Raw genomic sequence first — 62,890 nt, 5'->3', positions numbered from 1 at the left:
CTCAGGGAAGTCGCGCTGTTTGAATGACTTCCATTTTCAGCTGCTCTTTTGTGTGTTTGATGTGTCAGAGCGCTGTGTAATCTTCTTTCCGCTGTGTCTTTATCACGTCACTCTTTTATTCGTCTCTGAGGAGCAGAGTATCAGGCAACCGCTGGCCCACCTGACATCACTGCAAAACTACTCTACACTTTTACTTTTTCTGAAGAAATTGTGGGTGGTTGCTAAGCTGTTGCTAGAGTATTGCTCATTAGTTTCCAGGGCGTTGCTAAGGCATTCTCAGGTGGTTACTAGGGAATTTGCTGGGACAATCTTAGGTGGTTGTTAGGGTGTTGCTAGAGCATTCTTAGGTGTTGTTAGGGTGTTGCTATGGCATTTTTAGGTGGTTGTTAGGGTGTTGCTAGGGCAGCCTTAAGTGATTGCTAAGGTGTTCAGGGCGGCTGGGCATTGCTGGGACACTCTTAGGTGGTTGTTAGGGTGTTGCTAGGTCATTCTTAAGTGTTGTTAGTGTGTTGCTAGGGCATTCTTAGGTGGTTGTTAGGGTGTTGCTAGGGCAATCTTAAGTGATTGCTAGCGGCTACTAGGGCATTGCTGGGACATACTTAGGTGGTTGTTAGACTGTTGCTAGGGCATTCTTAGGGGATTTTAGGATGTTCAGGGTGGTTGCCAGGATGCTGCAAGGGAATTCCTACTGTAAGTGGTTGCTAGAGTATTTAGGGTGGTTGCAAGGACATTATTCTTAAGTGGTTGCTAAGGCGGTTTGGGGTGGTTGCTAGGTGTATTCTTCCTGTCTGGTCTTCAGTAGTCCTGCATCCTCGCATCTCTGTGATCTTCTGGTCTGTAAATGTGTCTTAGGTCTTTCAATGTGTGTCTGTTGGATTTTCTCACCTGTGTTCTGCTCCAGCAGGTGAAAATGGTGCGTCTGATCACTTATGGCTCATTTCCACTGAGCGGCACGGGTCAGTACAGTACAGTACGGTACGGTTCGGGACCGAACACCCTGATCCTGTATTACTGTAATTTCATGACAGAATTACAGTAATATTTTGAAAATTACGTGTTTTGGGCAATGACGTTTCACAGGTCCACAAGAACAGACAAGAACGCATATTGCCTAACGGCTATTGTCTGTGTGAAAATGTAAAATGATAAAATACACTGTTATTTATTTATTTATTTTGCGTTTGTGCAGAGCAGAACGAGTGAAGGAGAAGCTTTATGCCATTGTATCAAGCAAAAGTGACGATTCTAGTCAACCAATCAACGTCCTGCAGTGAGTTTAGTTCCTCCCTTTTGGTACCCTTTGCTATGCTAGGTACCCCAACGGAAGGGTACCAAAAAAGTGGTACGATACTATTTTGGTACCATTCACAACTTCTGACAATGGAAATGGACATAAATGCGTACCGTACTGTACTGTACTGAACCGTACTGCTCGGTGGAAACAAGACATTAGTGAAGCACCAGCACACTCTCCTCAACATCACATGATGCACACACTGGACTTTCATACTTAGTGTTAGAGGTCTAATTACATCACGAATATAAATATTAGCAACAGCAATAGTTATGCTTGACTTAACAAACACCACTAATTAAAAAAAACATATGCTGCATTGGTGTGTCTAGCAGGAAACTTTGGATTCTCTCTCTGGGGTTGTTTGTGTGTGTGTGTGTGTGTGTGTGTGTGTGTGTGTGTGTGTGTGTAAAAGCTGAGAGTATTTTTGTTTTATAGCAGGTTGTGACTCTCATGAGAGTTTGACAGCATTTGGAAATCAAATGTCCAGAGCAGCACAGTATGTACCAGATAACATATTGATCAGCTCACTGCACATGTATGTTGTGTGTGTGTGTTTATGTTTCTAGGCTATTTAAGCAGTTTGTGTGTGTAAAACTAGGTGCTTCTGATTAAATAGATTTCATCCTGAGGCATATGTGTGCAATTTTAGACAAGACTGTGATCAAGAGAGATAAAATTGAAATGATTTTGCAAACAAATATAGCATTTGCATCCTGCAATCATCATGTCATTTTTAAAGTGCAATATCCACCCTCTTGTGTTATATGATGGAAAATCGGGCTGTTATCACACAAACTCTTATCTGGAAAGGACAACAACTCAAATGTGTGTGTTGAAATTGTGGCAATTACTTAGATTTTGCTCACACTGTTGAACAACACGTGTCTGTCTGTGTGAGTTCCATTGAAAGCCCTGAGCTGATCTCTGATGTCATTGATTTTTGGGCCAATCAGAGTTCAGACGGTCTCATGTGGCGTGAAAGGCCAATTTAGCAACTTCTAAAAGGGGAGCTGGGATTGGCCATTTTAGACCATCATTCTATTGACAAACAGTTATGGGTTGAAACTCGTGCTGAGCAGGGAGCAGAACAGATTAGACTAGTTGAATTAAACACTCATTTAAGCTATTTAGCAGCAACCATTTGCAGCTAGTCTGTGATGTTTTCTTGATGTTGTTAAAATCAATGTTATTTTAGTATCATTATGAACATAGCAATATTTTGAGGTTTTAGTAATTGTTTTAAATATTATTAGTATTATTTAAATATCTATATAGTATTTATTGATTTTTATTTCAGTTTTAGTTTGAGTATTTTTATTACTTCAACTTAAACTAAATGAAAATGAGAAATTTTACCTTAGCAATGAACTGAAATATATTTTATACTCTGTTTTACTTCAAAAATGAAATTTCTGTCATTAATTACTCACCCTCAAGTCATTCCAAACCGGTAAAACTTTAGTTTATCTTCAGAACGCAAATTAAGATATTTTTGATGAACTCCGAGAGCTTTCTGACCTTCCATAGACACATTCAAGGCCCAGAAAGTATTAAGGACATCGTTAAAATAGTCCATGTGACATCAGTGGTTTAACCGCAATGTTATGAAGCTACGAGAATACTTTTTGTTCAAAAAGAAACCAAAAATAACTTTATTCAACAATTCCTCTCAAAGACTGATTTTTTTTCTCTCAGGTCAGAGGTCATGCATCGCAGGCACACCACCCTGCGAGAGAAGGGCCGTCGGCAGGCCATCCGAGGCCCTGCCTACATGTTCAATGAACGCGGCTCCAGCCTCACGGTGGAGGAGGAGCGTTTCCTTGATGCAGCGGAGTACGGCAACATTCCCGTTGTCCGCAAGATGCTGGAAGAGTCCAAAACGCTCAACTTCAACTGTGTGGACTACATGGGGCAAAACGCGCTGCAGTTAGCTGTCGGCAACGAGCACCTGGAGGTCACAGAGCTCTTGCTAAAGAAGGACGGGTTGGCACGCGTTGGTGACGCGCTTCTTTTGGCGATCAGCAAAGGTTACGTGCGAATCGTGGAGGCCATTTTGGCTCATCCGGCATTCGCGGGCGGTTTGAGACTGACTTTGAGTCCGCTGGAGCAGGAACTGAGAGACGACGACTTCTATGCCTATGACGAGGACGGGACGCGGTTTTCGCACGACGTAACGCCGGTGATTCTGGCCGCGCACTGTCAGGAGTACGAGATCGTACACATCCTGCTGATAAAGGGCGCAAGGATCGAGCGGCCGCACGACTACTTCTGCAAGTGCTACGAGTGCACGGAGAAACAGAGACGCGACTCATTCAGTCACTCCAGATCGCGCATGAATGCGTACAAAGGGCTTGCTAGCGCCGCCTACCTGTCGCTGTCCAGCGAAGATCCCGTACTGACCGCACTAGAGCTCAGCAACGAACTCGCACGACTTGCCAACATAGAGACGGAGTTTAAGGTAAGAAGCACATTGTTTCAAAGAGCCTTTACAGAAAAATATCAAATGATGTTAATGTTTATATCTTAATATCTTTATGCCTTATAGTCACATTTAGCAGATTAGACCAGGTTAGATGCTAAAATATTTAAAATTTTTTGTAAATATAGAATCAGTCGAGCAGTTGATATTTGTTATATAGTACATATTACCCTATACATATATACTGTATTTGTGCAGAAAAAAAGTTAGATGTACTTGTAAAAAAAATCTGGGTGAAAACAGTTACATTTTACAACAAAATAATAAATATCAGGGTCATTGCAAAAAATTATTTCTTAAGTAGTATTTCTGTCTTGTTTTCCAACACAAATACAGTATATAAACATTCTTAAATCAAGATACATTTACTTGAGAATCAGAATTAAATAAGATATTACGTCTTGATTTCTGTATCAGAAAGAAAAAAAAAATCTGTTAATGGGTATAGAAAAATTAATTTAATTCAAAGGGAAAACAATATTATTCTTCTGACCCCATTGACAGATATTTTTTTCTTGTTTTAAGTTTTTTTTTTTTTTAAGGAATTTTAATGTAATGTGAAGTAAAGGTATCTTGATAATTTTTTTTTTCTTATTTGTATTCTTATTGCTGTTAGTGATTCTGTCCTACTCTTGGAAGCAATAACCTCCTGTAACGGGGCGAACAAGACGAGAGGCGAGTGGATCCATTTTTGCAAGGCTTTAATTTCAGGGACGTTGTCACAAAACAAGCAAGGTTCATGCAAAGACAAACAGGTACAACACAGGCAAGACAAAGAGTAATCCTAGGGCAAGCATGGGTCTACGATCGGCGAAAAATGTCCAACAAGGAAAGGCAGAGAGATAATCCAGGTACACAAGCAATAGTCCAAGCGAGGTGCAAACAGAGTCCGAACGGCAAGGCAAAGGGTAAATCCAGGAAACATGGGCAGGAATCAAAACACTAGAAAATGGGCAAGACAACTAAGTGGGCTCCGTAGAGTAGCTATCGCTAGGATATACGCTATACAATACTCGCCGATGACAGAGAGGAAGTCCAAGGCTTATAAAGCGTGTCTGATGGTATCAGCTGTGTAATCAGTGCAATGTGTGATTGGTGACAGCTGTGATCAGTGCAATGGATGATGGGAAATGCAGTCCAGGGGTGACGTGCAACAATTAGTGTAGTGCAGGAGTCAATGTGGTGCGCAAATGACCTCTGGTGGTGAGTGAACGGAAGTTCATAGACCGGATTCATGACACCTCCACACAGGGTTTCCTGTAATTGTTCATCAGACCTGCACATAGTTGGGAGGAATTTAACACCAAAGTGGTTTCATTTTAGGAATTTTCTTGATATATCTGGTGTGAATTGATCTCTTAAGGTGATATCACAGGACTCTGATTGCTTCACTCCAGAAGGTCTGTTTTCTTCTGTTAAAGGGCTCACATGATGCTATTTTCAGAGATCATTATTTTGTGTACCGGGTGTGATAGAATATGTTAGCATGCTTTAATGTTCAAAAAACACATTATTTTTCACATTTTGTTCATTATTGTAGCTCCTCTATGCCCAGTCTTTCTAGGACACGTCAATTTCTACAAAACCAATTTCTCCTTCCGAATAGTTACTGTGCTATGATTGGTCAGTTGACCCAGTGCGTTGTGATTGGCCATCTCAAGCGTGTGTCGGAAATGTAATGCCCCTTTCCATAACTGCAAATTTTGCTTCCAAAGCAATTATAAAGACAGTTAATAATGTTGTCAGTTTTACCATATCAGTTGGAGCCTGAATCAAATAAATCTGAATGTAGATGACCAAACCGATCAATCGGAAACCACGTGTATTACTCTACACATCACCATTTAAAGAGTCAATAGCAAATACTAAAACATACTCACAGTCTCTGATTCAGAAGCACCAAATTGTCCTATATAGCAAAGTTGGAATTGCCCCATTTTTTACAAACAGCCTTTGTGCACTGTCGCCTTGTACTCTCTCAGGTTCAGGAAACTGTCCTCTGTAAAATGAGCTGCACACACGCAAACATTTGGGCTGCACTGTTCTGGAACAGTGTTGTAAATAAATCTTAACCACTGTTTGCTTATTGTATTCACTTTTTGGAAGGTCAAATAAAGTGCTTTTGCTTTCGCATAGAAACATACAGAGTCTCCACAACATGGCGGCAACAGCACCACTGCCTTACCTGAAACCATGCCTTCATCCTTTACATATTTGGGCGGCATTATGCAAACATTCCCACATATGACGTAGGTGAGGGAGGATTCAATCAAGGTGTTGTTGGTGAGTTTTGGTCAGCCTTCTTTTTTAGATAAAAAAAAAATCCTTTTGTGGGAGACTTTGTAACTTTGCAGATCTTATACATGCACAAACAGATACATAGCACACTAAAGAAAAAAGGAAAACAGGAAAATACATCATATGAGCCCTTTAAAGTCGATCTTTTGTTGATTTAGTCTTTGTTTTGGGTTGTTGTCCTCTTTCTTTTGAGCGCCAGTGGGTGGTCAGATAATGTCGACTCTCATCACAGTAGTGTATTGATAAACCTTAAAATTCATTTTCTGTTGAAGATAGCAAGATGTGCAGGACCTGAGGCACTATGTGTGTTTTTCACGACACGTTGTGTGGTGTTTTGAGATTTTTTGTTGGAGGCATGGTTCATGTTACGCATTGCATCTGGTGAATATTCAAAATTAGTGAGTGTTTTTATAAGGTATGGCAACTCTGACCAACATCTCTAACGCACCTAAATAAGATTTGAATATTGGCTTAATGTAAACAGGTTTACACTCTTTGGGTGAATTAAGATATGTCAAGATCACAAAAGTAATATCTATAAACATAGGAGTTATAAACATAATATGAGTACCATTTATTATATTTAAAAAATATAATTTAAACTATATTTTTCATATATTATATATATATATACATTTATATTACATTCTAATAAATATTTATATTACATTATACATACATTATTATTATTATTATTAAAAAGTATTTTAAATTTATATTTTTGTACTTATTTTTTAATTTTATTTTAAATATATTACATTATAATATTTATATTATTTTTGCAAATAGAAAAAGAAATAGAAAATTTTTGTTTGTTTGTTCGTTTATTTTTTCATTTGGCTTTTTTTACAAATAGTGATATTCATCTTGTCACAATGATGTTTTAATGAATTACATTGTGCAAAAATACTACGCTTATAAATACTTTAAAAGTAAAATAATATATCTATATAAGAAAAGATAACAAAAACATTAGAGCAGCAGCAACTCTGAATCTTCAGGCAATACAATCAACTCTCACTGTATGAGAGCAATGAATAACAGCATGTGTGTCTGTGAGAAATGGAGCAGGAAACAGTCAGATATGTACTTTGAGTTTGATATTTGGGCCGATGGCTTTTACTTCATACGGACGTCCTGACCTGGAGGAAGATGAGAAACCAGCAGAAAGAAGATGAGATAGAAACAGAATAGCTCTGTGTGTTTTGTATTTGTATGCATATTAAAGTTTCAAATGATCAAATACACTAATGGAAGTCGCGTCTCTTGCAGTCCATGTTTTGCATGAACAGCTGCTTAGAAGGTAGTTCCCTATATGTAGACAGCTGAGCTGGATGTGTGTGAGGATCGTGTGTAAGTGTGTGTTTGTCAGGGCTCAGATGGTGGCGTGTGCATCCACTACACAACTGTAAATTAAAGTGTTCTTCTCACAGGAGTGTGTGTAATTAACTACAGCCCGTCTCTCTTGGGCTCTCTCTGTGTGTGTATTTGAATGTTAATTCACATGTCCAGTGTTTCAGTAAAGAGTCCACACGTTCAGCAGAGCAGCATCTGTTTCCTAGCACACACTGCTCACTAATGAGTGTGAGTCTAATCCATCTGACGGCTGAATCCTGCTGGACTCCTCAGGGATCGGATCCGTCTGAAGCCTGAATCAGTCCTCCTCTAGAGCCGTCTGACAGCGCACTTTACAACGCATGTGTTCTATTCATGTAGAAAGAAGATGTTTAATGTAGTTTTGTCCAGCATTGGATTCAGTGTTTTTGTAGTTTTATCCACAGATGTATCATCTACCCTTTCAGAAACTGATGTATATGCAATTTTTTTTTTTTTTTGCTTTTTATTTAATATACATAGGCCTATAAAGTTGTTTTAGAATTATTAATATACTATTGTAAATTGTATTAATATTTATTTTTTATTTTGATATTTCCTGTTTTCATTAATTAAATAAAATGAATTAAAACTAAACAGTTAAAATTATGCTTATACTTATACTTAATTTTATCATAATTAATTATTATAATATATAATATATGTTATGCTAACCTATTATAATATTTTAACTTACATATGAACAAAAAATATAAGGGATGTTTAATTAAAACATATATTATACAAATGTATTTTATATATTATAGACACATATCACTTTCACTTAAATATTAAGATAAATATATGAAGAATAAATTTGTGTTTTTGACATTTGCATAATTACTATTTATAGTAAAAATATGTCTTTGTTTGTTTTATTTCTTTTTTTTATAATTATTTTAGTTATTTTAGTACTTCAAGTTAACTAAATGGAAATGGCAAATGTTGCCTTGGCAAATAGCTGAAATAAAATAAGTTTATTTCACTTCATGTTCATTTTTTATTTCATATATATTTTTTAATATGCTTTTAATTAAAGTTAACAATAATAACAGACATTATAAGGCCTGTTTGAAATGATGAAAAGCTGTCTTGAATCTTCAGCGATGAATGTGGTGTGGGTCAGCGGTGGACTGGTTTGTCAAATCCAATCATTCTTAGCTTCGTTCCTCATTTTAAAGAGGGTTTTACTCCCCAACCTCATATAAACTCTGTCAGGTTTTGTGTGGTGGTAAGACACCGGTGCGTCTCTGAGCTAATTCCCACTGAAGTTCCCATATTTAAGGGCCATATGGGTGCACAGATCGTCTCATCTTCAGAAGTGCCATCTATATTAGCGTCTGATGAAAACAAACATGGGTTATATCCTCCCAAAACAGGCTGCAGACAAAACAGCAAGGAACAAAAGCATTGCATTGTTTTACGGCCGTCAGTGAAGATTCCATGGGTCATGTGACCACTGTTGCCATCGGTAACATCACATCTGTTGCCCGTGGCGCTGAGACGGATGCTGAGTCTTCAGATGATGGAATCCTCCCGTTTGTCTCGGTTTGAGACGGAGGATTACTGGAGGTTTCTGAGGAATGCTCATTAGAGACGAGGCGGGACTTGTTTCAGGAGCAACAGACTCCAGATGATCCCTGTGGCCGCGACTGACAGAGGAATGCAGTCCAGCAAAAAATGCTACAAATTACCGAACTCATTCTGCTAAAATGCGACTGCGAATGCCAACAATTTTTCATTTATAATTACTTTAAAATTGAGACTTAACAAATTTACTTTCTGTCTAAAAACTTTCAGATATTAAAAAAAATATATATATATATTTTTGGTATTAAATGGGCCATAATGGCCCGGTTTCACAAACAGGGCTTAGACTAAGCCAGGATTAGGCCATAGTTTAAATAGGACATTTAAGTAACTTTTATAAACATGCTTAGAAAAAAACATTACTGGGGTACATCTTGAGACAAAACAAAGGCACTGATATATTTTAAGATCAGTCAGTGCAAGTTTATTTCAGTTGAAACTGCTCAGACTTACATTTTAGTCTAGGACTAGGCTTAAGCCTTGTCTGCGAAACCGGGGGAATAAGTCTTACTTTAGGTATTTTCCTAAGAATACAAAATTCTTCTCAAATCAGTGCAAATAATGATATTAAATGAACTTCTTTTTTTTTTTTCCTGGATATTTTTAGTTGAAATGTTTTTGTTGTTGTTGTTTTCCCCTAAAATGCAGCTGTAAATGTTGGCCTTTTTTATATAATTACTTAGAATATTAATGGACTCTTCAATTTGTTTTTCTAAATAACTGTATAGTTTAGTGTTAAATAGCCTGTAATAAAATTAGTACAAATAAAAATGAAAACTTTAGATATTTTATATCTACAAAGGTATTATTTTTAAGGTCCCATATTGTCAAAACTGAAATTTCCTGGCTTTTTTCATGATAACAGAGATCTAGGGGCTATGTAACTATCATATAAGCTTCAAATCAGTCAATCCACAGTAAAGAGCACACAGCCTGCATAAAGTAGCTGTGATTTTTCACGAGCCCTTGTAACTTCCGTAAAAATGTGGCGTCCGAACTACTCAGTCACCACCTTCAGTCACCATCCCGAGCACCGCCCACCGTCCTTTTGCCAAACCCCCAGACAGCATCCATGCCATTGGTGCGCAACAACAACACGGAAACATGTCGAAAAGTTAACTTTACTGGATGAAACCAGATCCGCTGACCTGTAACGTTACACTCTCACTCAAAGGACGGACAATCTGACAGGACTGTTACTATGAGGTGGATCACATCTAATGAGTCTATCTAGTCATGAATATGTAAATACATTTCAATTTCAGCAGGCAACTATTACTTATGTAGCCGAATCTGTGCTGGTTTGAATGGGAAGTTCTCCCTTTGTTTTGCCTCCAGCTTAGCGTGGTGACGCCAGCCCTACATGACCCTAGTTACCTGTGGTTGGCCTAACCATGTGTCACTCAGAAAACAACAGGCCAATCAGAAGAGAGGTTCATGAATATTAATTAGACAGGCCAAATCGACCTGTTCTTATCAGAGGTCATGAGAGAAGAGCTGTAAAAATATATTGAGATGGTTTTTGGTACTTATAGCGCAAATATATATTCTTAAGGACATCAAAACCTAAAATAAAACTCCAGAGAGGTGTAAAATATGGGACCTTTAAAATATAGTTTATGTTTTAATTTATTTTTATTTTTTTAGCAGTCAAGACTTTTAAAGTTTGATTCATTTTGCTAAAATGCAGCAGTTAATTTTTATTACAATATATATTAGTTTAGACATTATACATTTATTTTCTAAATAACATTTAGGTATATTTGTGGTAACAAGTTTTAGGTAATAGTGAAATAACTATTCTATGTTAAATAGACCATATTACAAATAAATATAGTATGTTTTCACGTTTTTACTTCAGACATTTAATTTCTGAAATGGAATGTTTTTTGTTTTTAATTTTGTGCAAATAATGAGCATCTCATTGTGACAACTTACCCCATTTATATAGTTTTTGAAATGTTGCAATTGCAATTTTTTTGTAGGCAGGACTTTTTGCTAAAATGTAGCTGTGAATGCCAGCCATTTTGTATTCATAACAACTCAAAATATTAGACATAATACATCTGTTGTTGTGCCTTTTTCTATAGATGTTAATTTTTTTAATTGTATTATTATTTTTAAAGCATTCACTGGTGAAAAAAGCGTGACCAGTTCTCAATCTTGAACATGATTGATCTTGTTTAACACATATTAGTGAACCCAAGAGAGATTCTGTACTTAGTAACAGTGGTGAAACCTTCTGTAATTGAACATCATTGTGATTAATTATATTAATGTGAAGTACATGTGACATTGAGGCTGTAATGGAAAAATCCATATTGAAATCACAGTCATATACTGAAGGCTAAAAATGAAACTGTCTGTGTGTTTATGATAGAAGGAAGAGCAATTAAATTGCCATTGTGTGAGTTATATTCACATTTATTCATTTAGCAGAAGCTCCAATGTGAATTACAATACAATAAATGATAAGACAGACTTTTTAGACTAAACCAGAAAGCAAAGTGACAGAGGAAAAGAGATTTATTTAAACAGAAAGTCCCTTTATAGTTAGAAATTAGACTCATTAATACGTTTAAATAAAAAAGATTGTGTTTACAGTAATGCAGTTAAAGTTAATAGGCTAGAAATGTGAAGTTCGCATTTGGTAGAAGCATCTAAATGAACTGTTCTGTGCAAAAAAATGTGTGTTATTTGATTTTGTGGCTATTCTCTCCCCATAGACTTTCACTGTCAGTGTATCACCGTAAAGAGTCTAAATTATCTTGTGTGGTAATCAACAACATGTCACAGATACTCTCTGTAGAGCTTAACTTGCATTGAACTGGAATATTCCTATAATGTGATCTGAAGACTTCAGATGGGAGAGTATCAGATATCTAAAGAGAGTGTGTGTGTGTGTGTGTGTGTGTGTGTGTGTTGAGGCAGTGTTTGTGTGTTGGGTTGTTCGAGCTCACAGTGTCTTTCTCATCCCTCAGAAAGACTGATTTCTTCACAAGAGACTAGTGAAAAGGGCAAATCTGCTAGATCAGCTGGCTATCAGTCATATGAAACACGCACACACACACACCTCATGCAGGTCAGGCTCATGGGAGTGTGTGACAGGGGATCATTTTCATCATTTGACATTATCATATACACTCCATCATCATATGCTAAACAGAGAGAGCAGCTATTAGAAAGAGCGGCCTAGTAAACAAATCACAAAGGAAAGTTACACATTAGATTTTTTCCCCACCAAACAGAATTTTCCATTTTTCCGTGTTTTCACGGTTGTATGCCCGGGGGCGCTATTACTCATCTCCTGAATTAATCTAGAATGTGCCGATCAAAAACACAGGCAAGGAAGATGCAGAAATGAGCGATCTTGTATGTATGCATATGAAAATAATGCGATCATCAACAATAAACAGCATATAAATGAAAACTGCCTATAATGTTACAGAGTGAAATGTTGAGCCAGGAAGTGGTAAAGGACTATACAAACTTTAGGGGTGCTGATGGAAGCCATCTACTGCACCTTTGCTTTGATCATTGTACTGAATATGATCCAGATGTAGTATTTCATAAAAATGCGATTTTTGCTCAAAATGTTGCTTTTTTTCATTAAACTTACCTACATTCAAGTGTTTATTAAAAAAAGAATGCTTGAAGCAAGAATAAAATAATTTTGTGTTGTTTAAAAGTAGAGGTTGTCTTCTTTATTTTGATGTATTGCATGTTCAGCTATTCATACAACAAAATATTCTGGGAGCGATGTAATTTTAGTGAAAATCATCAAAAACTGCTGTCAGTGGCTGGCAAAATTTTTTCAAAAAAGTTTATCATTTTTAACCAGGTGGTGATGTCATCAGTTTTGCGTATTATTGCAATGACACTGTGTTGGTATTATTACGGTTATTAAGGTGGATATTTTGAATTAGATTTGATTTTCATTGTAATTTCAGTTAAAGTTTTGATTTTGTTTTGTGTTTTTGTCATTTTTATTAGTTTAATATATACATTTTAGGTTGGGCTAATTTAGTTTTAGTTAAGTATTTTAGTATGTTTTTTATATATATTTTATTTCAGTTATTGTTTATAAAATGTCTGTGATTTTTTATTTTTTTTTTAATTTTATTTTTTTTTTTTGTGGTGGCGCTTCAGAGTTTACACCCTAAATTGTAAACCAGAAATATTCAGCCCCTCTGCAAACCTGCCAAAAAAAGATCAAACATGACTGCAAAAATAACTAGTTATACTCACTCTCAGGCCATCCAAGATGAAGATGAGTTTGTTTCTTTATAGGAACAGATTTAGCACTACATCACTTGCTCACTAATGGATCTTTTGCAGTGAATGGGTGCCGTCAGAACGAGACTCCAAACAGCTGATAAAAACATCAGCATAATCCACAAGTAATCCACACCTCTTCAGTCCATCAGTTAACATATTTTGAAGTGAAAATCACCATGTTTGTAAGAAACAAATCGATCAAGACGTTTTAACATCAAACCGTTGCTTCAGATCAAAATAGAATTCCATAATCCGTAATAACTATTAATCCAGTGATAAAGTCCATCCCCTGTTGTCCTCCCACATCAAAATCCACACACATATTTGTTTAGAACTGTTTTGGACTGTTTTTATGCTTGATCGGTGCCTATTTCTCTGCTTATTAAGACTAGACAAACTAGACAACACTAGAGAAAACCATATTAATAATAGAGGACTCATATTTTAGTCGGAAACAACAGTTTATAGTTAAAACATCTTAATGATGGATTTGTTTCTTACAAACACACAGCTTTTGGCTTTCCAAGATGCTTCTTTATGGACTGGAGTGGTGTGAATTACTTGTGGATTACTGTTATGTTTTTATCAGCAGTTTGGACTCTCATTCTGACGGCACCCATTCACTGCAGAGGATCCATTGGTGAGCAAGTGATATAATGCTAAATTTCTCCAAATCTGTTCTGCAGATATTATCATAAACACATACTTAAAAAAAGATTATCATTGTTTGCCTCTTATAATGTCTCTGAACATTAAACTCACACTCAGTAGCTTTAAATACAGTCTATAGCCCGATTCGGACGGTAATTGTTTCTCAGGGGGACGTAAGTGATTTTCACCATATACAGGGGGTAGTCAGTGATTTAATTGCTTTCCGAATCCAGGACGTCTGTGTTTTTCTCTCACCACCCCCGTAAAAAACCCTGGCCGAATTACCTACTGTTTTTTGACAAACACCAAGGTCGTGTGGTAATTTAATTGCCGTCCGAATCCACATGTCTGAGTTTACGAGAAGAAATCGATTCAAAATTCAGCGTTTAAACCCTTTTTGAACACTCCCGAACACCGTGCGGTAACTGTTGTACTTCGGTGTAATTCGCATAGCTATATATTTATTTTTGAAATGCTGGAAAATATTTAAAAGAACAATACTTCATAACTACTCCACCACAGCGAGTGAGAGCAGAAAGAGTAGAAAAGCACATAAACATTTGAAGTGGGTCTTTATTATGGCAGCAGCAGGTATGCAATACAATTTTAAAATGTGTAATATAAACGGATATATATTGCGTATAATTATATACAACTATAGTGCATATTTTCCTATTTTTAAACAGGAGATTTAAATAATCAAATAATAAATAGGATTATACATTATTAAATATGCTTGGAATAATAATAATACATTTTACATAATAATAAGTATTTGTAAATACATTTTACACAATAATAAGAATACATTTGTAAATAGAATTCATCCGAATTCATGAGTTTTATCACTGAGGTGATATGTAAATTAATTTTTACAGACGTCCATATGAGAAAAAATTACAGTCGGAATCGGGCTTATGTTTAATGTATTGCTGTATTATTGCAAGGAAACAAGAAAATTGCATTCATTAATCAACGGTTGTGGCTGTTACACTGGCTGTGCATTCATTTACATAGTTGAATAGCCTTTATCTATTCCTAAAAATGCTCTCAGCCCCAATTACGAGTGTCTCCCAAGCCGCCGTTTTAAAGCGTTTACATGACTTACAGTCACATTATGAGAGTGTTTTCGGGTGGCCGGTGGCCCCGCTGTGCTTTTACTGAAGTTATTTGTCATTTTAACCAATTTACTTGACCAGAGTCCTTGTGTGTTTCTGTTTGTTTGGTTACAGTGCGCTGTTTGAATAAGGTGAGCAGCAGATTTGAAATGGAGTACGGGGACAGTACAACAGTCAAAATAGCATTAAAATCTCATTTGTAATCATTTGTAAATTTAAAAACGTTTTTTGTTTTTTGTTGTGGATTATATGAACTATTACACTAATTAAAAATTACGATTTTTGTCGCTTTTAATATAACTTTAATTACAAGCTTTAATACAACCAGGATTAACACTATGAAAAATTGTAAATAGTAACTACTGCAAAAAAAGCAAACAGAGCAAAATAGTATTATATTATAACAAAATTATGAATTAACAATAAAAAATATTTTTTGAAGTTAAACAGATTATTGGAGTATGTTTTACAAGAAAATACTTAAAAAAATACTACAAACTTTCATGGTTAAATAAATGTGTTACTTGCTGTTTATTTGTAAGTGTTTGTTAGATTTACTAGCAGTTTCTACACCGGTTTTTCTGTTTACAAAAATTAACATAAATAATTCATTATGTAATATATAAAGTATATATAGATTTTTTAGTTTATTTCATTTATTTTATTTTATTTTATTTATTTTTTCTGGAAATATTTGTTCTTTATTTTAGCTTATTATTTTGGATTTAGGCATTTTAAGTGCAAAGTATGTGTTTGTTATGTTGTTCAGGCCCTGTTATACAGTACATCCAAACAGTATTTCTTTAATTTGACATTGTAACGGAGACGAGAGACGTACGGATCCATATGCAAAGCTTTATTCTTAAACATGGTCAAAAAAACAGGCAAGGTTCTGACAATGGCAAACAGGTATGGTGCAGGCGAGACAAAAGAGAAATCCATAAACGGGTGTGGTCAATCGACGGTTAACAATATCCAGAGGGCTTGACAAGAGGGGTAATCCGATAACAAGAGTAGTCCAGGCAAGGTGCAAACATAGTCCAAACAACAAGACGAGATACATCCAAGACGGGCAGATAATCAGGTAACGGGCAATCACAAGACAAGACTAGACTAGACTAAACTAAACTGAGACTAGAACTAGGAACTAGACAAAACTTGAGATAGGAAACTGGCTCCGTAAAGTTCTACCAGTAGGAGACTGATAAACGCAGACAATACTTGGCAGTTTGAGCAGGATCTGAGTGGGTGTTATATAGTGAGTGTAATAGCTTTCAGGTGAGCTTGTGATTGGTACAGCTGTATGTAATCAGTGCAATGGATGATGGGAAATGCAGTCCAGGGTGATGTGTAACAGTCTGTGTGGTGTGAAAGTCAATATAATGGAAGGGCGACCTCTGGTGGCAATCGGACAGAAGGTCACGGACCGGATTCGTTACAGACTAATAATAACTATGCAGATGTACTGTATAGTTATTATGTGACTACTTTGAAACTCATAAAGTTGTCTCTTTTGATTTTAATGCTCTGCTCTCATCCAGGTTATGTTCTTCATGGCTAAAGTAGTATGAAGTGTTGATAGAAGCTGGTTCATTTGAGATGTTCACTCATATGCGTAGAATCATAATGCAGCTGATTTGATGATGATCTATTTTCCTGAAAGGGTTCAACACTCAGAACAGATGCTGGTCCAGAATGAGACCCGTGCGTGTGTGTGTGTGTGTGTGTGTGTGTGTGTGTGTGTGTGTGTGTGTGTGATCTGACTGCCGTATGCTTTCGCTTCAGCTAATGTGAATAATTTTGAGACAACAATTTTAATGGTTTTGTAGAAGAGTTGAGATATTACATCTGTTGTAAGGATTGCTGATCACTTAATGCCAGAGGCAGACATCATAATCATATTTCACATTACAAAACAGTTTCAGTTATGGATGCTGATTTGTAAATGCAATGTTCCAGATGCTCTAAAATCCACATTAGAGTTACAGCTCTGACGTGAAACTGCATTGAATTATGAATTATTTTTTTGTTTCGTAATGCATCAACACACTGTAAAATCAAACTTGCATGGCTAGAAGCATTAGCATTCAAATCAGATAGTCTAACGGATGTCAGGACTAGATCTTATAGCAAATGGAGGCACTCAATGAATTTGTTTAAAATAATGTTTTAATGGGTTCTTCTGTTTGGTTTACAGTTGGTAAGATTTTTTTTTTTCTTCATGTTTTTGAAGATTACTCACCAAGGCTGCATTTATTTGATTAAAACCACAGTAAAAACAGCAAAATTGAGAAATATTATTATAATTTAAAATAATGGTTTTCTCTCTGAATACATTGTAAAAATGTATTCCTGTGATCAAAGCTGAATTTTCAGCATCATTACTTCAGTCTTCAGTGTCTCATGATCAGTCTAACATGCTGATTTGCTCAAGAAATATTTCTGACTATTATCAATGATGAAAACAGTTGTGCTGCTTCATATGTTTTGTGGAAAATGTGAAGCATTTTATTTTTCAGGATTCTTTTATGAATATAATGTTTAAAAGAAAAGCATTTATTCAAAATATAAATCTTTTTGTAACATTACGAATGTCTTTACTTTCACTTTTGATCAATGTAATGCATCCTTGCTGAATGAAAATAGTAATCTTATACTGACACCAAACTTTTTGAATGGAAATGTACGTATATTCATCAGTCAGCGTGTTTGGCAAATCCATCTCAGTCAGCTTGATCCAACAACGACGGGCCGCTTTGAGCCCAAACTGTGAAACGGTTAAGAGTTTATCGCAGGCAGACCTTGATTACAGCGAAGACCGATCTGTGTCTGTGCTTGATCACACACGAGTGAAGGGATTTGTTTCCTGAGACGGACAGACTGCCCGTTATCTCAGAGATCAGCCTGACGGCAGTCCGGAGCTCAGCATCTGTTCCACTCACAGACCTCAGTATCAGAAATCAAACGCTTGGCTGTTTCGCTGGAGGACACTGATGCGGATTGAAAGGGCTGATAACTGCAGTTGTTCTCTGGACAGACAGACACCTCTGCACGATTATTGTTGTGACAGTCTTGCAGGACCAGTTTGGATCTCTGTGTCTTTGTGAATGCTGGTTTGTGAGCTGTCAGAGAAGTTCAGTGTGTTCTGTTGCTGTTCTCACCTGCTTGTCCGTCAGTGAAATAATTGGATGTTTTGCTGTCCTGTAACTTCTAAATGCTTTTTTGGAAGAATCTCATTTTAGGTCATAATGAAAATAAATTAATTTATGAAATTAAAAGAACTTTCCTATTAAGCTTTTTCCCCATAATGCTAAATAAATAAATAAATCATTTCATATAATGTAACATTATTACGCACCTTGTTTATATATTTTATATTTTACTTCCTATATTTATTCTATCATATATATTTACTAAATGTATTGTTTTGTAATTTATATATATATATATACATTTTTTTAACTGTTTGATTGATTGATTGATTGATTGATTGATTGATTGATTGATTGATTGATTGATTGATTGATTGAATTGTTTACTGGAATGAAAATTTAGCATGCGGTAATTAATTTTTTTTCACTGCAGATGATTTTTTTTTATGTTTTCACTCTTTACAGATTATTTAAGTTGAATGGAGAAGAAATAAACAGGTCTTGATTGTTTTTAAGTATTTGTTGTATTTATACAGAATAATTTAAATGTATTTAAATTACAAAAAAAAATAATTACAGTAAAACAAAAACTACCATGATGTATAAATACTTTACAAATATATTTTAAGAATTAAACATTCATATTTAATTTTTATTTTAATTATTAAAAAAATTATATTTATTTATATAAATATTAAATATTACTTTGCTTCACATATATGAGAATTTCCCATGGCTAAAATGTAAATTTCCACTGCTGTCTGCTTTTTTATCTTATTTTTACCTGTAGAGAAAACTGTTCAGGGTTATTATTATAATTGTTTTTTTTTCTTTGAAGTTCAAAAAGTTCAAAACTTTTTCAGTTTTTATTTTTCTTTAAAGAAAAAGATACACATTTATTGGATAACTTCTAATAATAAATTCTGAATATGTAAAATGAATATGGTTTGATTGACAGGTGAGTGGGGCCTGCTGACTATTCTCTCTCTCTGTGTGTTTCTCTCTGTCAGAATGAATACAGGAAGTTGTCTATGCAGTGTAAGGATTTTGTGGTGGGTGTTCTGGATCTCTGTCGTGACACAGAGGAAGTGGAAGCCATTCTGAACGGCGATGTGGACCAGAACCCACCCACAGAACACCAGAGACCCTGTCTGAGTCGCGTCAAACTCGCCATCAAATATGAAGTTAAAAAGGTGAGAACGCACTTATCCCTGTAAAGCCTACAGTATTATATTTAATATACAAATAAGACCTCTAAATGATCAACATGTTCAAAACTTTGCTGATAAACCTGTCACACACATTCTGTCATCTAAATGATAGTTTAGACTTTTTTAGCACGTAAAAAGTCTTATATTACAATTGTACAAATGTCCACGTTTTTGTTGTGAAATCTGTACTGATATTTATCAAGTAAACATAACTGTGATATTTCAAGATGAACACTTACTAGACTGAAGCAACTTAGCTTTACTTGATTATCCAGAAAACTCAGCGAGTATCAAATATGATAATCAAGCTTTTGAGGAACATTTATTTGTTCATCTCTCAATCATCATTGCATTTTATTGCATTGCATTTACATTATATATTTTAATCATCAAACTAAGCTTTTAGATATTATCACAAGGCATATTATTACAGTAGATACATAGAGTGATGGCTCATATTTATATCATTTTATGCAAGTATCTGCTATACTGTTATAAAGATCTCATTGATGTACATTACAATCAGAATTTCATCATTTTTGTTTATATATCAGCATCTGCATGAAATTGCATATATTTGCTCAGTTTGTGTCTCTGAATAAAACTGAGCTGTTTTTCCTCCATATTCTCACCATATCATACTATATGAGCTATAAAAGCCTGATGTATCAAATATGATACACAACAAAAAAAACTTTTTTCTTTGTGTAAAGGTACTAAATTAGATTTGAGGACTATTGTTGCATATGTTGAGCTTTACGAAGAAAATATAAATGTGCCCTGCAATGCAAACAAATCTGAAGCGTATTGTCTGTAGTATGTGTGACTATAGTAAGCGCTCTGTACTGTGATATATATCCGTTCAGGATGAAGTCAGTGGGTTTGGAGACGTGAGGTGAGGCGAGGTGCTCAGGTTTGGAGTCTAATCAAGTATCTGAGCGTTTCTGTTCTTCACCTTAGCTGAACTCGTGATTGGTGGACTGTGTCTCAGATGGAGAACTCGCTGTCTGCATGCTAACAGCTCCACAACTTCCTCACCTTCTGACTTCCGCGCACACTCCACTGACTCTCAGAACTATATGGAAAACCATCAGCTTCCTCATGAAATCACTGCACAGGCTATTGTTTTTAGCTCACACATGTGTGTTTCTGGATGGTAAATACCATGAGCTGTGAGACTGAGAACTGTAGTTGGCTTCATCTGATGTTATTGGACTAAATGTCAAACACGCCGGAGAGAGGAAATGAAGGCGAGACAGTGGGCCAGTGGCGACACGCCTCAGCACTGCTTTCATTTCACAAGATAAACACAGATGCAGTCGCTGACAACCAGCGAAGCGTCCAGGGAGCCATGTGATGATCTGCATCACCATGAAATGAGTGTCTCAGATGTTTCTCCTGACAAAAGGAGCCCATAATCTCACAGGAGTCTCAGTTTCACAAGAGATCTTACCAGTTTCTGAAACAAAAAGATACTGAAGTGTGCAATAAGAAGTCAGAAATGATCTCAATATGAGCTCAAACATTTCTCATCAAATAATCTGAGCTGCTTTTCACGTTCATTTTGTAGCTCTGTGGGACCTACTACTGTTGTGTAATGCTACAAATACAAAATTTAAAATATAAATGTATTTATTTCAGCAAAAATGACAACTTGCACAACAATAAGACATACTACTGTGTATAAATGTTTTACAGTTTAAATGAAAAATAAAATCTAAATGTACATTTATTTATTTATTTAAAATCAGCAAAAAATAATATTACCATAATGCATAAATACTTTACAAATTTATATATATTGTAAATGTATCTATTTACTTGATCTATTTAATCATAAATTCAAAGTAGTGCATAAATACTACCTTTATTTATAAATACTTTACAAGTTTAAATATATACTTAAATACATGTATTTATTTATGAATTTAATTGTTTAAAACCAGTGTAAATTAATCATAGTGCAACAAATGATGAATAAATTCCTTATAAATGATCATTAATTTAAAATCCGCATAAATTACTAGTACAACATTAGTACATACTAAGGAAGTAGTTTTTTCGATGTGATTATTTTAGTCTGTTTTTCTTCTGTGCAGTGACTGTTGTAGTCAGTGGATGATGTGAAGATCATGATCTGATCATGTTATCCATCACTGGTGTGGGTTTAAAGGGATCTCGACCTTGTTAAGCAGATAACGTGAGGGTAATTAGCCCCATTGCCCTCAGCTTAATACAAACCCTCCTGATATGAGCTCTCATTACAGGCCAGCTTGATTGAATCGTAATAATTTTCAGATTGCGATTGAAATCTTAATAGTTTTATTAATTGAAGAAGCGTGACAATAAGACCCTTTCATTAAACTCAGCCTTCGAAGAACATTGCAATCATCGTGTTGTTATAATTAGCCATTCTCCTTTGAGCCTTGAGTTGAGGGCGTTTCAATTACAAAATCTGAATATATTGATTGTAATACGTTATAATTGTGATTGTTGACAGTATAATTGCATTTGTGTGTATTTTGTGTATTGTTGATGAAGATGAGAATTGAAACTCATTAGTTTAGAGATGTACACTGAAAAAAAAAAAAAAAATTCTTAGTATTTTTGACTTTTTTACAGTATAAGTATATAAAAATTATATTTCTAATAATAATAATCAATACTCATTTACTTAAAATTACTTAAGGTATTAAGTCTTGTTTTCTGGGGAAAAAAGTTAATTGAGTAAAACAAGTTTTCTAACCCTATTGATAGATATTTGTTATTGGTTTAAGCATAAAGTCACTTAATTTTGATACATCTTTTCAGAAAACAAGATTTGATATCCCATCCTGTAACTTATCCTAACTAAAACATAAAATTAATTTTAACTGAAATTGTTAAATATAAATAAATATAAAACTTTTTGTTGCTGTTGTTTCTAAAGCAACATTTCTCATTTTAATTGAGTTTAACATAATGTACTAAAATAATTAAAGCTAAAACTGAAATAATAAAGAATAAAAACTGTACTGACATTGAAAGAAAGCAAAAAAAAGCCCCCAAAAAAACAATTCCTATAAAAATTAAACTACACAAAATATTATAAATATTAATGCAAACTACAATAGTATCACAATGATGCTAAAATAAAACAATGTTTAAATATTTAACTAAAAAAAAAAAATTTGATTGTGAACAAAATCACTTTTAATCACAGCTTCCAAATATATAGACATGATGATTTGATGTCAGGAAAATGTCCTGAGAATCAATTCAGCAGAAACTCTTTATCTTTTAAAAATTAATTATGCACATGAAACCAATACACATTGAACTTTTAAAAATTATGCAAATCAAGTTCAGCTTTTAAAAATTATGCAGACAAATACAAATTTGGGCTTTTTGTAGATGGACACTAAGCAACTAATTTATTCAGACAATTGTGACACAATTCTCATTAAAAGCAGTCAGAGGATATGCTGGGACTGTTACTACGGCAACCAGGTACATGATTCAGGTGACCTCAGAGTCGTGTGTGTCACGGTGTCACACTCACACACACACACACACACACAGACTGCGATAACTACCATCATTCTCTCAGTATCAGAATTTAATGGATCACTGAAGACAGACAAGCCTCACTCGTGTGTGTGAGCTGCTGGCAAATTAAGGTTGAGGATGTTATATGGCTTGTACCTTATGAAATAGATTGTCTGTTATTAAACTCTAAACACACATACTCGCTGTGGGCTTTAGGTCGGTCAGGCTGAGCTCTGGATCACACGATCAGCCGGGGGCTCAACTTAAATCAATGTCACGATCGGTTTCTCTCAGACGGGTTCACGGCTTGTGTTATTTTCTCTAAAGAAACATTTACCTGTCTAGACAAAACAGGAAAAAAACATTGGAAATCTGCAGGTAAACGCAGCAGATTTCTACAAACAACTAAAAATAAGGACATTTATAATGTAAGGACATACATTTTCAAAACTCTTAGTACTATTATTCACAACAGATCATCAAAAGTGCACTTTTTCAGCATATTTTCAATTGTCAGGTCACAAAGTATCCTTTTCACTGCACAAAATAAGGGTTTCATCTAAATAGATAGGTTTCATTCAGCTGCCTCTCATAAAGCTCTTATATCAAACTTCTCATTCAGTTAATCATTAATCTTCACTCCATAACTCATGACAAAGTGAAAACAGAATTTTAGAAAGGTCTAAATTTATTAAAAAGAAAAACCTGAAATATTGCGTTTACATAAAGTAAACAGACCCTTTACTCAGTACTTAGTTGAAGCACCTTTGGCAGCAATTACAGCAAAGTCTTTTTGGCACAACAAGCTTTGCACACCTGGATTGGGGGATTTTCTGCCATTCTTCTTTGCAAATCCGCTCAAGCTTGGTCAGGTTGGGAGGGAACCGTCGGTGGACAGCTATTTTCAGGTCTCTCCAGAGATGTTCGATAGGGTTCAAGTCAGGGCTCTGGCTGGGCCACTCTAGGACATTCACAGAGTTGTCCCTAAGCCGCTCCTGTGTTGCCTTGGCTGTGTGCTTAGGGTCATTGTCCTGTTGGAAGGTGAACCTTCTGCACAGTCTGAGGTGCTGAATGCACTGGACTAGATTTTCATTAAGGCTCTCAATATTTTTGTGCATTGAGCTTTTCTTCTAATCTGATGAAAAACATCCCCACAGCATGAGGCTGCTACCAGCACACTTTCCTTTTGGGATGGTACTCTGCAGGTGATGAGCAGAGCTGTTTCTTTCAAACATAATGCTTGGAATTGAGATTCATCAGACCAGATAACCCAAGGGTCCTTTAGGTGCTGTTTTGCAAATTCCAAGTGCGTTTTCATGCGTCTTCAGTGAGGAGAGGATTGAGTTTGGCCACAGTGATGTAAAGCCCAGATCAGAGGAGTGTTGCTGTGATGTTTGTCCTTCTGTAGGTTTCTCCCATCTGCATATATGATCATGGAGCTCAACTAGAGTGATCATCAGGTTCTTGGTCTAGACAAGACACTTCTCCATCAATTTCTCAGTTACTCAGCTCTGGGAAGAGTCCTGGTTGTGCCAAACTTCTTCCATTTGAGAATTAGGGAAGCCACTGTGCTCTTGGGAACCGTCAGTGCAGCAGAATTTTATTTTTTGTAGCCTTCCCCAGATCTGTGCCTCGATACATTCCTGTCTCTGAGCTCTGCAGGCAGTTCCTTTGACCTCATGGCTTGGTTTTCACTCTGATATGCATTGTCAGCTGTGAGGCCTTTTATAGAGAGGAGTGTGCCTTTCCAGGTCATGTCCAATCAATTTAATTTACCACAGGTGGACTCCAATCAAGGTGTAGAAACGTCTCAGCAATGATCAAGAGAAATTGGAGGCACCTGAGCTAAATGTCATGTGTTGTTGCTGAATACTTATGTAAATGTAATATTTCAGTTGTTTCTTTTTAATAAATGTACAGATATTTCTAAAATTCTGTATTCACGTTGTCATTATGAGGTACGGTATGTAGATTAATGGGGGAAAATGAATTTAAACAATTGTAGTATCAGGCTGCAGCTTAACAAAATTTAAAAAAGTGAAGGGGGTCTAAATACGTTCTGAATGCACTGGTCGTGTATATATGTGTGTGTGTGTGTGAGTGTGAGTGTGAGTGTGTGTGTGTGTATGTGTGTGAGTGTGAGTGTATATATATGTATATATATATATATATATATATATATATATATATATATATATATATATATATATATATATATATATATATATATATATATTAGTAGTAGTAGTAGTAGTAGTAGTAGTAGTAGTAGTAGTATAACATATATTTATAATATTTTTATTATATTATATTACAATTTAATATTTATTTTATTCTGATGACAGTCGTCTGCCATTGGATAGACCAATACATTTTGATGGTGACTTCTTTAAATTTCTTTAAAAATGAACAAATGTATTTTTATATTATTATTATTAGTAGTAGTAGTAGTAAAATATTTAAAATATATATAAAAAAAGTTGTATAGCTAAATATTTATAGTAAATCAATATTATAGCATCAGTTTGTGAGGGAATCTACCCCAGTGTCTGTTTAGCACATTTTCAGTATTCCCAATAGCATGTGTTGTGTGTATAAATGTGAATGTTCTGTGTTTGTCTTCTGTAATATGATTTATTGTCCCTCTCTTTTCTCTATCAGTTTGTGGCTCATCCGAACTGCCAGCAGCAGCTGCTGACGATCTGGTATGAGAATCTGTCAGGATTGCGGCAGCAGTCCATCGGGGTGAAGTGTTTGACGGTTCTGGGCGTCACTGTCGGATTGCCTTTCCTCGCCATTGCCTACTGGATCATGCCCTGCAGCAAGGTGACAAACACACACATCTCTGCTTCTCTGACTCTTCAGATGAGAAGACACCATCACACACACACATCTTCTTTTTAAACACACTCTAATCCACACGGCTGTAGTAGAAGATGACTTCTTACATTAGTGCATGTTTCTTCACTTCTTGCCATTTAGTTTTACATGATACTTTTCCTTCTCTCTGACAATCTATGTAATCATTATTTGTTGGCTACTAGCATTGGTAAATTTTTTCTTTCATTTTTTAATATTATATAAAAGATACATTTATTTAGCTTCATTCAGTATAAAATCAGAACATATTTCAGAGAAATGTCACTATATTATATTATATAAAACATTTATGTTTCATTAGTATAACATTTGATCGTATTTTTATATAATATTTATAGGTTGAGAAAGTTGAGAAAAATGTAACAACATAATTATATTATATTATACTGTATTATATTATATAAAAACATGTATTATTGCAATATGTATCTTTTTATGTATTTTTGCAGTGTAGTTACAATAAATGCAGGTAAAAAGCTTTTTTATTTAAAAAGAGCAAGAAAATCCAATTTTCCTGATAAGGCCCCTTAAAATTCATATAATAGGGTAAAAGCTTCACCTTTTCCATAATCACACATGAATAAATATTCAGACACACACACACTCACATCTCTCCAAACTCTATTACAGACTGACTCTCCTACAAGCACAAGCATAGATAAACACTCACGCTTCATTTCCGTCTCATGAAGAGATATGAGACACTACACACACACACACACACACACACACACTAACACACACAAACACAAAAGGGTGCCTTTTGTCAAGGGTTGGGGATTGAAATCTAATCAGAGCTTGTCAGACAGGAAGTACTGTGAGTTTCTAGAGACGTGACAGAGAGAAACAGAGGAGGGGGAAGAGATTTGAGGCTCTCGGGGAAAGTGTGTATTTGTGTATTTGTGTGAGACGATTTCCTTAACAATCATTTGAGGACAATTTTAAATTCTAAAAATAAACAACGTGTTCTTTTAGGATTAGATTAATCTATAATAATTATAATTGGCTTTATGTGAAGCAATAGAAGTCTGTGGTGTGACCAGCAGACAGATGAATGGTGACTGATGATGATGATGATGATGAAGGTATTGTGTGCGAGACACTTGAACTCAAGGGCAATCAAAACCTTAACGTCATCTGTGCTGAGAAAAACACTGGCTGAATACAAATGATTGATTTTGGACAAAGTCAAGTTTTTGGACAAAAAATAGTTTCATAAACCTTCAATTCATCTGAGAGAAACTTCTCTGCTGTTGTGAATGAATGTGTTTGTATGACCGAATATTAAAATAATCAATGTATCACAGTAGGATTATTCCATACAGACTTGTGTGCTTGAGTATCTAGCTAATAATCAGAACATTAGCTCTATGAAATTCACCTCACATTCACATAAACTTGAACATGAAATCTTTGTATTATTCATTTAGTAAGTTAACATATTTGTACCTTTGGAAGGGTTAGTTCTGAACTAATTCCTTAATCTACATCACAGGCTTCATTCATTTCTATTTAAAGTTGTGGTATCTTAGATTGGTTTTATACTGTTATATAATATCTCATGTTCATCTTTTTGTCTTTCAGTTGGGTCAGATATTACGGAGTCCCTTCATGAAGTTTGTCGCTCACGCCGTGTCGTTCACCATCTTTCTGGGTCTGCTGATTCTGAACGCGTCGGACCGGTTCGAGGGTGTGAAGAACCTCCCAAATGAGACCATAACGGATCATCCGCGGCAGGTGTTTCGCGTCAAGACCACGCAGTTCTCCTGGACCGAGCTCCTCATCATGAAATGGGTTCTGGGTAAGACCTGGGTCAGGGTGTGTGTGTGTGTGTGTCATTCTGGTTCCTGCAGCGCTGTCTGTCTGCACAGGAAATGGAAGGTAATGTTATGCTGATTATAGATGCATTTCAGTGAGTGTTTCACCACATCTGTATGCGCACATGTGTAAGAAAAAATAAGGCAGGTTTTATTCCATTTTGAGAGAATGTCATGGCCAAGTGATTTGTTTTTATAGTAATTTAATTAAATTAAATTACAAATTTTTAGGGTCAGGGATTTGAACAGCCTTTTTGCTGTTTATCTGCGTCTAAGAGAATTGGGTGAAAAAAAATAGACTTGTTTTCTTTTTGAAATAAATTGATTTTTCTGTGCCCATCGGCAGATATATTTTAATCATAAACTCATTTTGATCAATTCCTCATAGAACAACTCTTCTCATCTGCTTAGGTCATTTTGCTTCATTTTGTCTCTTTGTTTAAGAATCTTGGACATTTGCTTTGGAAAACAAGACTGAAATACTGACGAAAAACAGCAGTTTTTTGCAGTGTGATCAGAAGCTTTTTTCTCTCTTTCTGTGTGTGTGTGTGTGTTTCAGGCATGATCTGGTCGGAGTGCAAGGAGATCTGGGTTGATGGACCACGTGAGTATGTCATGCACCTGTGGAACGTGCTGGATTTCGGGATGCTGTCGATCTTCGTGGCCTCCTTCACCGCTCGTTTCATGGCGTTCCTCAAAGCATCTAAAGCACAGCTCTACGTTGATCTGCACGTCCCCAACCACGACATCAGCAACGCATCACTTCCTGCAGACATCGCCTACTTCACATATGGTGTGTAAACCTCACACTTCTGGCCTCGCACTCCTCTTGGCTGTACCTTGACTGGAAAAATATGGGAGAAATACAGAAGTTGGGTAAATCTGATGAATCCTGTTAAGAACATGTCAAGGTCACATTTCACCTGAAAATCAAATATAAGAAAAAAGATATTATATTCATTAAAGATCTTTATGTTTTTGCAGTGTGACATTATTTGCACGATGAGAACACATTTAGCTTTAGTTAACTAAAGCTAAACCTGAAACTCAAATAAAAATCAGTAAAAAATATCTTTGTTACTAATCTTAACTAAAAGAAAATAAAATAAAAAATAAGAAACGTTTTATTTCAGCTAGTTGCCTAAGCAGCCTTTATCATTTTAATTTAGTTTAAATTGTACTAAAATATCTAAATCCAAAACTGAAATAAAAATTAATAAAAAGACATATTAAATACATACAGACATATAAAAAACTGTTAAAAAAATTACATTTTATCTAAAATTAAAATGAAAACAGAAAATCTTGAAATAAAACTGATACACCATATTAATAACAATTGTAATGTATATTCTGTAAATATTTAAATATTATTAAAATAAATATTTTTTATAAATCAATGTATTCATTTAAACTTTACTGATTTTCATGAATACATATGATGTACAAAAAAATTATACTTTTAACTGTCTTATTATTATTGTTATTATCTTATGCACATTACAGTAATGAGAATTTGAATGTGACCTAGACATGTTTTCATGAGCTTCACCCTGTTACTGCTGTGAAATCATAATACATTAATATGGGATCTCCTTCAAACAGTACAAGAAGCATCAGAATCTTGCAGTAATTACATTTTTGTTAATGACAATTGTAGATAATACCAATTTAGCATAGTTATATCGGTGTACAACACCTGATTATGGAATTCTAGCTGAAATGTTGTTTACCATAGTTCATTTTTGTGAGGTATGTGACTGTAGAAAGCGTTCATATTGTGCGCTCAGGTATTTTGGGTAGAATCATTAATGAGAGGCTGTGATGCAGATCTGTAGGAGTGTTAGCATCATTAGTTCAGCTGAAATCTGACCGCTCTGACCTTACGCTTCCGTCTCCAACACTTTCTGACAAGAATCAACCACTGCTGAGTTTTAGCTGTGTATTAGGGCTGAGCACTAATAGATTAGCTGTAACTCTTCTGTACTGCCTAAACTTTTGCATAACTACTGCTATTCTTCAAGTATTAAACTATTAAATTAAATAAATAAATGAACAAATAAATAATCAAACAAGTCTAGTTTATGAAACAGTGTGCAGCAAGTCCAGAGAAAGAAAAATCATGATTGATATTGATTTCAGTTCTTTTGTTAGACTGGATGGAAAATCAAATGTTGTTATTGTTAACTAAATCTAAAACTAAAATTATTAAAATTATTATTAATTTTTTTTAATTGAAATTTTAAAAATGCTGATATAATGTAAAATATAAATATTGGATTGAAAACGTTTATTTTGGATTTTAATTCATATTTAGAATTTTTGTTTTAATTAAACATTTAGAAATTTTGTTCTTTTTGTCATTTTCATACATTTAATTTTTTTTAAATATACCTGTATAGTTTTTTATTATATTTTTTAGTTCAGTTTATATTTTTTATATAACTTTTTAATAATTTTAATTGTATAGATTTTAATTAAATAGAAGTATATTATAATTTTTTTTATTAAGTTTACCTGTCATATATGAAGAATTGGTGAATAACCATTATCACTTAACGTTTTTGTTAATAGAAAATAAAAAAAATACTGAAATAAAATGAAATATTAATATTAGATGACATTTTCACATTTTCATTTTCATGTCATTTATTTTGTTTTAGTATCGAGGTAGTATATTATATACATTTTTTATATTTTTTATACATTTTTACATTTTTGTCTTTAAAATTTTAAATGAAGTTTAAAAATGTAATTATTATTTTATTTCATTATTAGTTATTTTAGTAAAAACTTTATTAAACTTTAGTAAGTTAAAATAAATGAAAATAAGCAATGTTGTCTTGGCAACTAAATAAAATAAAATCAGTTAAAAGTTGACTACAAATAAATAAATAAAATGTTTAAAAAAAAAAACTAAATTTTAAACAAATTAAAAATAAAACTCATACTATACAAATAAAAGCTAAAATATGAATACATACTAAAATATCACTTGGAAATAGTAGTAGGTTGTTTGAGTATGGCATGCATACATAACACATAAATCTGAGATAGTATGACTATGATAGAGCTGATATGTGTTATCAATGCTGCTCTCTGCTGGTGTGAAAATGATATCGCAGCCTCTGAAATCACACAACATATATGAATACATACATAAAGAGTGTGTGTGTGTGTGTGTGCTGGTGAAATCTTTGAGTCAGCTGACAGTGTGTTTGATCTTCATTGTGTTCACTCAGAATCTCTGAACAAAGTCTTCATTAGCATACTGTACCTTTGACTTCCTTCCTCTGATTCTCTTTGAATTCAAACCATCAAACACGCGTGACGTTACTTTCCCATTCCTTTAAATCTGAATCAGCTCCCAGTTACAGAATGTACCGCGGTATCGGCACAGTCTTTCCAGTAAAGCTCTCTGTACGTGTCTCTGTCGCAGCGAGGAACAGGTGGAGGCCGTCGGATCCTCAGATCATCTCCGAGGGTCTGTACGCCATCGCCGTGGTCCTGAGCTTCTCGCGCATTGCCTACATCCTCCCGGCCAATGAGAGCTTCGGGCCGCTGCAGATCTCTCTGGGACGAACCGTGAAGGACATCTTCAAGTTCATGGTCATCTTCATCATGGTCTTCGTGGCCTTTATGATTGGCATGTTCAACCTGTACTCCTATTACCTGGGGGCCAAATATAACCCCGCCTTCACCACGTGAGTGACACGCAGCCATAGCAACACCTTGGCAACCACACACACACACAACACACTGACACATATTTTATGAAGAAATTGAAATATTTGATAACATTTTTGCATCTCTTTTTTTTATGCTGGTGATGCAGAAATTACACAATTAATTTTTAAAGAAATTTCAAACCCCAAATGTTTACTGAAAATAAAATATTAGATTAAATATTATAGCACTTATTATTATATTTATAATTACATGACACATATTTTACATTGCACATGCAAAATCATGCAACAAAACATTTTTACATTAAACATTTCACAGATTAAATGATTTAATACTGGCCCTCAATATCTGAAACTATATTATTGTTATAGAGTTAATTTTTAAATTATTATTGCTTATATTGCATATAATTATAATTAGAGAATATATATTTGACATCACACATGCAACACTGTAAAAAAAATTTGTTGTGACCTGCAGTTGGCCAACATTATGTAAAATTATTAACGTGACATGGACTATAGAAAAATATTTTTTGTGTGTGTGCATAAAAAGATCAAAATTTATTAACATTAAACATTTCTCACTGAAATTAATTAATACTAAAGTGACCTGCGTTTGGCCAACAACATAAAATTATTAATGTGATTTGGGCTAAAAAAAAAAAAACATTATCATGGATAATAAAAAAAATCTAATATTTATTTATATTAAACATTAAAAAAAATTTAAACATATTAAAATTATTGAATATTACCGTGACTTGCAATTGCCCAACAATGCATACAACAATTAATGTGGTATGGGCTTAATATATAAAAAAAAAAAATATATATATATATATATATATATATATACTGTATATACATATACATATACATTTCTTGCTTAGATTATTTAATATTATTGTGACGTTTGACCAACAATATGTGAAATTATTAACATGCACCTTTATTAACATGAAAAATTTTAATTAGTGGTGTGGGCTGAATAGAAAAACTGATCACACAATTTTTAAATAAACAGAATAATTTATAGTCCATAATTTGAGTGTTTGCTTTCTAAATGTCTAAATAACTTTTCAGTCATTAATATAAATAACTGTTTATTATAAATTAATATAAGTTCAAGTTCAAGTTCAAGTTGAGCTTTATTGTCATTCCGCTACATGTGAGGACATACAGTGGAACGAAATGTCGTGCCTCGCAGGACCACGGTGCTACATAAATACAGACATACAACAATGAAGTAAAAAACACTATAAACCTATACACAACTATCCTACTGACAGATTTAACTATAAGTATACTATATGTAAGTATTTACCCTATACAAACCAAAAGAATAAAAGATAAAAAATACAGACTATACGAATGCTTCACAAATACTGTACATGTGCAAAGAGAGACATTTGAGTCAGCAGCTGGTTGGGGAACAGTGCAGGATGATTTGTAGTGCATGAGCATGTAAACATACATATATTGCTGAGTCTTTTGTGGGATTGTGTACACGCAGCAATGTGTGTGTAAAGTGTCTAGTGCACATAGAGGAGAGTGTGTTACTACAGGTGGTTTGTACATGTACATGTTTGTAAATTTCTGTAATATAAAGTCATTGTCCTTCTCAAGTAAATGTATCTTGATTTAAGAATGTTTAGATATTTGTACTGAAAAAAATACTGAGTATTATCATCTTTTTTTTTTTTTTTTTTGCTGTGTAGAACATCTTTTCCCTGCTTTCTCAACAATTTTGTTTTTGTCTTGAAACCCACCAACTGAAAACCACTGATGTGAACAGACCCTAAACTAATGCACTAGACATTATTTAGTTCCTTTATGATGCTGTTTTCTTTAAGATTGTGTGTGCACATGTACACAAACATGCATTCACCATCAAATACCTGCTGCTGAACCTCTAAGTTTGAGGTAAAAGAGTAAGCTTCTGTGTGAATTGACAAAATTTCACCTAAAATCCCTTCTTTGGTTCTTATTCAAACTCTCTGTGTCTCTGGCTGTCATCTTGTATTAGCGTGAGTGCTGTTTTCAGCAGTAAGTGCTGATTTGTATTCAGTGCACAGATATGTCAGGCTTATGAGAGAATAGCTCAGCTGTAATCTTTTCCAAATCGCTCTCAAAATGTGTTTTTTTTTTAAGTTCTGGTCAGCTGGTTTTGAAGTGGATCCCTGCGGTCCGGCTTCATTTAAAAGCAAACAGAATGAGGCGCACCACCGGTGCTCACAGGGGCCATTCTGCTGCGCCGCGGCTCTCATTGTCTTTTATTTAAAGGGTCCAAATGCTCCAAACAACTCCTCATTATAGGCAAGATCCTAAACCTCAGTTAGAGAGCTTTTGTCATACAGTACAGCCAAAAAAAAAACACACTCTTTTTTTGTTGCTTGTTTTCCAGGGCAAATATCGAAACATGTTTAAGTCAAGATACATTTTGAACCAAAACGAATTTAGACAATAAGTCTTATTTTCTGGTAAAAAAAATAAAATAAATTAAAATGAAGAGATTAGGCTTGAAACAAGAAAAAAAATGCTAATGAAGTCAGAAAAAATATTTTCAGTAGCACTGGCAGATATTTATTTTAGTCATAAACTTAGAATTCACAAGACTTATTATCTTATAGTGTGTAATTTTCTATATCACATAAAGGTATCTTGTTTTTTCATGAATGTGTAAATATTTTTACTGGGAAAACAAGACAAAAATACTAAGAAAATCATGTTTTGCAATACATAGCTATAAAATGACTGGAGAGCAGCTTGGACACATGAGCCTAGTCTGAGACATTGTTGAGATTCTTTCAAGATTTTTCTCAGGAAAATCTCATTTTTTTTCTCATTACTCTCTGGGGGTGTGCAATAATTACAAACAAATCTATTATTATTTCTGGGATTTTGTCGATCGCAATAATTAGTATTTAGAAGCATTTAGATGTATTTACACAATTGCATAAATAATACTAAATTAGTAATGTTTTTAAAATGTTAGAAAAATGTATTAAATCAAAAATATATAAAAATATTATACTAATGTTTTAAAAAATTATATTCTGAACAATTAAATATTAAATTATTGAAAATTATTGAGACCATTAATTTGATTAATTCAAATGCTAATTAATTTAGAAATGAAGCTAGTGACCCTCTTTATGAATAGATCATTGAATCAATTGACCGATTTATTGACCTTTTGTGTAAAATCAATTGCACATTTCATATAAATAAATAAATATTATTAGTAGTAGTAGTATTAGTATTATTCATTGCCAAGTTTACTCGCACACACATGCATACACACACACACACACACACACACATACACATACACACACACATATATAAATAATTAAACAAGAACAATACATTTTTTATTTATTCATTTGAATATTATTGTTAGGACAAGGTCTAAAGTTATATTTTATATAAGTTTAATGCTATATGTCAGAGTGCTGCCTTTTTACTTTTGACTGAATTGCCTAGCAATGTTTATGATGGCTGTTGTTGATGTTTAGATTAGATTAGATTAGATTAGATTCAACTTTATTGTCATTGCACATGTAAGGTACAGGGCAACGAAATGCAGTTAGCATCTAACCAGAAGTGCAATAAGCAGAGGTACAGGATATACAGTGCCTACAATATGTTACATATGTACAGAATATACAGATAAGGCAGTAGTACTATGGACATAATTTACAAATTTTTAAATACTATCAGTATGATATACAGATGGGTGATATGAACATACTATACAGATGGATTGTACAGTAAATGTATGTACACTATGAGCAAAAACTATGAATATAATTACAAATGGATATGAATAAGATATACATTAAGATATATAAATACTAGTGCAGTGAACATTGAAAGTGCATAGAAATAAAAATTTCCAGTGCATAGTACTCAGTGTGTGGATGTTTTTTTTTGTTTTTGTTTTTTAACCGATTTAATGATGGGGAGGGGTGAAGAGTTTATGGTGGTGTGTGAGGGGGGTATCATTGGGCAGAGTTTAGTAGGGAAACAGCTGTAGGGAAAAAGCTGTTCCTGAGTCTGCTTGTCCTTGATCGGAGGCTCCTGAAGCGCCTCCCAGAGGGCAGTAAGTTAAACAGTCTATGGTCAGGGTGAGAGGAGTCCTTAAGAATGCCGCGAGCTCGACGTAAACAGCGTTTTCTCTGGACGTCCTCAATGGCAGGAAGTGGTGTCCCTGTGATGCATATGTGTTGTTATTATCCAGGTGTGTGAGTACCGAGTGCAGTACTGTGCATACTGCATCCTCAGTGCTCCTATTGCTACGGTAGGCAAATTGGCGTGGGTCCAGTGTGGGTGGGAGGCAGTTCTTGAGGTGTGCCAGGACCAGTCGCTCAAAGCACTTCATTACAATGGGTGTGAGTGCTACGGGGCGGTAGTCATTCAGGCACGTTGGGGAGGAGTGTTTCGGCACTGGCACAATGGATGTGGACTTAAAGCATGTTGGCACAGTTGCTTGGGTGAGGGACAGGTTGAAAATGTCTGTGAAGACTCCTGCGAGCTGCTCTGCACATATCCTGAGCACACGTCCAGGAATGCCGTCGGGGCCAGCAGCCTTGCATCCATTGATCCGGCTCAATGCTGTGCAGACATCTGTGGAGGTGAGTTTGAGGGTCTGATGGTCTCCTGAGAATGTGATCTTGGTGGCTGTCTCCTTGCTGTTATTCTCAAAGCGAGCATAAAAGTAATTTAGCTCATCAAGGAAGGAGACGTCTGTGACCGTTGGAGTGGAGTTGCATGGCTTGTAGTCACTGATGACCTGGATGCCCTGCCACATGCGCCGGGGGTCAGAGTTGGAAAAATGCTCCTCTACCTTTAGCTTGTAGCAGTGCTTGGCCTTCTTGATGCCCCTCTTCAGGTTAGCCCTGAAGAGGGGCACTATTTAATAAATAGTATTATTCAATCAATAATAATTTATATAAATAATAGAAGTATGCAATAGTGTTTAGTAGAAACGGTGTGCGTTTGTGATGGTGATTTTAGTTACATTGTTCTGCCATTAGATGGCGAAAAGAGACTGTTTTTACGAGTCAGCAGTAAAGACTTTATTGAAAGAGACTGAAATGCCTTTTTAATAACAATGAAGTTATTTTTACTTTCAACAACAGCTTGTAAGACGCAGCCAACAAATGCACCGAGCAGAGCTGTCAATGGAAATCACCCTTAACAGATGAAAGGATAGTACGAGAAAGATATCGCTTTGCTCAGCAGACATTCAAACTAATGTTTTATTGTGAATATGAGATTGATCTGAAGAATGAATGCTATATCAGATACAGGTAATCACACTCGATCAGTCTCTCTCCCTCATAATACTCTATTACACATAATACACTACTTTTAATACAGTAATACAATATGCTTTTAATGAAGCAACTCAACGTTCCTTTGTTACTAGTTCTAAAGTGACATTTTTGAATTAATAACAGAGGCTTGGGCTCAGCTGTTAAACTGTCAACTTTAGATTTGAATCCTTGGTGGAAGGAAGCAGTTCTGAACAAAATAGAGCTTTTAAAGACACTCCGTTGTTATTTTTTATGTATTTACACACTCGTGCTGTCGAACTGTTGTATAAATGCAATATCACACTCATAGCCATGCAATATGGCTGTATATTGGCACGCTTTGATTATTTTGGCCAAATCAATAATGTTGTTATTATAATTATAAAAAAAAAAAAACATCCTCTGAATATTTTACAAATTCATGTGAATGGATGGATGAATGGATGGAATAAAGAGATGTCTCTGGTATTGGCCAGTAATTTGTTTCGAACCTAATTACGATGTGTTGTGTCTGCACTGGTAGTTTTGTTCGCCGTAGGTGGTAAATTAGCATGCTGATTAAAGCGATGCACCGCCAGCTACCGGCCCGTAACGGCCCACAGAAACCCTGTTAGCGTCGCCATGGTTACACTCCTCCGTGAGTGCTCTAAATGGAGAGTCCCATCTACGTATCTGGGCCTGTCAGATGAAGCATCGATTTTAATCGTTTGGTGCTCATCACAGAGCGTCCTGTGGCGATGGAGACTGTTTTTAGGACAATAAGAGCCGTGGAGCAGATGAAATCAATGAGAGTCCACAGCCCGATTTAATCTGAATCAGAGAAAGTGAACTGTGTTTGAGCTCAGGTTCATGTTTGATGGGGACTGGAAGGTCAGCGTAACATGGTGATGTGTGAGACCTCTCATACAACAGAAAACCCTCCCAAAAAATACATTATTAGGACATTAAAAATGAAAGCTTACTGGCCTGTAGGATGGGATTTTTATGATCTTTATGTTGTTCTGAAACATTTCAAATGTGTGGAACAGTTCACATTATTTTTACATGTACCGTAAGCGATCACCTCAATATTATATATATATATATGTGTGTGTGTGTGTGTGTGTGTGTATATATATATATATATATATATATATATATATATATATATATCAGTAAATAAACAACAGAAATAAAATAAAAAATAATAAGAAAATTACTACTACTACTACTACTACTACTGTTTTTTTGTTTATTATTATTATTATTATTATTGAGGTGATCCCTTACGGTACATGTAAAAATTATGTGAACTGTTCCACACATTTGAAATGTTTCAGAACAGCATTATGTGTGTGTTTGTGTGTGTGTGTGTGTGTGTGTGTGTGTGTGTGTGTGTGCATTAAACATGAGCATATTAAAATTTGCATTTTTATTATTTATTGTTGAGTAATATAGCCATTATTAATATATAAATAAATATTTATAAATGAAACAACAAGAATAATTGGGTTAATTAATATTTAATTTTATACACATACACACATTTTCTTCATTTTTTGTCTAAGTAAATATGTTGAATTTTATTCTTGATACTTGAATAATGTAAACATATTGAAGTTCCTCTAGTGTCAGGTGAATTGGGTTCAGTTCCATGTAGTGTGTGTTGTGAACAGTGAGTGTGTGTGGTGTCAGTAGAGGGCAGTGTGGATCTGCTTTCATCTGTAGGTTCTTATAGAGCAACATGCAGCATTTCACAGCGTGCCTTGATAAAGTTCACATGGAGAAGGTGGAACTCATTAGTCATGAGACCGTCAAACACCTCTGCGCCTCCAACGAACTTAACTAACCTCAGATGAGGAGGACAGAGGCTTAATGTGGGGGTGGAGAATCTGTAAATAGAACAAGTAAAAGATTGCTTAAAAACGTGTCAAAAATCACAGCAACTGAAACAGTAGAGCAACACAAAGGTCATGGGTTCGATTCTCAAGGAATTCATGAACTGATCAAATGCAGACTTTAAGTCACTTGGAATAAAAGTGTTTGCCAAACGCATGACTGCAGATTGTGTTTGCTAAAGTCAGACTGACCATTAGATATTTCATTTACATTTACTCATTAAATGAAAGTGACTCTCAGTGCATTGCTACTATACATTTAATCAGCTCATGCATTTTCATATAATTCACCAGTACGTGGACAGACGTAACATAAGTGCTTAAATACAACATGAAATATTTGCACGACCACTATGACTGCAATAATAGTTGGCCTCATTTAGTTTATTGAAAAATGTTTATTACGTACACTTTGTACAGTATTTTACTGTAAAATGTATATACAGTATTTTACTGTAAACTGCAAAAGATTGTGGGAAAATATAATTACATATTAAAATATTAAAAAATTAAAATATTTTACAGTAAACTACTGTAAATTTACAGTAGTGAACTTGCCCATGAAAAACGGACCAATGGCAAGGGAGATTTCTTATTTACTGTTTGGTGGAAGCAGCGGTAAAAGGACAAAAGAGAAATGTTGCACTGTTAACTGGACGAAAAGGTTGGTATATTATTTCTGTTTTATGCAAAACTGAGATATTTTAAGTTGTTTTAACTTGTTAACAGCAAACTAACATTATTCATCGTGTTTTTTTTCATGTCGGGAGTTGGGGCAATTTTTTCTGACTGACGACCGGATTAACGCCAACATAACGGTGATAACATCGACTGGTGAGTAAATTAAGGTCACCTATATTAGTCAGAATAAACCGAGAAAAACGTTTGTAGGTTATGCTACCCCTTTAATGCAAGTTAGTTAATCTGGCAGGTCCTTATCTAACCTTAACAACAAACTAACGTTACTGAGGTAAAGTGCATACGGCAACACCACTGTTTCAGTGGAGAGTTTAAACAGTATTTTCAAGTACTTCTTTTGTTTGTTCTTTTTTTTGGTAAGATAATAATGTCAGTTAGCTGAAGTTAAGTGGCATAATATCTTTTGTACACTGCCTCTTTGTCGCAAGTGTAATTCTCTTAATGCTATTTAAGTTAGAAACGTGTGGACCTATATAAAGTACATCTTTTGTATTTTATTTTCAAGTTTGTGGACTTGTCGTCTGCATCGGAGGAGTACTGGAGTCGTTTCCTGTGATTGCCGTCGTAACTACAGGTGAGCTTTCATCAACTTAACTAATGTTACTAAAGTAGCCAAATTACTGCTGTTCTCCACTAACACAGAACGAGTTTACTTTTTAAAGAGAGGAACGGGCTAGAAATATAGTAATATAGTAAGTTTTGAAAATGTGGTAACACTTTACAATAAGGTTCATTAGTTAACATTAACGTTAGTTAAAAACATTACTAAACATGAACTAAGAATGAACAATACTTCTACAGCATTTATATCTTAGTTAATGTTAATTTCAGCATTTACGAATGCATTATTAAAATCACAAGTTGTGTTTGTTAACATTAAAGCAATGTGAACTAACATGAATAAACAACAACTGTATTTTCATAAACTAACATTAACAAAGATTAATGTTAAGATTAATAAATAGTGTAATAAATCCATTGTTCATTGTTTGTTCATGTTAGTTAATACATTACCTAATGTTAACAAATGTCACCTTATTGTAAAGTGTTACCAAAATTTTTTATTTCATTACAAATGTTTGTATTACTGTACGGTAATTTTTTTGTTGTTGTTTTTTTTCTTCTGATCATAAACTATAGTAACACTAAAAGGGTGTTGTGACTACAGGAGATTTCTCCAAGCAAAAACAGGATCCTGAATATGAGGGCAGAATCATCATACAGGCAGCTGAAATGCAGAATTAAGTAACCCAAAATACATTTAGTTTTACATTGCATTTACATTCATGCATTTGCCAGATGCTTTTATCCAAAGCAAGTTATATTGTATTTAAAGTAGTGGAGCACGGGGCACAACCTAACACTGTTTGACTTTCTTAGTTTGTGTAAATCCACGTGGGGTTCAGAGTATCATTTTTTTATACGCTTTAATTTCACACTTCTCTAGTACAAATATGTTGCATTTTTTCATAATTACAGTGTATATTTTTTTCATTATTTATCTCAAAAGAATGGAAGTGAAATGTGACAACATGCCCCTTAGGTGGGGTGCATTGTAACATATGAGGGGCACGTTGTAACATAACCATATGACAGCTTAAAATGTTATCAGATCTTATATATGGCAGATCATTGAATATCGGATCATTGATTTGGCAGCTAGTAAATACTGTAAATTTGGTTATGCTATTATGTGTGGAAATATTTAAACCATATGTGTTACAACTAACTCCGTGTTAGTTTGTGCCCTGTGCTCCCCTACACATTTTATTAAGTTATTCATTCCCTGGGAATCAAACAGGGGCAGTGCGAGGGGTGGGCTAAGGGGGCCGAAGCCCTGAATGTTTTTATTACCCTGTCTTGTGTGCATCAAGATTGAGTTTTCATGCGCATTAAAATTATTTCTATTACTTCTTATACATCTATTACTCTATTATTTCTTATACTTATTATTTCTATTTCTTTCCTGTAGCTCAAATAGTAGCGCATGGCGTTAGCAACGCCAAGATCATGGATTTGATTCCCAGGGAAATCAAGAGCTGATAAAAATGTTGAAACTGTAACTTGAATGCAATGTAAGTCGCTTTGGATAAAAGCGTCTACTAAATGCATAAATGTAAATGTAAATGTATTAAACCAGCACTTAAACAACAAAATGCAGCTGCTTCAGGTATCTTTAACTTACTGTAGCCTATAAATTCATAATACCGATATCCCCATCTGACAAAATTAGATCACTGTTACCGTATAGCAACAAATATAGATTTTTAATCATGGTATTATAAACACAGATTTTCTAGGGCACACACACATTTAGAATGACTAGATTATATGAACAGACTGGTTAGCATTTAGCATGGTCTGTGGCAGACTTTACTAAGTGTCAGGGCAACAAAATACAATAAACAGGAAGTTATATTAAGTGATTTAAATCGTGAAGAAAATATTGCCTTTTTGCTCTATTTCACTAAAATGGTTCTAAACAAAGCCATGTTGTGCGTCTCTGCACATAACAGTGATTCATTACTGAATGAATTTACCTTTTTTGAATGCATTGATCCATTCATAAAAACAGTTTCTTCGTTCCTGAATGAATCAGCAGTTTTTAATGAATTGATTGAATAAAAGACTCCATGGCTCAGTCATTAAGACAGTGGCTTGCTGCCACCTACTGGTACTGGTTTTAGTCTCAGTTTTTCAAAGTATCATTCTATTTTTTTTTTCTTTCTATCATTACATATTTTTGTGTTCAAATGTTTTTGTGTTTATATTTAAAACATTAATTTCATAATATTATTTATGCAATTTGTAAGTGCAAATTATAATTAACTATACTTGTCGCTTTAAAAAAAAATCAAGCCACTTAGCCAGTGTAACTTATAAGCATAGCCTGTTTTATTTGACTTGTATCCCGTTTATCCTGATACATAAATTAATGTCTCTGGGCTAAGCCCCGGATATCCACCCTAGAACCGCCCCTGGAATCAAACCCATTAATTCAGCATTCTAGCACTTTCCTCTAAAATGGAGCTTTAATAATTTGAATGTGATGGATTATCAACTAATCATGTACCTTCCCTTGTAGGTGCGTTCTGATGTAGTATATAATGCTTTTATTAACATCAAAGTGCATACAGCACCAAGTTTGACAGTTGAGGCAAATTCTGTAAACACTGCTTTGAAAAATAATGTTTTTTTTTTGTTTGTTTTGTTTTTCTTGTGCTTGCAGGTTCATTCAGACAGTCAATCTTTGTGGCACCAAATGCATTGAAAGTCACAGATCAGCTGGAATTCTGGAAAGAAAAAGGATCTGCCTGAATCTCATCCTGCTGTTTCGCATCAGAGAGCTTGTCAACTTTGACTGTCAAAATGACTGAAATTTAACACAACAACACAAACTCATTTTTACTGTATTATTTCATTTTATTAACACTACCAGTCAAAAGTTTTTGAACCATAAGATTTTTAATGTTTTTAAAGAAGCCTCTTCTGCTCACCAAGCCTGCATTTATTTGATCCAAAGTACAGCAAAAACAGTACAATTTTAAAATATTTTTAATGTTTAAAATAAATCTTTTCTATTCGAATATATTTTAAAAATGTAATTTATTCTTGTCATCAAAGCTGACTTTTTAAATTACTCCAGTCTTCAGAGTCACCTGCTCCTTTAGAAATCATTCTAATATTCAGATCAGTCAAATTTTTTCAGGTTTCCTTGATGAATAGAATATGATCACAGGAATAAATGACCTTTTAAAATATATTCAAATAGAAAGCTGTTATTTTAAATAATAAAAATATTTCACAGTATTACTGCTTTTGCTGTATTTTGGTTAAAAAAGAAGAGAATTCTTTAAAAACATCAAAAATCTAACAGTTCAAAAACTTTTGACTGTTAGTGTACTTACTTGTTTTTGCTTTTCAACATTTGCCATGATACAAAGTGCCCTGGGGACTGTGGTGAAGCCCTTTTTTCAGATAGTTCATCCTAGAGATCAAGACTTGTAATTTGTACTTTTAAAAAGAAAATGTTCAACAATTAAAAATAATATTATCAGAACTAATGCTCATGAGTTATTATGATTTTTATGGGGTTGGGGTGGTAAAAAAAAATGGATTACAGTGCTGTACCACAATTTGATATTTTTTTTACAGGTAAAATGTTTTTAAATTACATGAAAATAAACACTACAGCACTGATACTGTAAATGAAAATACAGTAAAATACTGTAAATGAAAATACGGTACTAATACTGTAAATGAAAATACGGTAATAATACTGTAATTGAAAATACAGTAAAACCATTATTATACTGTAAATGCAATTATAGTAATAATACTGTAACCGTTTTTACAGTAACTTACTGGCATCCAGCTCTCACTAAGTTACTGTAAAATTTACAGCAAACTTCAGTGCATGTTGTTCAAGAGGAAATTATATTTGCTCTCTTTATTTGGTTTCATTTGTGAACATTAGTTAACTGCATTATTTATCATTAATTTCTACAGCATTTATTAATTTGAGTTAATCTACAAAGGTTTTTAACATTAGTTAATGAACAGTGACCTAACAAACATACAGTATAGACACACACACATACATTAATAATGAATTCAACATTATTATAATTATTATTATTATCTTTCTATGAAATCCAAAAAGTGTCCCAGTGTTTTCACAGAAATAATCCTCTGAAAACAAAACTTTTCTGCTGACAAAGCTGATTTTTTAATTCAAAAGTATATAGTTAGTAGATATTTGACGTTTAGTTGTGCTTGTGACAGATTCAGCCTCGAATATTGCATACTTTTAATAATTTAGCTGACTTTTAAAACATAAAATAGCTCAACTTTATGATAGCAAAAAAAATTAAAAATAGTTACCTTAAAATCAAGTACAGCTGTCCAATATTTCCCACTGGATACTTAGTTTAACTCAGAAATGTGTCATATTATGGAAGTCGTATTGCAAATGTGATTTTGTGTAATTATCTGATGTGAACTTTTCAAGTTCTGCAGATGTTTTTCTGTCCAGCGTTACAGTGTATTCTCCGCAGGGTCAGTCTGTCCCTGAATTCAATGTGAATCAGAGGAAATGAACAGTAGACAGATTGTTTTGAGGTTTAGCAATGTGGAAACACTCACGGGTTTGCTAACAAGCCTTAAAGGTTAGAGCGCAGTTACTTCTGTGTGTGTGTGTGATGCAGGTGGATGTGATAATGATCTCTCGTGGGACGGTGTATGTGTGTGTGTGTGTGTGTGTGTGTGTGTGAGTGGACAGTATTGAAGAAGTGCTGGCTAACACTTGATAGACAGCAGCACAGCACAAACTGATCACACAAACAAACACACACACACACACACACACACATGCACTGACACCTGTCAAGGATGAGAGAAGGTTTGCTCTGAAGGCGTCATAATTGGAAAATGGGCTGAAAACACATCCAGGTCTAATTTCACGCTGAAATCACATATAACATATAAAAAATTATACATTTGCAAAAAGAAAATAAAGGCTACTGTGATTCTAATATTTGATTTTTGGGTGAAATATGATCTATAATATGTATTTAGTATTATATTTCAATTAAATAGCTCTTATGTTCATTTTAATTTTATTTTAAGTATTTTTCATTCTTTATTTATTTATATATTTAATATTACTAGTTTTTATTTATTTTCAGTTAGTGATTTTAGTGTTTAGTTAATGATAATAATCTAGATTTTTATATATTTATTTAAAGAAAAAAAATTTTATTGAACAAAATGTTTTAACAGTTTTAGTTTTTGTTACTAATAATAATTTACATAAACATTTGTTTCTAATGATTTTTTTTTATAGTTTTAGCTAATTATAATTATCTGTATATTTAGTTTCAGTTTTAATTAAATAAACGATTTTTAATGAACAAAATGTTTTTAATTAGTGTCGTTTTAGTTAATGTTAATGATCTAGATGAGGATATTGCAACATTTTTAATTTACATTTATTTATTTATTTTAGTTTTTAATCTAATATGTATATTTTATTGCAGCTTTATTTAAATGACCAAATACGTTCAATGAACAAATTATTTTTACTAGTTTTAATTTTAGTTAGTGATAATAGTGTGGAAGCATAGATATATAAAAATAAGAAAGAGGGGAGACTTGACTAAGAATGGATTGCATCATAACTTTGCATGCACCACCTGTGTTGTTTAGTACCAGTTTCACTAAAGATGTAATAAGTCAGATAATGCAAACGTGCCACAAAATGTGCTGCATGTCATTGCACTCCGCCGTCCTCATGATGCAGGTCGTTTCTGAGTGCTAGGTTGTGCTCGTTTAGAGAATAAGGCACAATCCATACTGAGGCTCATTTACACATAAAGCAGGTTTGTGATAAAAAGAATGAGAGTGACAATCTGAATACTCAAACATGTTCAAGTAGCCTAGTGTTGAATGAATTCAGCCGGGAGAGAGAGAGAGACGTGATGCTGGAGCGTCTCTGTGAAGCACCACTGCAGGCTTTGCACTTTTACACTCCAGAGATAAAGAACCAGAGGAAACAGGCAGACAGGAATGGACAGAATGAGTGAAAATGTCCTCGAACCAGGAGCGAAAAGGCAAAACTCTCCCGCTGGCAGAAGCTGAAGCACATCGATCAGAAAACACGCTCGGTGTGTGAGGAGCTTCATTTGAGCAAATTCCTCTCATAGAGTCTTTTTAAGCTTGTGACAGTGTGTGTGTGTGTGTGTGTGTGTGTGTGTGTGTTTCTCAGTGTGTGGGTTATCGCCAGGGAACATATAAAAACGTTTAAGGAAATCTTGAAAAATGTCACCCACGGGGCCTTCTGTCACTCAAGGATTTTGCTGAATTATTTCAAAATAACATCTACACACACACACACACACACACACACACACATATATATATATATATATATATATATATATATATGTGTGTGTGTGTGTGTACTGTACTGAATATGTATATATAATATGATTACAATGTTATATACAAATTAAATATATAAACGTGTATTCACAAATATATATTATAAATGTGGTATATACATATATAAATATATTATATTTATGTTATTAATAAATCATATAAATTTAAAATATAAATATAATAAATGTAAAAATATTTTATATTATAAAACAATTATATAATTATTTATAATAATTACGGTATGTAATATAGTAATATATGATTTTAAATATAAACGTGTGTACATAAATATGTATGTGTGTGTGTGTGTGTGCGCGCATTTTTTGTGACAAATTAGGACATAAATTTGTATAATGACATGGGTATGACATAGGTATTACAAGGAGAAGGTGACTTATGAGGACATGTCCCCACTTTTCAAAATGCTTATAAATCACACAAAGTGAGGTTTTTTTTTTGGGGGGGGGGGGGGGGGGGGGAGTACAAATGCGCAAAGTCTCCTGTGAGGGCTAAGTTTAGGTGTAGGGTTGGTGTAGGGCAATAGCACATACAGTTTGTACAGTATAAAAACCATTACGCCTATGGGATGTCCCAACTTTTCATAAAAAGAAAAACGCGTGTGTGTGTGTGTGTGTTTATATAAATATATGCAGCATCACACACATGCTCAGAGCATCTTTAACAATCGAATGTCAGTCAGTTTATCAGGGGAAAAACACATAAGATATTGAAAAGAGGTTAAATATTGATCTACATGGCATAATCAAGTTGTAAATTATTCCAGAATATGAATTATGCAGTGGATTTTTGAAAGCATTTTATAGGTCATCTTCAGGACAGGTTTGAAGACCCCGCCCTCCTCATTTGCATTCAAGCCAGAAGCCCTGAGGAACACTAGTGCTTTGGTTAAGATGAATCACTTGTGTTGCACCAGATCTCATTAGTCAATCGATTTGTACAAATGCATCTGCTAAATGAATTAAATATAAATGCTAAAGACCTGAAGAAGCAGAAGACGTGAGAGCTATTCCTGTAAACACAGGGGAATGAAAGTCAGACTACGGCTGGATAAAATACAGATGATATTTTAAGAAAGAGAGAAATAGAGAGAGAGAGAGGGGATGGTTTTCTTGCCCAGTCTGTGGGCGCAAAGCAACAGAAGAAAAACCAACACAAAACTGGAACCTGCTGTGAGTGTGTGTGTGTGTGTGTGTGTTCAAGGAAGGTAGATGACCTAAACATGAGTCAGAAAGCATCTCTCTTTGTCTCTGCATACATCTTTAAGCACGTTCACTGTGAAGTAATTCTGTGAAACAGAGAGAGAATGGCTCTAAGGAAATATACGGTATGCTTCTGTGTGTGTTTGTGCAGTTTTAGGACATTTACCTGTGACTACTAACACATACAGAAACACATCTGAAGCAAACGTGGTTGAGAAGCTCTACTGTGGTGAAAACAACTTTACAAAATAAGCTTTTTATTTTCACAAAATCTGTAATTATCTGTCGCTGTTTGGACATAGCATTGAACGGTTCACAATCATTCATGCGAGTGAAAATGAGCTGAGAGGAAGACAGGAATCATGTCTTTGTGGCAGTTTTTCAACTGATAAAGGGAGAATACAAGACACCTTACAGCTAAAATGCTATGAAATTCATCATATTTTGTGAGAAAGTGTGACATACTCGAGCAAAACAGACACATTTGGAATCAGTTGCCCAATTTTATTCAGCAAATATGAAGCAGGGCATTGTAATCATTTCTCTTTTATTGTCATATTATTATCCCATTGCAGTGAATTTCAGGATTGCCTTTTCAGAGAAGGATATGTGTCTTAAAGAAATAGTTCATCCAAAAATGAACGTTTTCTTCAAATATACTCACCCACAGGCATCCCAAAATGTGGATGAGTTTGTTTCTTCATGGAAACAGATTTGGAGAAATATAGCATTACATCGCTTGCTCAGCAATGGATCCTCTGCAGTGAATGGGTGCCGTCAGAATGAGATATATATTTGTTTAGAACTGTTTTGCATGATTTTTCCCTTGAGAAAGCAATATTATGGATAGAGGTCTCATATTTTAGCAACGGTTTGACGTTAAAACATCTTAGTTATGGATTTGTTTGTTACAATCATGCAGCTTTTAGCTACATAAGACTTTAATTGATGAACTGGAGTTTACTTGTGGATTATTATGATGTCTTTATCAGCTGTTTGGACTCTCATTCTGACGGCACCCATTCACGGCAGAGGATCCATTGGTGAGCAAGTGATGTAATGCTATACATTTATCCAAATCTAATGAAAAAACAAACTCATTTACATCTTGGATGGCCTGAGGGTGAGTACTTTTTCAGCAAATGTTCATTTTTGGGTGAGTTATTCTATTAGTGCTCTTCTCTAAGTAGAGCTGACTTGTTTTTTCTTGACAGGTTGTCGCTGGGCGTCACTGAGGTTTTGTCAGATTTAATTTAGAGGTCAGTTTTAGCTCACACACATTTAATAGCTTTTGATCTTGTCAGCAAACATCTAAAGAATGACAGAGGAACTGAAGTTTTTATCTCTCATCACACAAAAGAATAGTTTTTCATATTAAACAGACGAGCTGGATTCATCATTTTGACTGGCGTCGTGATGGCATCTAATCTCCTGCTAATATTTATTCGTCTGAGCCGGTGTGTTTGGGTGGAGAGCGGCCAGTCTTTCTTCAGAGAGACTAATGGATGGAAAACAGGAAAGATGAGTAGAAAAGAAGTGTGATTAAGAACAATAAAGAGAAAGAGATGTAATTTATGAGGGTAAACAGAAAGAGAGAGAGAAGGAGATCATAAAAGAAGCGATAGAATAACTTCTTAGGTGGATCATGTTTTGAATGGTCTCTTTCTAATATGATTTACATGTTAATAAAACCAGTTGCTCGTGGCTATAATATACTTACTCTCTGAAATCATCAGATAAATTACTAGAGACAGAGAGAAACTCTAAACCACATCTAGATATATTAATAATGAATGTGAAAACTGAGAAAATATCAAGTGTGAAATAGAGAGACTTAAATTAAAAAAGGAAAATGTTACAGAGAATTAAAAATGGTAGAAAAGTGAATGCAATTATATTTAATATATTAATATATAATACATTTAACTGTAGTTAAATTATACACAAGAGTGAAAGATTATCTGCATGAATCAAAACCTGCTCATATTTCAACCCAAAATCATAATACAGAAATGTATATTTATATTTTACAAGAAAAAAATAAATCCTATTTTTAGGACCTTTATGTATGCATTTATAATATTATGAATGTGAAAGACTGAAGGAGTATCTGCGTGAATATTACCAAATCTGCTCATAATTACACCCTAATCACACCCCCAAATTATTAAGAAATTATAATTATATTTTACATGAAGAAAATTAAAGCTAATTTATTTATTTATTTTGCATTGTGGCATTTTTCATTACATTTAACTGCATTTTACCCCAAATGTGCAGCATTGTAATATGAAAAGCATAATAATATATCATTTTAAAATATTTATACATCATTGTAATATTTGTTGTTGTACCATTTATTTATGCTGAAAAAATAAATAAATAAAAATAGTAATATAAAATATTTAATATTTAAATATTATTATTGTTTAAATTAAAATCAAAAAAGTATCCAAATGCATAGCATTGAGAATTTGGACAGAAAATGTGCTTAAAAATAATCTCAACGCAAACCTTAATACTTTTGTTGGTGATTTATATTCCAGCTTTGGCACAGACGCAACCCTTTTAAATATTCAGAGCGACACGGAGGGAGTGAGACCTTGACTCTGTCCACTCGATGAGTTCAGCATTAACACACAAACATTTCAGCAACATCACAAAACAAATCCATTATTTAACAGAGCCTCTGTTCTTCTGTTCTCCAGCGTCACTCCACCTGCTTCACTGAGTGATTCATCATCTTCATTCTGCAGTCATTCAGCTCATGAATGCAGCTCTCTGTTAAAAACAGGCACAGATGGAATAAAAATGTGCTACGCACAAGAAAGGACAATCACAGAAATGTTCAACTGAAGGCTTGCTGAAGTTCTTCTTCTTTTCTACTGTTTCTCCAGCGAAAAAGACCATATCATAATCGTATATGTTTCCTCTCTAAAAGAGATCGCAACAGGTCTCAAACAGTTCAGATTTACTAAGATACAAATGGTTGCAAACAAAAGTCTCTGTCTGTGTCACAAATTCAGTCAACAACTTTCTCAGTGTTTCTGCACTGATTTTGTTTTATTAATTTTTTTATATTGCTCTAATCAAAAATAATGGTTTAAACCTGTTTTGTTTAGTTTGTCTAAAAACAAACAAAAATATCTATAAAAGAGCAACATCTGAGCAACAATGTTCCTCTGCTCTGTGTTTGTTGACAGGGTTGAGGAGAGCTTTAAGACTCTGTTCTGGTCCATATTCGGTCTGTCGGAGGTGATTTCTGTGGTTCTGAAGTATGATCATAAGTTCATCGAGAACATCGGTTACGTTTTGTATGGGGTTTATAACGTCACCATGGTGGTGGTTCTTCTCAACATGCTGATCGCAATGATCAACAGCTCCTACCAGGAAATTGAGGTACGAATTTACTGCAAAAAAATACTGATTCTCAAACTTTCTAAGTCTTGGTTTCACAAAAAACATATCTAAATTTCCTTAAAGAAAGATAAATGACTGATGATTACATGATGAAGAACTGTAGTTAGTAACATAATCTATTAGATTACACATTTTAGGTAATGTCATCTGACTGCTTTTTGAATACTTTTGTCCTAACTTATTATATTTATCTTACACCATATTTACATAAAATATATCCATTCTTTATCATCAATGGCATTGAATCAGGATTTGTGAGTTCATACATCTCTCTATCTCTGCAGGAAGATGCTGATGTGGAGTGGAAGTTTGCTCGTGCTAAACTCTGGTTGTCATATTTCGATGAGGGACGGACGCTGCCTGCGCCGTTTAACCTGGTGCCCACCCCAAAATCTTTCTATTATCTGATCATCCAGGTCAAGTCCTGCCTTATACGACTGTGTAAGGGCAAAGGTCATCGGCATGAAAATGAGCTGGAGATGGGAATGCTCAATTCACGGCTGAGGGTAAAACACATAAAGCACACTAAAAGTATCTAATTATATTTTCTTTTGAACATCATTTGAGTTCTTCATGTAACGTAGATGTAATTTTTAAAAAACTTTAATCCATCTCACAGTAGATCTGATTGTCTTGTCTGATTGGCTGATGTCTCGTCTGCAGTTTTGTGGCTTCAAAACTGATTTGCAGCTGCAGACGGACAGAAAGACTTTGATTAAGATCCTTTAAATGGCAATTATCTTGACAGTGAGACTCAATCAAGTGTCATTTAAAGAACAAATGGCTGAAATCTGGTTTTCAAATCTGGTTTTCTCAAAGCAGTAATAATGCATGTTGAATATTGGCCTTTTTTCAGGCTGTTCGTCATCGAGCAAACCTCAGGAGCCGAGAGGAGAACACTGTGAAGACACCCATCAAAAACCCCACAAGATATCAGGTCAGAGATTCAAACCATATGAACCTGAAGAGAGTTCATTGTGATCTCTGTATGCAGTCAGTTTGAATTAACAAGTTCTTTCTCTCTCATATCTGTCTGTCTGTCTAACAGAAAATAATGAAGCGCTTGATTAAGCGCTATGTTTTGAAGGCGCAGGTCGACAGAGAGAATGATGAAGTCAATGAAGGTACAAACCCAGTAAATTTACTGTAGTCTCTGGATTTATTTCACCCCAGACTGTCAGCTCAAATCATGTGTCTTGTTGATCACTCAAACTTTCTTGTGTAAAGGTCATTGCACACTGAGTCTGAAAATTTCGTCCAAAATTTTCGCACGTTGAAAAACAAATACGACCTCACATTTACACACTGCCTCCAAAATGTTCATCCGTCATAAAATTTTTGGGATCGGATTCAATTTTTTGCATTTTTATCATTTGTTGCAAACATTTTGAGGTGTTTTGACAGTTCAGAGCCACCATACAAGCGAACGCCAAAATCCAGAATGGTGATTTTCAAGTTCATCCACTTCGTCTCGCAGCACAAAACACTATATAGATCCTTGCCCACTAAGTTCACAGAAATTGGTGGTCTTCTTTTTAATATGTGGCTCTAGTTTTGCTAGCAAAGCATCAAACTGAGATACTGGCATCCTGAAGTAAACTTTGAATTGCCCGTGATAATCCCGCTGCTCCTTAATAAGGAGGGGGAACTCTCCGTCCTCTCTATATCTCAGGATTGGATGGAGCCGATATTTTCTTTCTTTTTCTTTTTTTAAGAAGCGAGAGGACAACAAAATCATCCTCAGTGCTTGAAGACTCCATTTAGTAGGCTACTGTTTTGCAAATCTTTTCTCAACATATTAATTAATATGCATCAGACTCAGTGTTCAAGGTTTCTGTGCGGGACGAATTTTTAGGATAATGAATACGAAAAAACGCATACGAAAATTTCGGACTCAGTGTGCAGAGACCTTAAGAGTAAAAATCTGCTTATTTACGGTTTGAGTAACTTAAACTCCATGTGTGTTAAAGGTGAACTGAAGGAAATAAAACAGGACATCTCCAGTCTGCGCTACGAACTTCTGGAAGAGAAATCTCAGGCCACTGGAGAACTGGCTGACCTCATTCAACAACTCAGTGACAAGTTCGGCAGGAACGCCAAGAAACAACCTTGAGATAGAAAGACAGATGGAGAGAATGATACGGTAGTTTAGGAGCAGTGTCTGGACACTTAAAAATGTCTGAATGTCATGCATTAGATACAAAATGCACACAAAAGATGCACAAAAACACTTTACAAGCAAAACAGCTGACAGACGGATGTTTGTACGGTTTGAGATGATAAAAATGAAGACAGTGTTAAAAATGAAGACAGACATTATTGCATTTGTTTGTTTATGGTTAGTAGATGATGTTGGTAGTTGATGAGATTATTTGACATCTGTGTGAATTTGAAACTTAATTCTACCATGGAATAAAAAATATTAATAACAAGGTAATTTTATCTCACAATTCAGACTTTTTTCTGGAACTGAACTGAAAATGTTTTTCTTAAAATTGTGGTCAATTCTGCTCCGAATTCAGAGACGAAAAGTCTGAATTGTGAGATATAAACTAGCATTTGTGAAAAAGTCTGAATTATGAGATTCTCGCAATTGCGAGATATAAACTATTTATTCTGAGAAGAAATGTCCAAACTGAGAGATATAAACTAGCAATTTCAAAAAAGTCTGAATTATGAGATTCACACAATTGTGAGATATAAACAACCTATTTTGAGAAGAAAAGTCCAAATTGTGAGATATAAACTAGCAATTGTGAAAATAATTCTGAATTACGAGATTCTCACAATTGCGAGATATAAACTACATGAAGTTCCTAAACGTAGGTTAGGGAGGAGCGAGCCCATCTAATCTTTCAATCAACAGCCAGAGTATATAAGCAGCTGCTTACCTCTCTCCAGTCTCAGCTGTCCCAGCATCCCTCCACCTTCACAATCACCACCTTCTTCTTAGGTATACCTTGCCCTTTGTAATCACCTTATATCAAGTCCCTGGGGGGTATATCAGAGCTCGAGCTGAAGCTGCTTCATCGAGCCCCTCATCAGTGGACAGCAAGCCAAATATGTTTACTCTATTTCCTAATGATTATATGGGCAAACAAACTCGTTAACTATTCTGAGAGGAAAAGTCCAAATTGTGAGATATAAACTAGCAAATCTGAGAAGAAACATCCAAATTGTAAGATATAAACTAGCAATTGCGGGGGAATAAAACTGAATTATGAGATTCCCACAATTGCGAGATATAAACTCTAAAAAAAACTCTAAATTGTGAGATATAAACTAGCAATTGCGGAAAAAGTCTGAATTACGAGATTCCCGCAATTACGAGATATAAATGATATATTCTGAGAAAAAAGGCCAAATTGTGAGATATAAACTAGCAATTGTGAAAAAAGTCTGAATTACGAGATTCCCGCAATTGCGAGATATAAATTATATATTCTGAGAAAAAAAGTCAAAATTGTGAGATATAAACTAGCAATTGCGAAAAAGGTTGCATTATAAGATTCCCACAATTATGAGATATAAACTAACTATTCTGAGAAGAAAAGTCCAAATTGTGAGATATAAACTAGCAATTGTGAAAAAAATCTGAATTACAAGATTCCTGCAATTGCGAGATATAAACTACCTATTCTGAGAAAAAAAGTCAAAATTGTGAGATATAAACTAGCAATTGCGAAAAAGGTTGCATTATAAGATTCCCACAATTATGAGATATAAACTAACTATTCTGAGAAGAAAAGTCCAAATTGTGAGATATAAACTAGCAATTACGAAAAAAAAGTCTGAATTACGAGATTCCCGCAATTGCGAGATATAAACTACTAATTCTGCGAAGAAAAGTCTGAACTATGAGATATAAAGTCTTCTTCTCAGAAATGTAACATCTCAAACTTATGTTGCAACTCTGACTTTTTCTTACAAAAGAGGGATAAAAAAGTTGCAATCAATTTTATTTATTTTTATTCTGTAGTGGGAACATGTTTCCCGTAGAACTGACTTCATGCATCCACTAAAAATCACCAGATAAGAATAAAGAAAATGAACATTAGAGAAAAAAGAAAAGAAAATATCTTAGATGCACTGATGCCGACACACACTTGATCTAATGAATCACATTCAGACATTTTTAATGATAGTTAATATGGGATGTTGTTGCATTAAAGCGAAAAGATAGTAGTGATGTTTTCTGATAATAGAACAGCTTTAGATCCCCAGACTGATTCTATTACATCATCAGTCCAATCAAAATGATTTATCTCAGAGCTGGTTGGTTTGATTCAACTCTTTCTGGAGGAAATGAGTGAGCAGGACTGTGATCCAAAAATGATGAACTGATGTGAATTCAATCAGATTCTGAACATCTTCCAGAAGAGAGAGTGAGAGATGAGAAAAACTGAGAGGAGAGACAAACAGACTAAACGAGGGTAAAAGGCTCACAGTAGATATGCAATGCATTCTGGGATATCGCCTCCCTTAAGAGTCATTTCCTGTCCTAAGATTGTATCTCACGGGAGAGAAACATACAGAGAAAAGGAAAACAGTAGATAAAAACACTGTGATGTTGACAGTTATGATATGATTTAATTTAAAAATATTTGAAACATTTAATTATGAGTCAGATGAGCAGTAACAGTGAGAAGGTGCGTAAACATCTTTTTTCCTCTTCATACCGTACAGGCCGTCTAATTAACACAAGAACACAGACATACGCACACACACAAAAAATATATATTTCACCCAAAGTTCAAAAGAGAAAAAAAGAATAATAATATTTTGCACAAACTAATGGGCTTATTAGAAACTTTGTGGCAAGATTTGTGGCATTATTTTCATGACATTAAAGCACATTTCCCTTTAAATGATCATTACTTTAATGCACCTGGAGCATTTTAACGAATTTTAATTTCTATTATGTATATTAATGTTTTAATTTAATATATTTTACATTTCAAGTGCAAAATAGAATTTTATATTTTTTTCTTTTGATTTTGGACGTTTTGATTCAAAGCTTTTTAATAAATGAATATACATCTTAATATATTTTAATTTAATATGTTTTACATTTTTATGTGCAAAATATGATTTTTTTTTATTATTATTTTGGTGGCACCTGGGCATTTTACATTAAATATTTTATTTTATTTTATTAATATTATGTCTTAATAAATTTTAATATATTTTATATTTTAATGCACAAAATATGATTTCATATTTTTTCCTTTTGATTTTGGTGTATGTTAAATGACCCAGACATGTTCTTGTCAGGTTTTGTGAGATTCACCCAAACACACACACACACACACACACACACACGTTACAATACTTGTGGGCTTTTATTGAAGACTTTGCCTGTATAAAGCACTTGCTCAAACAGACAAAAGTTTTTTTTTTGTTTCATAGAAACTGTGTGAGAGACAACGAGAGTGATTATATGACATGTACACTTTTAATAGTTTTACAGTAAGACTTTAGATTTATCTGAATGTAGTTTTTGTTTCACTAATGGTAAATGAATTAAATACACAGATATTAAGAATGTGTATTTTTAACTTGTACAAGGAGAAACATGACTGAGCAACATAACTGTGCTATTTATAACTAAAATTAAAAGTTTTGAATGTTCTTTGTTTCACTGGGTATATATATTTTTCATCTGACATTTATCATACCCTGTACAGTGAATTTAAAAGATTGATGTATTAATATTTAATTTTCTTCATGAATTAATATCATTGTCAATTCTCCATATTATTGTCACACAGAAAACAAATGTCAGGAAAAAATACAATATATTTTCCCTGGTGCTCATAATTTCAAATATATATAAGAAAACATCAAAATTAATTTGAGAAGAACAGAAAAAAACAAAAACATGTAGGCTAATAGTCCTAAAAATGGGTGAAAATAGACCTGGAAATGATTTTGTGTGATTCACCCAAGCATCCAGACGTAAAGAGTATTTTTCACCTGTAGAAGGAAACTAAAAAGATGTAGGCCTATAATGTGCTATTTATAGCCAAAATTCAATTTTTAAAATGGGCTCCGTTTGAAAATGACCTTTTCATATCATAACTTTTTAGCTGAATTCTCTCTGTGAATATTATCGCACGCCGTGAAACAGAAGATGAATGTCAGCAAAATTGAAAATTGAAATTTCCCCTGATGCTCATCATATTCAGAGCTCGCAGCTGTAAACAGTACATCAGAATCCGCAGACGCGCTGATAAGAAACTCGATTACACAAACAAGCACTAAACAGAAATAAATGTAGTTTTTCACAGGAGGATATGACATAAAACATGAATATTACACAAATGAGCTTCAGGGTGTTGTGGTTATTACTCCACCTCATTGTGACATTATCCGGCAACTTCCATTATAACCCACAGGATGAGGTTGTGCTCATCTCCACGGTAACATCCACATTCCATTAGTGTCACCGCTCAACATATAATGGGCTGTTCTGTAATATTTGCCATGCGTGAAGACGGTGTCTTCAAGGAGCCATCGCTTGACACCTGCGACAGGTATTTTATCACGCTGGCAGATCGTCTGTGCCAGAAGAAATTTACACTGCGGCTGCCGGCTGTATAAATGACAGAATAACAAGCAAAGAGTCTCATGGGTGACGGTAACCATGGCATCTACAGCCCGAGCTCGAGCTGATGGAGACCAGGAAATCAAGCCATCGTTTTGTTCATCTGACATGAAGTGGTGCACACTCACAGTCACAGGATGTGTTCAGTGTGTCTGATTGTGTCTGTGATTCAAATCCTGATGTGACTGTCTGGGTGGATAAACTAAACACATGGGATGCTTCACAGCGTTCCCTCAGATTGTTCCATCACTATTGCTTTCCAAACGTTCAAATGAACGGTAATACAATTGATTTCATTGAATTTCAATACATTGATTCCTCATGTCTTCTGTTCCTTGTAGTTAATTAAATTCAAGCTGCTTAGCTACAGTCAACATGAAACACATGCTGCGCCTGAAATCTAATACCTCCGTACTATATAGTATACAAAAAGCAGTATACGAAAAGAGTAATATGTCTGAATTCACAGTATTAACAAAAAACAGTATGCAAAAAGTACCCAGGTGACCTACTACTTTTGCCTGGATGCATTCACGCCATGTCGTAATTACTGTAGTTTCGAAATGACAACATGTGGTTGAACTCAAAGATCTAAGATTTTTTCTATGTACACAAAAGGCCTATTTCTCTCAAATATTGTTCACAAATCAGTCTAAATCTGTGTTAGTGAGCACTTCTCCTTTGCCGATATAATCCATCCACCTCACAGGTGTGGCATATCAAGATGCTGATTAGACAGCATGATTATTGCACAGGTGTGCCTTAGGCTGGCCACAATAAAAGGCCACTCTAAAATGTGCAGTTTTATCACACAGCACAATGCCACAGATGTCGCAAATTTTGAGGAGGCGTGCAATTGGCATGCTGAATGCAGGAATGTCTACCAGAGCTGTTGCCCGTGAATTGAATGTTCACTTCTCTACCATAAGCCGCCTCCAAAGGCATTTCAGAGAATTTGGCAGTACATCCAACCGGCCTCACAACCACAGACCACGTGTAACCACACCAGCCCAGAACCTCCACATCCAGCATCTTCACCTCCAAGATCGTCTGAGACCAGCCACCCGGACAGCTGCTGCAACAATCAGTTTGCATAACCAAAGAATTTCTGCACAAACTGTCAGAAACCGTCTCAGGGAAGCTCATCTGCACGCTCGTCGTCCTCATCGTAATCGTAACTGACTTGAGTGGGCAAATGCTCACATTCGATAGTGTCTGGCATTTTGGAGAGGTGTTCTCTTCATGGATGAATCCCGGTTTTCACTGCACAGGGCAGATGGCATACAGCATGTATGGCGTTGTGTGAGTGAGCGGTTTGCTGATGTCAATGTTGTGGATCGAGTGGCCCATGGTGGCGGTGGGGTTATGGTATGGGCAGGCGTATGACAATAAACACAGGTGCATTTTATTGATGGCATTTTGAATGCACAGAGATACCGTGACAAGATCCTGAGGCCCATTGTTGTGCCATTCATCCACGACCATCACCTCATGTAGCAGCATGATAATGCATGGCCCCATATTGCAAGGATCTGTACACAATTCCTGGAAGCTGAAAACATCCTAGTTCTTGCATGGCCAGCATACTCACCGGACATGTCACCCATTGAGCATGTTTGGGATGCTCTGGATCGGTGTATACGACAGTGTGTTCCAGTTCCTGCCAATATCCAGCAACTTCGCACAGCCATTGAAGAGGAGTGGACCAACATTCCACAGGCCACAATCAACAACCTGATCAACTCTATGCAAAGGAGATGTGTTGCACTGCGTGAGGCAAATGGTGGTCACTCCAGATACTGACTGGTTTTCGGAAAACCCCTCGCCCTTTACATGGGCTGCATCCGAAAACTTTCCAGGCAGCATTTTTGCACGAAGGCACCTCATGAAACTGATTTCGGACAGGCTTCTGAGGCAGTGTAATGGTTTAATGGTCTACTACAAAATAGAACAAGTTTTAGTGATACCAAAACAAATATTTAACTACTACAATACTAATTTATCGCTATAAATAACATCAAAAGTGCAAAAAGTTCATCAGAAATATACATTTACACACAAACTAACCACCAAACGCAACATTCAGACGCCATCTTTATTTTTTAGCTCACCGTCACGGAATGGAATGCAAATCATTGTGGGATACCAAAGGCAGCGAAGGATAAATCTATGCTGCCTTCAAAAATCGATCAGATGAAGGTATCTCATGAGACAGGAAGTGAAGCTAACTTTGGATTCGGACGTGCCTTGAAGCCTTCCTACCTCGAAATGCGTCCTCCGAAGGCAACATTTTTCAGTTTTTGGATGCAGCCATGGAATTTCTTCTTTTTTTTCTTTTATGTTTTATTGGCAGTTGGCAAACCAGCTTATAGGTGCATTACTGCCACCGACTGGACTGGAGTGTGGATCAGGATATATGCAAATACAAATTTATGCAGAATTTCGTGCCTGCTCAAAAAACTTACATAGGCTTTTATCTGATACTTTTAACGCTGATCTTGAAGCATTTGTTATTTCTTCAGGGAAATCTGTGACATCATCGTCCTCCGCCGTCATCGCTGCATTCACACACCATGTGTGCTGTCAACCCTCAATGACAGTCACTAGAGCTCGACAGAACATCTGCTGATACGGGACACACACACTTATAGATGCCCTCTGAAAGTGAGTCTCTTGATTTTGAAATTATTCAACAATGCTTGGTTCCACTCAAATAAACATTCAGATAGTGCGTGGCAACTGTCCATGGACTGCCAAAAGGCTTGTGAAAACATTTCCAATGATATTCTCATAAAAGGGTTTTCCGGGGTGCACCTGAGGACACCCTTTTATTTATTTTGAGAGTTCATGAGGATGAGGAGTATTAAGTGTTTTTTCTTTCATTCAAGATATTTTATGAAAGGAGTTTGACTTATACTTCTACTACACACTACTAGTATGTACTTCACTGGTGATGGGAAACATAAATGTGCATTTGGACAGTAAATAGAGTTGGTTTTGAATTGTTTTTGTTTAAAAAAACGACTGTGCATTTATTGCTAATTATAAATGATTAAAAAGTTAAAATCCTATTGTGTAGTGTAAATAATACTGGGAAACAGTAGATCAAAAGCATGCACGTGCATTTACGATGTTTGGTTAGTATATGTGGAACATTGTATTATAGTTTCATTTAGTTCCATTGGTTGTTTGCTGTAACTCTGAAGTAAAAGAGACAGCACATATGTCTAGCTGAAAACCCCATAAAAGCTGTAAACGGATGGGGTCAAACGTCTCATAAAAGGCCAGTATTTATTGAGCATGTCTGCAGTGTGAAGTGCTACTCTTAAACATTGTTTATTGTGACAGTTCCATATCGCTGTCCTCTCATAAACACATTAGCATTCTGTTCATCGTCACTTTCATTCCAGTCTTCATTCACACAAGGACAATGTGGACAAAGTCTTTGGGAAGTGCATAAAGCAACTAATTAAAAACCTGTCATCGTTTACTCACGCTCAATCAGTTTTGATTTCATTTTTGCCTTCAAATCTTTCAATTTATTCAGATCTTCTTCTATATATAGTTGATTTATTTGCTCAGGTGTGCCTATTTTTAGTTATTAATCGCCTTCTGCAAATCACTCCTGTGTTTTTTAAGACATAAAATCAAATTTGCAGCTTTTTTATCTCCATGGAGACTCATCTTGGCCCTCAAGGAATATCAGTATGAAATATGCCTTTAATTTCTATTCAGCATTCCCTGTGAGTGGCAGGATGATTCATCGTCCTGTGGACTATCAGAATCTGCTTGGTTTCTTGTCTGAGCTGCTCGCGGGCAGACGTGGCTCGACCCAGCGGGATCGTGGAGGATGAGGAAACCCTTTAGATGGCCTTCTGTCTGTAAATTTGCTCACCGGAGTCTGCGGTAATACACTCGTCCTCTTCAGAGGCAGAACTTCTTAATTAAGGTTAATTATTCTATATACAACACTTGCCAGGTGAACATTTCTGCATTTCCATCACAAATGTATGTGAACTGAAATGGTTCATTAGCTTTAAGGGAACATTCACCCAAATGAACGTTATTTTAAAAAACTGTCTGTTGTCATTGACTTTCATGTGATCTGCCATTTTTTGGTTCTGGACACGAATTTGAGCTATGAACAAGCTTCAAAAACTCATTATGTACTGACAATTTTATAATACGACAAATAAAATGTTCCTTTGTGTTGCACAGAAAAATAACAGCATATGGGCTTGGATGAATATTAGGGTGAGTAATAGTCAATAATGTGGCATATCTACTGAAATATGATTCATAATAGCTAATGCATCATATATTATTTACTTGTAATCATCATTCTGTTCTAATATATCAGAAATGAGCAAATGGAAATCATTCATGCCTGCAGATATCACTGCATCATCTGAGTCAAGTGTTAAAAAAGGCCAGCTATTAATCATGTGAGGGGCATTTTAACGCAGCTGCAGACGCTCACCTGCTCGCACGCGAGTACTAATACTCACCTCTGACCCCAGGAACCAGCAGCAGATCAACTTCTTCTTAGACACGTGGGCTGCATCTGAAATCGCATAATACTTCTTTGCAGCCGTTAAAAAGTACATACATGAATGTACTCCTGATGACCTACTACATTTGTGATGTTGTTATTGTCATGTGACCTACCAGCAAGTCCTCCCGTGGCCCGTGGGATAGTAAAGTGTCCAGTGGATGCTGACTTCAGAGTATGTCTGGAAATAGTAGGCCATTGGGGTACTTTTCTCCTACTGCTTTATGAATACTGTGATTTTGAACATACTGCTCTGTTTACATTAGTAGGGATGTGTGCGATTTCGGATTAAGACCCTGTTCCTTGTCAAGCTTTTAAATTAGTTCGTAACTTTTTATTACCTTAAAATTGTTTAAATTACTGCACTTACTGATGAATGTATATTTGATTGTGAATCAGAATCAGTGTTTTATACATTATAGTTTCTGTAATCTGATCAGCAACTGAATTAATGCCAAATTTGAATACATTAAACTGGTTTTATTTGAACTAAGTGAGAACAATTTTTGAACCTGTGTTGTTTTAAGACATCATACGTTCCTTGTGTGAGATTTTCCATTGAAATTAAATCAATCAGATCTGATTTGGTTTTGATCTTGATTTTAGTCTTGATATATTTTATACTGAGTGTTAAACATAGTTTTCTTCTTCTTCTGCTTCTTCATCTTTGACATTTAGATCAGTCAAAAATAGATTTAAAATGAATGAATCTCTTGAATCAGGTCAATTTTGAGTCATTTTAAGACGCATTATACATTCTTGTGTACTGGTTTTTCATATTTTTATTGCAATAATTTAATCAGGTTAAAGTATCATATTGTGTTTTGATCTTGTTTTGAAATGTTATGTATTGATTGTTAAAAGATTTTCTGAAATTTACATTTTAA

At 34.8% G+C, this 62,890-nt stretch overlaps 1 protein-coding gene across 1 annotated transcript; it reads left to right on the top strand.

The window, feature by feature from the left end:
* Positions 1 to 3,002: 3,002 nt before the first annotated feature.
* Positions 3,003 to 52,957, top strand: LOC306853208 (short transient receptor potential channel 7; the record flags this gene model as incomplete). The annotated part of the gene is made up of 11 exons (XM_079390448.1): positions 3,003 to 3,755; positions 19,248 to 19,430; positions 25,638 to 25,802; positions 27,441 to 27,657; positions 28,233 to 28,466; positions 31,113 to 31,377; positions 50,628 to 50,823; positions 51,129 to 51,350; positions 51,701 to 51,781; positions 51,893 to 51,968; positions 52,815 to 52,957. The coding sequence occupies 11 exons, from the start codon at positions 3,003 to 3,005 to the stop codon at positions 52,955 to 52,957; spliced, it is 2,535 nt and encodes an 844-aa protein (XP_079246574.1).
* Positions 52,958 to 62,890: the final 9,933 nt, after the last annotated feature.

Source organism: Barbus barbus (assembly GCF_936440315.1).
Source record: "Barbus barbus genome assembly, chromosome: 33".
NCBI classification, from domain to species: Eukaryota; Metazoa; Chordata; class Actinopteri; order Cypriniformes; family Cyprinidae; genus Barbus; species Barbus barbus.
This window is presented reverse-complemented; position numbering and strand designations above follow the sequence as displayed.